The 72089-nt window shown below is 47.1% G+C and overlaps 1 long non-coding RNA gene across 1 annotated transcript; it reads right to left on the bottom strand.

The window, feature by feature from the left end:
* Positions 1-16901: 16901 nt before the first annotated feature.
* On the bottom strand, positions 16902-50576 carry LOC139048386 (uncharacterized). The gene is made up of 2 exons (XR_011507655.1): positions 50336-50576; positions 16902-17097 (listed from the first exon to the last, which is right to left on the bottom strand). It is a non-coding gene; the product is annotated as an uncharacterized lncRNA (long non-coding RNA).
* Between the last annotated feature and the right edge of the window lie 21513 nt (positions 50577-72089).

Here is a 72089-nt window from a genome sequence, read left to right as displayed (position 1 = left end):
CTTTAATCTGCGGCCAGGGTGGCCGCTTCCATGACGGGGGGAAGTTAGTGTAAGCACTATTAACGTACTTCGTCGCTTTCATTTGTACATAGCCATCATCATCTTCCCTCTTCTTCGACTTCGCGTGTGAGCTGCGGGCGTTGCCTTTTTTGGAATAAACAGCGCTGGACAACTTGATTGGTCTCGGTAGTATAGTATATATATATATATATATATATATATATATATATATATATATATATATATATATATATATATATATATATATATATATATTGCAACGGGGGTGTTCACCGAGCAGAAGGGTCACTAGTTATAGATTGTAGCGCTAGGCTTAAAACAGGTCGGCGCTGTATCGTAACACGGAAGCAAGCACTTCTCGTCGTCTTCTTCTTTTTCACCTGCACACCAGCACCATGCCCACTGCCCAGTGCCTTCAGTACAATCACTCCCCACCGAAAGAGTAGCCATCCTGGCGACCTAAGGACAGGGGAACACAGGGGGGTCATGGCACTGCTTGAGCCGGGAGACGTGGACAATTTCCTGGCCCCGACGACGCTGGTCGGAAGGCGCTTCCGTTGGCTCGATGAGGTAGTTGACCGCGGATGTTTGTTTCAGTACCCGATAAGGACCGTGGTACTTGGAGAGCAGCTTGGAGGAAAGGCCTGGAGGAGTAGAGGGCACCCACAACCAGACCAGCGAGCCAGGCGCAAAGCACGTAGCCGTAGTGGATGAATCGTGGCGAAGCTTTTGGCGCCACTGGTCCTGGGATGTGAACGAACGAGCGAGCTGGCGACATTCTTCGGCGTAAGCAGCCGCTCTGGAAACAGTCGTCCACTCCGAAGCATCTGGCCGGTAAGGTAGAATCGTGTCCATAGTGCATGAAGGTTCGTGTCCGTAAAGGAGAAAGAAAGGGGAGAACCCAGTGGTGCTTTGCGTGGCGGTATTGTAAGCGTAGGTGACGAAAGGTAGAATGCGATCCCAATTCGAGTGGTCAGATGAAGCATACATGGCCATCATGTCACCAAGGGTGCGGTTGAAACGTTCTGTCATCCCGTTAGTTTGTGGATGATATGCTGTGGTAGTGCGGTGAATGATGCGACACTCCTTTAGCAATGCTGCAATGACGTCTGAGAGGAAAACGCGACCGCGGTCGCTCAGTAATTCGCGAGGTGCTCCATGGCGTAAAATCAGGTTTTGAAGGATAAAACTGGCGACGTCTTTTGCTGTGGCAGATGCTAGGGCTGAAGTTTCAGCGTACCGCGTGAGGTGGTCGATAGCAACAATAACCCAGCGGTTGCCGCTTGGAGTGTTGGGAAGCGGACCGTATAAGTCAATGCCGACGCGGTCGAACGCGCGCGCGGGGCATGGTAAAGGTTGCAAGGGGCCGGTGGCATGTTGAGGTGGCGTCTTGCGTCGTTGGCATATGTGGCATGACCGGACATACTGGCGAACGAAACGGTACATACCGCGCCAGTAGTACCGAAGCTGGAGGCGAGAGTATGTCTTTAATACACCAGCGTGGCCGCATTGTGGGTCGTCGTGGAACGTGGCGCAGATGTCGGAGCGGAGGTGTCGGGGTATAACAAGCAACCACTTACGACCGCTGGAATTGTAGTTGCGGCGGTACAGCAGGTTATCTCGAATGATGAAGTGCGTGGCTTGGCGACGAAGCGTCGGAGAGGTCGGTGCTGGCGAGTGGCTGGACAGGAAGTCGATAAGCGAAGAGATCCATGGGTCTTTGCGCTGCTCTGATGGCATGTCGGAAATGTTGAGGGCGAAGGCACCGCAGGTATAAATAGGCGAGCGGACAGGACCAGAGGGCAGGGGTGACCGGGATAGAGCGTCTGCGTCTGAATGCTTTCGGCCTGAGCGATAAACAACGCGGATGTCGTATTCTTGTAGGCGCAATGCCCAACGGGCAAGCCGACCAGTTGGATCTTTTAGAGAAGATAACCAGCATAGGGCATGATGGTCGGTCACGATGTCAAATGGACGCCCGTACACATAAGGACGGAATTTGCCGATAGCCCAAATGATGGCCAGACATTCTTTTTCAGTAACCGAGTAGTTCGCCTCGGCTTTGGTAAGGGTGCGGCTGGCATACGCGACGACGTACTCTTCGAAGCCATCCTTGCGTTGTGCAAGAACAGCGCCGAGCCCGACACCACTAGCGTCCGTATGGATCTCAGTTGGAGCAGAGGGATCAAAGTGTCGCAGTACTGGAGGCGAGGTGAGAACGCGTCGCAGTTCTTGGAATGCGTCGTCGCATGCCGAGGACCAGGCTGATAGGTCAGAACTGCCGGTAAGAAGCTGCGTCAAGGGGGCAATGATAGAGGCGAAGTTACGGATGAAGCGTCGGAAATATGAGCACAGGCCAATGAAGCTGCGAAGCTCTTTCATGGTGGTTGGTTGAGGGAACTCGGATACGGCGCTAAGTTTTGTGGGGTCCGGAAGGATACCGTCTTTTGACACTACATGGCCGAGAATAGTAAGCGTACGAGCGCCGAAGTGGCATTTCTTCAAATTTAGTTGCAGTCCTGCAGTGGAGAGGCACGCAAGTACTTGCTCGAGGCGGTTGAGGTGCGACGCAAAGTCGGTGGAAAAAACCACAATGTCATCCAAGTAGCAGAGGCACGTTTTCCACTTCAGCCCTCGAAGAATGGTGTCCATCATTCGCTCGAAAGTGGCAGGCGCGTTGCAGAGACCGAACGGCATGACAGTAAATTCATATAGCCCATCAGGCGTTACGAAGGCCGTCTTTTGACGATCGGCCTCTGCCATTGGCACTTGCCAATACCCGGAGCGCAAATCTAGCGAGGAAAAGAATTCCGCGCCCTGCAGACAGTCCAAGGCATCGTCGATGCGCGGCAGAGGATAGACATCTTTGCGCGTTATTCAGTTAAGGCGGCGATAGTCGACGCAGAACCGAATGGAGCCATCTTTTTTTTTAACGAGGACAACCGGAGATGCCCAGGGACTGTTAGAGGGCTGGATGATGCCACGCTCCAGCATGTCTTCAACGTGTTGGTCGATGATACGGCGTTCAGCAGCCGACACACGATACGGACGCTGGTGCAATGGTGTTTGTGGACCGGTGTCGATACGGTGAACGACTGCGGACGCTCGGCCCAAGGATGGTTGGTCAATGTCGAATGAGGAACGAAAGCGTTGGAGGAGCTTGATAATTTCTGTGTGCTGCGCAGGTGTGAGTTCCGCGTCGACGGCACGAGCGAAGACATCTACAGGGGCATCAGTCGCGGCCGGAGGAGTGACGGAACAAATCGGAAGTGATGCCGAATCACCAAACGTGGTGGCCGGGAGAACGCTGTCGAAAGCTTCAGCGGTACCCAGGCACTCGCCGCGGAGTAGGGATGATGGGCAGGCGGACGGATTGCACACGTAAAGGGCAGCTGAACCGTCGCAAAAAGTGACCACAGCAAACGGAAGCAGAAAGTTCCGGCGGCGCGCACAAGTGGCCGACGGTGTAAACAGAACAGATGAGTTTGCAGCAGAGTTACATGACACAGGAACCAGAGCGGCGGAGAAAGGTGCGATATCGATGTCGGAGGCGGCAACAACTTTAGGAGAAGAATGGTCGTCAGGGTCAAAGCACGGCACTGATAATGTAAGTTCGGCACGAGCGCAGTCGATAAGTGCTTGATTAACAGATAGGAAGTTCCATCCAAGAATAACGTCATGTGACGAACGAGATAGGATGACAAATTCTATAACATACATAACGTTTCGAATGACAACCCGTGCTGTGCACGACGCCGAAGGCTGAATGCGATGCGAGGTTGCCGTACGCAGAGAAAGAGAGGTAAGGGGAATGGTCACTTTGTTCAAATTGCGGCAAAGCTTCTCACTAATAATAGAAACGGCGGCTCCGGTGTCGATAAGCGCGTGTACGGTGACGCCGTCTACGGACAGTTCAATTTCGTTCGCCGGGTTAGAATGAGGCCTTGAAATGTTCGACGTAAACGCAGTTCTTGCCTCTGGAACTGCGACTGTTAGTTTTCCTCTCGGGCTGGGCTGGGTCGGCGAACCATCGGGGAAATGGATCGGCGACGTGGGGAAGGTGACCGACGGGCATCGAAAGGGAGGCGACTGTAAGATGAGTCCGGAGGAAGGCTAGATGGGTCCTGACGCGGAAGTCGAGCAGGCCTGTAGCTTGAGGCGCCGCCACTGTCAGGTAAACGGGGGCTGCGACGGCGGCAAAATCGTGCTACGTGGCCCGGAAAATGGCAGAAATAGCATATTGGCCGGTTGTCGGTTGCACGCCACGTGTTGACGACAGGGGCTCCAGCGGCCGAGTAAGGGACGACCATCGGGCGTGAAGGTGGCGGCGGCGGCACATGGAAGGTGCCAGTGGCCCGGTAGGCATCAGAAGCCGGAGGAGCGTAAGGCCGGGCGACGACGTCAGCGTACGTTAGCGGCCCAGCTGCAGGCTGCGGAGGAGGGGCAGATGGCAGCGCCGCGGCAACTTGGGTCTGGATGACGTGGCGAAGTGAAGGAGCCAAGGTTGTCGACGGCTCGGGTGTGCTGTTCGCCAGAGAGAGTTGGCGGGCAACTTCCTGACGGATAAACTGCTTTATCTCCGGCAATAAAGCAGAGATGTCGGCAGCGTCGTGGCCGAAATCCAACGGAGATAGATCCGTGGTGTCCTGCTGAGCAGTGCGTGTTGATGCACGCTGCTTGCGCAGCTCATCGTACTGCTGACATAGCTGTATGACTTCGGCAATCGTTCGCGGACTCTTCGCGACGAGCATCTGGAAGGCATGGTCGTCGATACCTTTCATGACGTGCTTAATCTTGTCAGCTTCGTCCATAGATGAGTTCACGCGCTTGCATAGCGAGAGGACGTCTTCAATATAACTGGTGAAGGTCTCGTCCTGGCGTTGAGCTCGACCACGCAAGCGCTGCTCAGCGCGAAGCCGCCGAACGGCGGGACGGCCGAAGACCTCTGCCAAAGTCGCCGTGAAAGCCGACCAGGTGGTAAAATCGGCTTCATGGTTGCGGAACCATAGGTTGGCCACGTCAGTCAAGTAAAAGATGACATTCGTGAGCTTGGCGCGGTCGTCCCACCTATTATACGCGCTTACACGGTCATATTCGGCGAGCCAGTCTTCCACGTCGTGGTCGTCTGTGCCGCTAAATATAGCCGGATCGCGCTGCCGGATCACGCCAGAACAGACGATGGTGGGGGGCACGGGAGCAGCAGCCTGGGACGGTCCTGGTTCATCCATTGCAACAGCTGGTGGTAGCGTTCGGCTGCGGAGTTCCAGGATGTAGAAGAGAAACCCAGCAGCTCCACCAAATGCAACGGGGGTGTTCACCGAGCAGAAGGGTCACTAGTTATAGATTGTAGCGCTAGGCTTAAAACAGGTCGGCGCTGTATCGTAACACGGAAGCAAGCACTTCTCGTCGTCTTCTTCTTTTTCACCTGCACACCAGCACCATGCCCACTGCCCAGTGCCTTCAGTACAATATATATATATATATATATATATATATTGTTACGCAAACGAAGGAATAAGAACTGGAGACTATTTACAAAGTGTAGCTGCAAAGTGTATTTACAAATTGGAGGACGCTTAAGCTTCGCCTTCAAGAGTGGAACGGGACAGCATTCCCGTCGACCCGCCAAGGGATGTAAGACAATGGGCTACAGGGCAGCCATCACTTACGAGGCGCCCCGCATCGGACGCGGTAAGCGTCGAGCCATATGGTCGAGCAACGCGGCGTTCGGCGCAGCAACGAAACGTGCGCCTGAGCAAGCGGAACGAACCAAAGAACTCGGTATCTTGGAGGGGGAAATGATGCACGCCAGCCAAACGTCGTGATCGGCACGGGCAGAGAGATAGACAGATAGTGATCTAAAGAAAGGAAGGACGCTTGATTCTGCAGAGGGAGCAAGGCAAAGCGTTGTCAGGGGAGAGAGAGTCCGGGCCGCGACCCGCCTCGCACAGCTCCAATGCGCGCGTGGCGCGCCATCTGTCGGGGCAGCGCCGTACATGGAGAGGAGGGGGTCTTCTGTGTTTGCCGCAAGATGGCTCTGCGTGTGCGGAAACCGCAGAAGAAATGCAGCGGAAAGGCACTTCACTACTCGTGTAATTGCGACTTCTGTAAGTTACATGTTCATAATTACCGATATACACCGCAGTATAACTTTCCACGGCTCGTTTCGAAGGCAACACCGCCTTCACTAGAGGCGCGTTTGTACCGCTTGGAAGCATCGAACTCGTGGCTGAGTGGTAGCGTCTCCGTCTCACACTCCGGAGACCCTGGTTCGATTCCCACCCAGCCCATCTTGGAAGTTGCTTTTTATTTTTGAAGGGCCTGCCGTGATAAGATATAAACAAAGCATCAACAATCCTGGAAATTTATTAGCTTCCCTTGCAGACCTGACAATTCGAACGCCGATACATGACACTCGTAGCACGGAACCCTGGCAAATACCATTTTCGAGAACATCCTATAGGGAGCAAATGCTTCGCTGTTCTCTTCCTATGCTAATAAATTATCTACACAAACAGACATTAACGATAAAAAATAGTAATAGAACAAGGCTCCGCAACTTTTTATGCGAAGCATATTACGAGAGCTCAACCCAGCTCCTCAGGCGCGGCGGTGTCGCCTTGAATGACCTTTGACCCCATGCCATACCACGTGACACCGGACGTCACGACAGAGGAGAAACGGGGCTCCAACTCGCGCCGTCGCTCGCGGCGTCGCGGCGGTATATAAGCAGCTGCGCTTGTTTCTAGGTGGCTTTGGCTCAACTCTTGCAAGATTGGCTGGGTGGGAATCGAACCAGGGTCTCCGGAGTGTGAGACGGAGACGCTATCACTGAGCCACGAGTACGATGCTTCAAAGTAGTACAAAAGCGCCTCCAGTGAATGAGGTGTTGCCTTAGAAACGAGCTGTTTCTAAGGCTCAGGCGTGCGTCGCTTGCTCAGGCGCACATTTCGTTGCCGCGCCGAACGCTGCGTTGCTCGACGCTCACCGCGTCCAATGCGGGGCGCGTAGTCGCTGCGCCGTAGCCCATTGTCTTACACCCCTTGGCGAGTCGACGGGAACGCTGTCGCGTTCCACTCTTGAAGGCGAAGCAGAGTAACGCATGAGTTGTTTCTCCGTCTAGCCGAACCAAATATAGCCAAGCAACAGCAGTTCACCGGGCTAAACAGTGGTTCAACAACTAAAATAAAGGCTAGTATGCTTCGCATCCTGGGCTTAACCTTAGCTAAGCCACAGCCATTTTTTGTACATGTCGAATAACAACTTTATAACAAAATGTAAAATTCACTTATATGTTGATAAGATTGTTTTCTTCTTATTTGCACGCCTGTGCTATTGTAAACTAGTTATCCTGTTATGTATAATTGATTCTATTGTTTATCAGTCCACTTGTCACCTTCGCTGTGCCTTGTAAAAGGGGGCCCGAACCCCCGTCAAGTGGACTAGCTTCCACTTTTTGTTCGGGCCTCCTTCCAAAGTTCTTTGGAAAAAAATAAACATGATTTGATTCGGATTGCTACTTGTGCTACTTCTACTCTTGATTTGTTACACCGCTTATAGAAACCACTCCAACTCGCTCACAAAAGCCTTGCCACACCTACACTTGAGTGTGCATGTTTTTTGTACAGCCTATACCAAACAAATTTATTCAACATGGTAGGGTCTATACAAAACAGACTGGCTAAGTGCACCAGTTTTTACTATTCTTTCATCACTAGCATGCTCCCACAAAAATCCTGGCTGGTCCATTGCACTTCACCTCCTTAGCTGAATTCGCCAACCTTTGTCTTTTGCACAGGTTTCACCATTCCCTGCCGCCAAATAGCACGCTAATCTGGCCGGCCCACGGCACCACCAGGACCCGCCAGGACCCGCCATGTGAATTCAGTCTGCCCATCACGTGCTCACATAGTTACGTTTAAGCATAGTTACATAGTCCATATAGCATGTGAATGAAATCGCTTTTTACCGCTTACTTGTTGTCAACTATATAATATATTCCAACAATATTTATATGCCCGCCCCTAATGTAATGAACACATTTTGTACCTTTGAGGTATAATAATGAAAGTTCCATTTAAAACTTTTTAGTGCACTACTACAGCACTAACACTAGAATCACCCTTCCTTATTGCACTGCTGATTAGTTCTACTGACGCCCTATAGTCAGCGAGAGGTAAAAAATGCAGTGGCAAATGACTTTCAGGAGAACTTGTTATTATGCGCTTGTGAATCCCTTTATGTGGCGCTGAATTCACAAAGCTCTCTGTTCATAAGTGCTGCTCGGGAGCATGTTGTTTGACGAGTTCAGGTGCTGCTGAGGTAGTGTTTTTGAAGGGAGAGGAAGTCGTCTTTGCAGATCATGTGCTAACTGGGATAATAACTCGCGACCAGGTTGCGAGCCCTTGAGGCAATGAATTTGTGCCGCAGGCTGCACCTCTACTCTGTCTAGGGGCTTGTTCGTTTGCTCTTTGTTGTAGAAGTCTTCAAGCATGGTAAAGTTTGAAAGACCTCTCAGTACTCTTACGCCTGTGTTTAATGAGTCCCCTTTTTTGTACGCTGCTGGTAAATGACACCTTGCTATACCTTGCACAGAAGTCAAGCATATATGATATTCCATAGTAACCGCCGCTCATCGACCCCCCAAAATATTTAGATTATTATTTTCATCAAGTGTCGAATTTGTGCCCACACGTGCCATAATTGTTTCGCCCACGTGCTGGATGTGCCGTCTTGGTGTTATACTAGCTGAAGATTCGGAGATGTTGACTTGCAGGTATATTTGTCCGGCTACGTAAAGCACAACATGGAACCTGAGACAGTTCTTGGTTCCAGCCTTATTTGAACTCAACATAAGCTGACTTAGAAAGTGAAACGCCAGATTGTCTGAGAAAAACTTCAATGTTGTCGAGAGCTTGCTGCATCGTTCTTGATTTCTGCATGAGATAGCTTCCAATAAACTGTAGTACTTCTTGTAGTATGCCTCCTGTATTGTTGGTATGAGTTTGCCAAATGGTACCTGATAGAGTACTTACCCTACCAGATCATGCTTATATGTGAATTGCTGTTGAAGATATTGAAGATGTTACACACTCGAAGTATTGGAAACGTGCTTTTTTACAATTGTGTCCTGTTCTGTCGTTTGGTCTCAGTATTGCTTCTTGGATTTGAATATCTATGCCCCCTTATGTAATAGCCTCTGGAAGTTTAAGGGTCAAATAAATAATGATAAACTACATCTAAATTCAAAAGCTCTTTTAACCTTTGACAACCATCCACATTTCACTGCCACGGCTCGCAATTCAACCCCTAACCTTATGTTAACAGCAGAATATCATAGCCACAGGGGCCGGTGAATAAATTGAAGAACAATTTTGCTGTCGGCTCATTTGCTTTTTCTTGCCTTTGTGCACGTAAAAGCTGCAATAAATGTGTGCGTCACTGCAAAGAGCTGCTTAGGGGCGAGCATTTAATAAATACATATTTGGTATACTTCAAAGCCGAAGTTTCTTATAAAATTCCTGGATGAATTGATGGTACTTCGTTACTTTTACCGGTAGTAGTGAACGATCGTATCTTTGTTGCAGCTGTGTTTATCGGAGACAAGTAACACACGTTTTGAGAGGTTGAGAACGGAGAGTCCGCTGGCTTTGTTCAGAAGTACAATCAGGTTTGCCGAGTGGCTGCGGTGGCGCCTTCGTCGTGTGAGCAGGGGGCAACGACCCCAACATAGAGGCATGAAAAACAAGGCAAAGAGGTATACCGCGGAGCGTGGACAACGAGTAGAAGACGGTTGCTACAAGGACCTCCACCACTTGAATGAAGGACCTCACCATGTGACTGGCGGAAGGAATGAAGAGCTAATGTTGAAGATACAGGCTTCTTTCACGTGGTCGCGCGACATTGTCTCTGTCTGGCCACGGCGTCCATCTGGAAGGTTTTCTCTGAACACGAAACCACACGAAAGGGGCCTTCATAGGAAGAAGTCAATGGTAGCTTAGTAGAGTCATGGCGCAGAAAGACGTGCGTGGTTGTGCCCGTTGTCGGAAAACTAAAGAAAAGCTACCCGCCCGCTTGGGATACGTGGGGGTGTAGAATGATGGTGGTCGAGCCAGGAATGTAGCCTCTCTAAGTGCTGCGCGGCCACTGGCGGAGTGTCTTGCTGGGTGCCAAAAAACTGGCCTAGAACGTTGATTGCTCAGCTGTAGAGCATCTCGGCTGCGCCGACTTCAAAGTCATCATTGATGTTGTTCACAGCCCCAGTAGTACTAGGGCTAGCCTTTCCACTCAGCTGTTTGTCGAACGTGGCGGTCAATGACGCTTTGAATTGTGTCGGTGGAGATGCTCGACAATGCCGTTGTTGTGCTGGTGGTAAGCTATGATATTAGGCAGGTGCGTTTCGAGTGGTCTCGTCCAGGCACAAAAATGAGGGCGTAGGAATCGTCGGCTTTGATCATTAGTTTATCGCAAAGGCCAACCGTACCATGACACCCACATGGCTTCCGCCACTGTTTCCGCCACCCAATGCTTCCGCCAGTGTTTCGGCCAAGATGTCGTGTGGAAGCGTCGCCTCAGGATACCTTATGTACCGGTCGACACATGTGAGGAGGTGCGTGAAACATAGCAGGTCGAAGGAGGCACCACCAAGCCTAAATTCACGTGATCGAAATGGCTCTCAGGTGGTCGAAACGGCTGCACCGCTAAACGCGTGTGCCGGGTCACTTTCATGACTTGACCCGCCTGCGCCTGCGAAAGTTTATGAGCCCCAGAAACCAGCGGAAATATCAGGGAGAGGTCGAAGAGGGGAATTCCTCGATTGCCCGCGCCCTTAATTCCAGTGGCTTAATGCCATAGGGTGAAATGCGATGGCCGAGAAAATCAAGATCTTCAACTCAGAAAATGAATTTCTGGTAGTATAGGACCCGGCTGTGTTCATCCACTTAATCAAATTGAAGGCGAAGGTGCTCTTTGTACTTTTCTTATATGCGACTAGCAGCACGAATGTCGTAAAGGTAGAAATAAATGAACGACAGTCCGTGTGTAACCTCATTCATGAACCTTTGAAATGTATGCGCCACATTCTTCAATCAATGAGGCATACGGACAAACTCAAAAAGGGCACATGGACTAGAGATTGCTATCTTCGGGATGTCGCTGGTTTTGAGAGGAATTTGCTATAATGCGCTCGTCAAATCGAACTTCCTGTATAATTGCGTTCCTGCGAGACGAGCGCCGAATCACGAATGTGGGGAAGGGGATATTGACCCGGAGTGGTGGCAGCATTCAAACATGGGTAAGCCCCTCAAGGTCGTGCTTTGGAACCAGGTGGAGAGGTGAAGACTAAGTGCTGCAAGAAGTACGAATACCGCTGAGCTGAAGCAAGTGTTCGAACTCATGGGAGGCGACTTCCATCTTCCGTCCAACGAGCCTCGGTGGCGGCGCGGCGACAGGTGGGCTGGAGGCGGTGACATAATGCGTCGGCTTGTGTTTCACGGGCAGCGCATCATTTCGGAGCTTTGTGATTTGCGGCTACTCAGAAAGTATCTTGTCGTACGTTCAGAGCGGCTGAAATCTATGGATGCCAGATGAGGTGAGGTTGGTCTGCAGGCTAAGCACATCGAGGGTTGTGACGTTATCCTTCAGTTGCGTTTGCGAACATCGACTTCTAGGTCTAAATCGCTGAGGAACTCCATTCCCGGTATGGCAAAGATGACGACGGCGATCACAAACACCTATCTGTGCAAGGCCCGGCGTCCGATGTCTAGCGTTACTGACTGGAGCCGGTATGACGCGATAGCACTGTTGTTCAGTGCGTTCAGTGCGTCTGGTGCGTGGCGCGAACGATAGACAGCTCGGCTCCGGTGTCGCGGAGGAGGCCGGTGCCGGTGGTGCGATCGACTACGAAGAATAGGCGGCTCGCATGAGGGCCAATGTCGCATGCCGCCGTTAGGAACTTTCCTGTCGGCAATGCTATCATGCTGATAACGCGCGTGCCGTTTGTTACTGGAAAGTACCGGGCTCGCAGCGTTAAAGAAAGGGACCACATCAAGGCAGATGACGATTATTGTTGTGTGGCAGAAGGGGCACTCCAAAGGGTGTAAACTGTTCTTAGAGTGTAGTGAAGCTTTTCGCTTCAAAAGACCACTGCCGCGTTCCGAACAGGAGATAGGAATGCCTTTTCTTTCTCTCTCCAGCGTCGCTTCCCCTCTTGTATTCCCCGCCAACGGTCGCTTACGATGCGAGTGCGTGCGATGAATGCACGTGCCATTATGTCTTCATTCTTGGTGCCAATACGCCGTTGTCCTCTTGGAGGGCGCACGAACCTGGCGCGTTGTTTAAAGATGGTTTCTGGCTTGTATCAATATTAATGATGCAGTCATTCAGTGGAACGGATGCAACTAGCCTACTTTACACCAATGTATTGATTTGTTTCTCTTAACGTGTCGTCGTCTACAATTTAATCTATATAAGAACAGGCAATGTGCCACCTTTTCGCATTGTTGCGCGAGTTTCACATGATGGTGCGGGATGGTTCATTGTCACTACGACACTATAGCATGCGAATGAAGTTATGTACCTGTATAGTTAATTCCATTCAAAGCGAGGGTTAATAGAGGTGCAGTAAGGATAAGAAGTCCGCAACGTGTTGAAGTACTATTAGTTTCTGTGCAGAAAAAAAAATTCTCTAGCAGAGAAGAGATACAATATACATGAAATATTCGAAAGCAGATTGACGACACTGTTTATTCCAGCCACGAAATTTGATATGATATCGCATACAAATCTTTATAATAGCCTACACGTTGGGCATGTCCACTTCATTAAGGAAGTGTGGTAAGATAACGTTTAAAGATGCATTTCGAAACTTACGCCTCAAAAATGAGAGGAAAAGAATGAAACTAAACAGTGGCGCGTTAAGCGGAACGTAGAAAATTCGGGTACTCTGCCTTCTTGTCGTTCGCCCTTGCCGAGGTTGCGATTATTTAAATTGCACCCCACGCACATTTTCTCTATGCTAATGCACAATTCAGAAAATTCTGACAGCCCCCAAAGACAATTTTGTCTCGTGGGAATCGGAGATTTGAACTCATCGTAGTATTTGCCATTCCAAAAGGTGTCTTTATGGCATGCGAAGCAAACGGGAAAATTCCCTTCAGTTACTATATAGCGCGTCAATGGACGCACAGAAATGGTAGAATAGTATTTGCGCTAGAACTTCTTTATTCCGGCTTCGCATACGTACCAGATGCGGCAGTCCACGTCTCCGTGTATTCCACTTGTTAAACGAGACGCAACTTCCATCGTGAGGCTTATAGCACGTTAAAAAGACAAGGACGAAAGTGAGACGTGACACATTCGTGTCACGTCTCAATTTCGTCCTTGTCTTTTTAACGCGCTATAAGCCTCACAATGTCTTACCAACAAGCCCAAATCACTGCTTTACGCAACTTCCAAAATGTAACGGCGACATCATCATCATCGGCCTGGTTACGCGCACTGCAGGGCAATGGCGTCTCCCATACTTCTCCAACAACCCCGGTCATGTACTAATTGTGGCCATGTGATGTCCCTGCAAACTTCTTAATCTCATCCGGCCACCTAACTTTCTGCCGCCCCCTGCTACGCTTCCCTTCCCTTGGAATCCACTCCGTAACCCTTAATGACCATCGGTTATCTTCCCCCTTCATTACTTGTCCTGCATATGTACATTTCTTTTTCTTGATTTGAACTAAGATGTCATTAACTCGCGCCTGTTCCCTCAACCAATCTTCTCTTTTCTTATCCCTTAACGTTACACCCATCATTCTTCTTTCTATAGCTCGTTGCGTCGTCCTCAATTTGAGTAGAACCCTTTTCGTAAGCCTCCAGGTTTCTGCCCCGTAGGTGAGTACTGGTAAGACACAGCTATTATACACTTTTCTCTTGAGGGATAATGGCAACCTGCTGTTCATAATCTGAGAATGCCTGCCAAACGCACCCCAGCCCATTCTTGTTCTTCTGATTATTTCCGTCTCATGATCCGGATCCGCCGTCACTACCTGCCCTAAGTAGATGTATTCCCTTACCACTTCCAGTGCCTCGCTAACTATTGTAAACTGCTGTCCACTTCCGAGACTGGCAAACATTAGTTTTCTGCAGAATAATTTTGAGACCCATCCTTCTGCTTTGCCTCTCCAGGTCAGTGAGCATGCATTGCAGTTGCACCCCTGAGTCACTAAGCAAGCTAATATCATCAGCGAATCGCAAGTCACCAAGGTATTCTCCATTAACTCTTATCCCCAATTGTTCCCAATCCAGGTCTCTGAATACCTCCTGTAAACACGCTTTGAATAGCATTGGAGAGATCGTATCTTCCTGCCTGACGCCTTTCTTTACTGGGATTTTGTTGCTTTCTTTATGGAAGACTACGGCGGCTGTGGCGCCGCTATATATATCTTTCAGTATTTTTACATACGGCTCCTCTACACCCTGATTCCACAATGCATCCATGACTGCTGAGGTTTCCACAGAATCAAACGCTTTCTCGTAATCAATGAAAGCAATATATATGGGTTGGTTATTTTTCGCACATTTCTCTATCACCTGATTGATAGTGTGAATATGGTCTATTGTTGAGTAGCCTTTACCGAATCCTACCTGGTCCTTTGCTTGACAGAAATCTAAGGTGTTCCTGATTCTATTTGCGGTTATTTTAGTAAATAGTTTGTAGGCAACTGACAGTAAGCTGATCGGTCTATAATTTTTCAAGTCTTTGGCGTCCCCTTTCTTATGGATTAGGATTATGTTAGCGTTCTTCCAATATTCCGGTACGCTCGAGGTCATGAGGCATTGTGTATAAAGGGTGGCCAGTTTCTCTAGAACAATCTGCCCACAATCCTTTAAAAATCTGCTGTTACCTCATCCTCCCCAGCTGCCTTCCCCCTTTGCATAGCTCCCAATTCTTTCTTTACTTCTTCCGGCGTTACCTGTGGGATTTCGAATTCGTCTGGACCATTCTCTCTTCCAATATCGTCGTGGGTGCCACTGGTACTGTATAAATCTCTATAGAACTCAGCCACTTGAACTATCTCATCCATATTAGTAATGATATTGCCGGCTTTGTCTCTTAACGCGTACATCTGATTCTTGCCAATTCCTAGTTTCTTCTTCACTGCTTTTAGGCTTCCTCCGTTCCTGAGAGTATGTTCAATTCTATTTATGCTATAATTCCTTATGTCAGCTGTCTTACGTTTGTTGATTACCTTGTAAAGTTCTGCCAGTCCTATTCTAGCTGTAGGGTTAGAGGATTTCATACATTGGCGTTCCTTGATCAGCTATTTCATCCCCTGGGATAGCTTGCTGGCATCCTGTCTGACGGAGCTACCACCGACGGTGAAATAGCTCTCGAAAAATCGCTGCGTTCGGCACGACGTTGGTAGCACTCGAGGATTGGGGGGAGGGGGTCGGCACTGCTGCTGTGATTTTTGTTGCATGCGACAGAAATCGAGCATCCGGCATGACGAAAGTAGCACCATGTGGAATAGGTTTAAAGCGCTACCATCACGCTGTCGACGCCTTGGCAGTGAGAATTCACAAGCGCTCGCCTCGCATGCCCAATTTTCGGCCTTACACAGTGAAGTTGCGCTATTTCAAAATATTTTGCACTGTACAAACCAAGGCTTTATAGGCACAATAAATCTCAAGGTCACAGTCGTGTCTGACGGTTGAAGTTGGGAATGTTAACCGAAGTGAATTGCTGACTGAGGCTTAGAACTTCGCAGTAAGCGCAGACATAACAAATGACACCGTATACAAAGAGCACACTAAAACTCTGGTCCAAAGAAATGCGACTGACAGCGTGTGTGAAAAAACGACAAAAAACATAACGGCTGAATAGACGTGCTCTACTGAGAGGCAGCCACGTTTCGCAGGGCGGACGTTGCGTGACGGGTTTTATGCGAAAGGCGAAGTACATCATCCTCTTTATTGCGACCGTCTTGGCCGTGATTTGTACTAGAGTGGTGGTTAAGAACAAGTGGCTAAACATTTGGCATCTCACTTTTTAGAAACCGGTGTCCAGCCTCAAAAATTTGTTCCGCCCTTAAATATACGCTTAGCCACTCAACGAGTTTATCCTTAGGCAGAGCCCATTGCTTCTGGCGGCACTCACGCTACAATGCGTTCTAATCTCTATCGTCGCTGCAAAAGCGTCTCGAACCCTCTCCACAGCTTAGCCTTATTAAGAAAACAAATGTCTGCAACTGCAATTCGAGGCGCTAGTTATTTTCGGATTCAAGTTGTAGGTGAACTCATATACGAATACTTCCTGCTGCACTACTGCAATACCCTTGAATGCGAGAACAAAATGACCATGCGAATCTTCACAATGAATGTGGCTTTTCCTTAAACACCGGTCAACAAAACCGGGAGTACTCAATTTCAACCACGCTTTGTAATAATACTGGCATTGAAGGGCTTGTGAAAGAACCCAAAGTGACCACTGAGTCCTGTAAGCTAAACAGCGCACGTAAAAAAAAAATTCACTGGCCGCACACATGTACTATAAACGTATTAGTGATTTTCAAAGCTAGGCATATAGAGGTAAGTTTTAAAAAACTTAAATATAGGGTTTTACGTGCCAAAACTACTTTTTAATTAAGAGGCATGCCATAGTGGAGGACTCCGGAAACTTTTTATAATTTTTATAACATATGCCTGCACATCAGTTCCTATTGCTAGAAATAATCAACTGATTCACATTTTTCGCAGCGCCACTTGATTAATGTGCATGTTTCTTTATTAATGTAATTGTAAGCAATTCTTCACGTTATTTTTATTCATGCGCACACTTCAGAGACCCCCCGGAATATGTGCACAATTTCAAAGATCAAACACCGCCGTCTGCAATCATCATTTATTGGTAGCTATTCAATATGGGAAAGCACTCTCGAAGGGTCAGGAAGCGGCCATCGACGCCTTCTCGGTAGCAGCCCCTGAAGCAGTAGCAGTTGGTCTCGTCATTCCATTCACAGTACCTCTCCTCAGAGTACTTGCAGGCGCAAGGCACGCAAGGGTCTGGATTTTTGTTCAACCAAGCTGAAAGTACAAACCAGGAGCTAAAGAAAATATCATGTCCTATTTACCAGTTTATGTTAGCGAATTGAAACATCGTTCTCTTTGCTGCGCTATGCTGTTAAAGAAAGGGCATAGAGAAACTGACTCATATTTGCCAGCGTTGCGGTTTCATTTTTGTTCTTTGTGTAATTGCATATCTCAGCCAACAGAACAATCTCATACCAACTAACCACGGTCGAAGCCTTATTGGATTGAAGTAACATTTTGGTTGCAGCCCAGACATTGATAGACAGACAGACAGACAAGAAATTTTAATTGGTCCTAAGGGACTACGTTGTCGTAGTCGCGAGCCGCACCTGCGCCGGGGTCGGAAGACCGTGATCTTCAGCCCTGGCGCAGGCCCTTTGGACAGCCCGAACCTAGAAAAAAAAAAGAATGTAGTCGCAGCAATGTTAAATGAGAGCGAATCGTAGAAAATATACATGCGCCAGATGTATTGCAAGTACACGTTTTGAGCACCTTAGAACGCTCACTCTACAGATGCAAAAATAATACCATTATCAGCCAAATTGTTCTCCAGCGCAGTGCAGGAAAATAGGTAAGACGAAATTATCAATGTGACCCTATTTTTCAAGTTTCTATCAAGTGCACTATAATAAAACACATAATTAATGAACTTATTATTAGTTTTCTCGTTGAGTATAATGTGTAGACAGAAGACAGCTCGGATTAAGAGCCGCCTTTACAACGACTACTTGAAGCAATACGCCATTTCCTTGATACATTCAATATAACAACGCATAGATGGTTACATAGATAAGTTTATTTTGCACCATGAGGCTCAAAGCAGCACACAACGATTGGGCAAATGGTCTGTGTCATCGTCCGTTACCTTGCTATAGCCGAAACTGTTCGAAATATTACGTCATATTTACTGGCCACCGGCCTAGGAACACCTTCGGCTATGACATATATAGTAAATGTAGTTTTCAAAGTAGTGTCCTTTCACAGTTATGCACGTGCGTGACGAAAGACCGCTATTTATAGTTATTGCGCTGTAATACATGCGAGATTCATCCGTTCTACGTATCGTCTACCATGTTGTAGTTCCGCCTTTCTCACATAGCCGCAAAGTATACTAGCAGATATACAACTTCAAAGAGGCTACCCACGTAATAAAAAGACCGCGCACAACTCGTCGCACTTACTTGCATTCAGGAGTTTTGCGTACATCAAGGACATCATTAACGTTGGCAGTTAAGAGGAAGGTGGCAGCCGGCACGTGAGACAATTTGTTCGCATCCTCATTGCGCGCGAATCGGTATTAGCCGTCGAAGAATGATGCCGTAGGGTGCACTGTATTTAATGTGATGGAGTCCGTGCCCCGAAATTTCAGGCCTGGCTCACCCTGTAACGACTGAGGGCCAGGCATCTGCTTAATGTGCAGTCGCCTCACTGTTACCAGGCGCTGGCGTCAGCCAGAGGACCTACTTTAATTATCTTCAGCACTTGTGGACATTCTCGCTCTATTTCGCACCATTGGGTTTCAGCTGAACTCCTTCAACAGTCAATTTGTTAGTCCCAAAAGTTAGCCATCATGTCAACGTTATGGCTTTTATTGCAGGGTTATTGCTGAAATTTGCAGGGCTTTCACCTTTCCCAAGATACCTAGGTGTTTGTGGGCCTCTGTACATATCTTGGGGGATTTTCGATAGACGTTGAACCTATAGCACGGCTTCCTGACCATGTTGTTTAGAAAGTCATTTTATTTTCGTGAGCCCTTCTGCTAGCTTGTGCCTTCTTGCCGTTCATAAACTCCTGATTTCACTATCAATTCTTGTCAATTTCGAGGAGTGTAATCCCACGGAACTTGGTAGTGATGTAACGGCCATAGGATTAAAACCATCAAAATTAATTTTAGCTTGAACCTGACAGCCACATTTGCCCACTTCGAATTAAGGTATTCCAATAATAAGTGCCATTCCTAAGCATATTGTCACGTGGTAGTGACCGTGAAGAACACAGTAGGAAAACTGTGAATAGTGAAACTGACTTTTATTGGGCAAACATGTGCCCACAAAGCAAGTTACACTCAAATCACAACCATAGCGGCTAACACAGTCGGCCATCGTCGAAATGTCGTCTGCGGGGCAAGTGCGTCAGCTTTTATACATCAGTCATCGAAGGTTTCCGAGTAACTACTGCTGCACGCGTATCGTCCAGAGAGTTCTGCACAATTCGCGTCACGCATGCATGGAGTCAGTTTACACATTAATCAGTGACAACGGACAGCGCATACAGCCATTGATAACTTTCGCGAAACTTCCGATACATGCACGGGCTACCTGCGCTGAGCGATAACATTTGTTAAACGCTGAAGCACGATCCCCCGATAGAGCGGAACAAGAACAAGTGTGAATATAAGTTCCGAGTGTAAAAAATTATGCGAATCCCCCGCATTGTGGTAATCGATGTAAGCAAAGCTTTCTGCAATGTTTGCTTTGGTTGACAATACTTTGTGGTGATGCTGACAGCGAATGATCAATATCTTCAGCGTTCAGTGCAATTAGAGAGTAGTGAATTCATGGCAATTGTTACTTTGCCTGCACCACTGCTGTCTCTCTGCATAGTACACAGAACGTACGGCGAGACATCTTTGCTTGAGGCGTTGCTGTGCACCATCGTTTAGAACCGATGAGCGGGCTGAGCATTGTCACTGCTTCACATGGCGCATCGCAGAGCGGCAGAAGTGTTGGCCGCATAATGCGTCTGTGCGTGCCAAACCACAATCGGATTATGAAGTACGCCATAGTGATGGATCTTGGTTTAATTTTGATGCCCTGGTCCGCATTAACTTGCGCCTAAATTTAAGTGCACGGCCGCTTTTGCATTTCGCTCCCATGGAAATCTGGCTGCCGCGGTGGGGATTGAACTCGCCACGACGAGCAATGCTATAGCCTCATATCCACGGCGCTGGGCACAGAAGTGTCGATTTTGACGTGTGCTCGCTTCCATATCCCACTTAGACCCTGCGCTGATATATTACGGCTTTGCATCTGCATGCCCTTTGTCAGTTGTCTGCTTGACGAATTTGAATGGTGTTTATTTTTCAGAAATCACAGAAGCGACAGTAGCGTACCTTCCATTTTCCCTCAACGGTTCTCTTGTCTATAGTAGCAGCCTTTCCTTATCTTCGTTTCCCTTACGTCCCCCTTTCCCTCTCCCGACTTTCCCCACTGTATGGGAACTAAGAGCGAGGAGTGGCGAGTCTGTTATTCACCCGTGTCGCGGCTGCGCCTGTTCTACCCATCGTCTTCCTGATCTGCCTGCCCCCTGTCTACCATTCTATCCACGTCTCCTCAGGACTTGCACATTAATAAAAGGACGAACACTGCAGTTTGTGTAGGTTATTTGCGGGGTCACGGATAATTACAGCTGTCGAGCGGCTAATCTGACGACACCTAGGGAGCTCGAGAGGGCATTGTGCACATTCGATATTATGGCAAGGTCCAAACTAGTTTCTCGTGTCACCTTTGCTCTCTGCCATGCTCCTTTAATGTAAGGCAAGAGTAGCAGCAGAAAACAAGGAGTCAAAGTTTAGTTTCAGAAAATTGTCTTTACTTCTTGGCGTTCAGTCGCATATCGTTATCGCAGACGCCCGTGTTGTCTTTATGTGTCTTCCTTTTGTGTGTGTTCAATTGCGGCAAAAAACATGCCTTTTAGCAAGCACCAACTAGGCCGACAAGCAGTTTTGTCGTTATGGTGTCATCGCGTCCTTTGCGGGATTTCATCACTGCCGGAGCCAACTGGCCGACTTGTTTACTGCACTTTCTGTCTTCAGGAGTAAACTTATCCACAGACTTACAAGAATGTCTTTTTTTTCAGCCGGTTCATTTTTTGCGTCCACTACAGTTATACTGTGGAGGCCGAAGTTTCTCTTCTTACTACACTGTACCAATAAGTGAACTTGTTTTCAAATTATATTGTCTAATAATGTTGTATTCGTGATATCATTGTCATACCTAATCTACGCATAGTGCCTCGACACCCTCAAATGAAACACGTTCTATTTTTGCCTGAGAAGCCTCTCCAATGTGATGCAAATAAACATAACTTGAACTCATTTTCTCAGAAATCAGCGCTAAATAAAGCGCTGATGTCATCCTGAAGAAAATCAACCAGCGCCGTAGTACTCATCTTCCCATACCCCTGTTCGCAATCTTATTCCTTTTTTTTTCAGGACGTGAACTTGTTCTGTTGAAACGCCCATCGGACGTCTCTGATGCATACCGAGGAATTCTGGACATACTTTCAGGTTTCTTTTTTCGCCACCGCGTGGCGTATCGACCCTGAAAAATTGAAATCCGCTCCACGACGTATGCCACGGCGCACAACTAAATGAAGCACAATAAAAAGAAGCACACCGTGAGCCCGCTTATGTATCAGCCTTATCCCGAAGACAACCAGCTACTTGCTCGACGGGCAACGAATCGAGAATTTTGCTACACACCTGGCCAAACCACTCGTCGGCGTTCCGGATGAGATGTTTAGCCGAGGTAACCTCGCCCACGAAGCTTCCCTTGATTTGTCTTACTGGATTGTTTTTCTTATTCTTTGCCCATCACTGCGGCCGCGGGCTTGCGCATAGAGAGCGTTGTGTTTCCTGTGCTTCCTAGAACCAGTGTGAGTCATTAAGAGAAAGCTTTAGGTAGGGCCTATCTAGGATGACGGATGCTCAAATATATGTAAAAATGCATAAGTAATCTTATGAGAAATTCTCTCAATTCATCTGAATTACAATTGATGAATTAACGAGATAACGTTCAATCGTAGTGATTACTGCAAGATAATTTTGGTTGAGGCCATGTTATTTTTTACGCGAATTGTCGGAAATCGGTAAATCTGAACAAAGAATACAAGCGCGAAGTTCACAAATGTGTTACTTAGCATCAAAAACTAATATCGCATCTCTATACAGTGCATCCCTAGGAACATCTCAATCGGACGCCTTTCATGTATCGATTTACGACTTATATGAATTTATTGTAATGTTTGCAAAAGTTTGGCGAATGCCATATTCAAAAGCTAATGCTGTGTTTTAGGGTGTCATATCATTTTTTCCATTTAAGTGCAAGTTACAGATTTGCGATATCGTTTTCAGTTGCTGAGGTATACAGTCGTATACTTGAAGTATTGTTTTTTGAAATTATGAAATTTTTCTGAATTTATGTAAGAAGGTGCTAGCTAAATAAAAAATTCGTTTTCTAATGTTTGTTTAGAGTTCCACGTGAAAATTAAATTACAAATGGACTTTTATGTGCCAAAACAACGATCTGATTATGAGGCACTGTGTAGAAGGGTACCCCACAATAATGTCGACCACCTGAGCTGCTTTAACGTGCGCGTAAATCTAAGTACACTGGTGTTTTCGCATTCCATCTCTATCGAAATGCGGCCGCCGTGGATGGGATCTGACCCTGCGGCCTCGCACTTGGCAGCCTAACATCATACCTACTATCAGCCACGGGGCGGATATAGAGTTTATTGGAACTCATACTTATATCCACAGAGACACGAACGAATGGCACAGCCTTTATAGCATTATAGGTATTTTAAAGCGAAACCGACCTAAAAAAAGAACAAAAAATGTAGGAGTCATCCCACTCTGGGAAGGTGCATGACCAGCTAAGCTGTAGCACATCACACACTATTTGACACGAGGACATGTACTTTTATTGATCATTTGGTAATGGTTGTGACAATACCTTTGTGAGTACAGTGATATATAGAATTGTTACGGTTACAACATTAGACAGAATCTTGGCCAAAGTTAAATCTATACACGACCGTTGTTGCTTGTATGAGTGACTTGGATTGGTTCACACTTCAAATCAAATTCTTGTTGCACAAAGTCAACGAACCATTTCTTCTATGGTTTTGAAATACCCACATCGATGTCTCCGACGCTGATCACTGGGGTAATGTCATCGTGTCTAATCCATGCAAAGTGCATAGTCACGAACTTCTACGTATCACACTTGGGTGCACCTGATAAGCAGCCAACAAACACGGACACGAAGGACAACGTGGGGGAAATTACTTCTGCGTAATAAGTGAAATAAATAAACGATAAATTAATGAAAAGGAAAGTGAGTGAAAAAGCACCTTGCCGCAGGTGGGGAACGATCCCACAACCTTCGCATTACGCGTGCGATGCTCCACCAATTGAGCTCCGGCGGCACCGTTTCCCCATCCACTTTCTTGGGTATTTATGTGTACTAGTAGAACCCTGCCAGTGTTAACCAGCGCCACCACTCACAAACTGGCGGCGGATGAGGAACATCCTTTCTGCCGCAGGCGTCACGAGAACGTGATCTTTTTGGGTGAAGGCAAGAGACCAATACACCCACACATGCTACCCGAAGGCATGAATGTTGCCGCATTCGAAAGCCTCTTTATGTCATAAACGAGAAGAAAGGGGGTTAACCGAGGGGCCCGATTTTTATTAGTCATATCATAAGAAGCCAGCAAACACTACACGAAGGACAACATAGGGGAAGTTACTAGTGCATAATAAATGAAATAAGGAAACAATAAATTATTGGAATTTAAATTGCATGAAAAAACAATTTGCCGCAGGTGGGGAGCGATCCCACAACCATCGCATTACGCGCGTGATGCTCTACCAATTGAGCTACCACGGTGCCATTTCCCCATCCACTTTTCCATTTTCTTACGGTAATGAATGAGTTAGACCAGCATTTCATGTGTTAATGTAGCCTTGTAGTCCAGGGGCCACTTCCATTCTGCCACTGTGTCGGAAGTCATATATCACGTGACCGTACGTGTGTCAGCATCAATTGCAGCAATATAGCGGAATTTCCTTCTTTAGGTCTTAATAGTACACAACCAAAACACATGCCAATCCCCCCCCCCCCCCCCCGAAACCACTTATCCTAAAATTTCAGTACATATTGTTCAAGCGCATACATCCGCGCTGCATCGTCTGTTACAAAGTACTCAAATATTTATCCAATGCTTTGTGCCAGGCAGCTGTTTTCATTCTTAATGACGTCAGAAAACGCAGCCTGATGCCGCCCACGCTAAACAAATCTAATCGGGATCACACACCTTGTTCTTGCAGACCTTGCGCAATGTACCGTGGCGCTGGCGTGATTCTTGTACGATGTAGCAAAATCCATTGTAAAAGCCGAAATGCATAATTGAGCACATCTTTAAGCGACGGCACTTGATTTGTGCCAGAAGAACTTGTCCAGGCTTTCACATTTGTTTTATGAGGAGCACCATCAGTAAGCCAGATGGATTTAGTGCACCGAACAAAAAATATAACATCAATATAAATCTTGGTGGCATCATTTTATTATACGAGTGTCCACATTGGTACCTAGTAAATTGAGCAGCAGTGCGGGTTTATTAGCGAAGCAATGTTAATAACAATTGCAAAGTTAATATTAGGCGCGGAAAGCAAGTGAGTATATAGTTTGGAGCCCGTCCTCGATATTAACTAGCCAGGCGGTGAAATTTTTAATAAACATGCTTCTGTATAAGGTATGTGAACAAATATTTTCCCATGAAACGTTTTCCTAAAGCGTAACTGACGGAGAAAGAAAAACGTCTGGTCTGGACACGCCTAGCCATTTATGATATTGTGCTCAATGGTGACGCTCCCCGAGCATGTTCCTTGAGGCCAGTCCACTCGCCATTTTGTTCGCGTTTTTTTTTGTTCGTTCAAAAGCAAGCAGTTTTTGAAAGCTTACTTGGCCGCAGAAACGATACAGGATGCAATGATGGTGCAGATTTAAATCGTCACCGCCCTTAAGATATCCCGCTTCCCCTGAGGCAAGGAAGATAAAGAAGGTGAACAGCTAGGTGAGCGGTGCCAACGGTGATGGTGTCATCATGACAAAATCTGTGGCGGCGATCTTGATGTCTCAGGTGCTTTTTTTGCGTCAGTTTCGCCATCAGAGAAAAATAATGGTACGAATTCAGTGACATCTGCTCTTCTCTTGCGAATTTTATTATGGGTTTAAAAGCTGCATCCAATTTGTCTCCTAGATTAGGTGCAAGCGAGGAAATGCCTGCTCGCTCACGCACACATATACAAACACACTCTCTCACACACACGCACACAGGCGCACAAATAACACGCATGTTCGTTCCATACACATTTACACGCCCATGCAGGCACACACGCACCAAAAACTACGCGCGCACAGGGAAATGCACGCACACACAATACGCAAGCGCACGCATAGAAGTACTCCTGCGCACGCAGCTTCAAATACGGAGACACAAACGCGCGCGCACACGCAAATGGAAGTACACACGCACTCACGCTCAAGACGTACACGCACATTTACACTCCCTCTCCTGCCTCCTTCCTTTCAAAAAGCTATGCGTGCAAACAATCAAAATGATGTTCGCTCTGCCAGTATACCGCTCCAATGCCAGCTGTAATAAACGCTTTGCGGTTCAAATTTGGCGCTTCTTGGTAACGACGAGGATGACGATGATGGTAATGATAACGACTTATTGGAGTTTTCTTTGAAACGGGGTGGTGACAAGCAGTCGAATAGCCTGCTTGATTTAAACATGTTTGCTATACGTGTTTTTCATTTCAACTTTTTCTATGCATCTGCTTAATGTTTTTCCCCGACACCTTCTCTATCTTGTAACGCTACCTAGCCTAGCCCTGCAGCGGATCTGGTCGTATCAACCTCTTCTGTGCTTTTTTGTTAGCCATACTCAAACGTCTCTTGCATATCTCGACCGCTAACCGGGTGATGCTCCCGTCCACTTTAAATCTAAGTTCTTCTGGAAGGTGTACGATACCTATGGTTCTCACTGGGTGAATCCCTTCGTATTCCATGAGGATGTGCTGAGTGATCTCGAGCTTTTGGCTGTGGCGTACACACACCCCATCTTGCTGCGAATATTAGCTCCGGTATGGTTTCGTCCTTAGGCAACGGGGCTTAGCCTCACATAGCAAGGCACTGCGCCTTCTTGCACGGCGACCTGGCTGCTCTCTTTTTTTCCCTCCTTTTTCTGCTCGTGGCGGTGACGCCAGTCTGAGGTTCGCCTGGGGGCCTACTCCATTACTATTTACCCTAGCCTCCTGAGTGCTCGTGTCCCCCTCCCAAATAAAAAAAAAAAACGCGTGAGCACCAAGTCGTCAGTCCACTTCTCGACCAAACCTTTGATTGAACTAGAATCCATCTCGTTGAAAGCCGCCATACCTTCTCACTTCCCTGTTTACTTCCTCAGCCTCGAAACCTTTCTCTCAGCTAACATTCCATATAGCCTAGTTAGCGGCCGAAACCGCTCTTCGTGGATTAGTGCCACGTAAAGGTACTTCCGGCAATGTGCAGAACACAATCTGCTCCCAAGAGGACATCTCGCGTAAATACCTACACCATTCGCGAAACGCTTGCCTAATCCTGCCTATTTTTTTGCTTAGCACGTCACGTAGGCCATCCACTTCTAATATGCGGTCATATGGCCATCCCTGTGCATTCGCCGTGAAATTTTCTCTAGATCGGTCTTTGTCAGAGTCCTATGACTGCCCTGTGAATGTCCTTACAGCTACTCCTTTGTTGCCTTTCACCATCTCCACAGTCACCTCTCAGCACCCAGTCATATTTGAGTGGATCACCGGCAATTTTCACGCTGTCTTTCACTCGCTTACTCTCGTTTTACATGTTATTGCCTCCATTTGTCATCATTTTCTTCTTTGTCATCTTACCATTTTTCCCTCTCCTACTCTCTTTTTGCATCTTACTGTCTCCTTTGGCCATCATTTGACATGGGGCATTGACCTCTTCGCTCCTGCTTACCCTTCTTGATAACTCCAAAGTAGATTAACCTTTTTCTAGCAGCCCAAAGCACACGTTCAAAGCGTTCCACTCATTCTATCTGCTTTGCCGCCATTTCCGGTCCTGCCACGCCGGGAGTAGCATTCCATCAAGACTACCATTTTGTTCGTGATAGCGGCAATATTGAGTTTTTCCTCGGCTGCTCGAAGTCTTTCTTTTACCGCTTTCATGCATCACGCTCCATATTGAGGTTATTTTTGAGCTTTTCAACCACTTTCACAAGCTCATCCTATGCATCCTTCATTTTCTTTAGTAAAGGATCGACGTCACAGTGCCTGCCGATCAACTCAGTGTCCTCCCATACTCATCCTTTCCTTCGTCTGCCCTTAGGGACCCCCCTCATGCTGCACGCTTTACCGCCTGGACATATCTCGCACTTAGCTTTCTCTACAAACGCACACCTACAAGCCAAGGCCGATTTGCACACAACCTAAATGCCACAAATTAGATATCTGGAATGTTTTCAAAAGCATTAAATCTCGAACAGACATCAGGCGTCACACACGGTGGCACGTTTTAAAACACGTGACCACGCTCTGACTTCCCTTAAAAAAGCAGTATTCCTGATTCAAATGCATACACTAAAAGCACTTATAGCTAATAGCATTGCCGCTCCCAGTCTACTATTTTCAAAGACTCAAAAGACTTAACGTCCCATACGGTCGTGCGTGTTGAAACAGGTGGCACGAAAGGACGCTCTGACTGGCCTACTAAACAAACTATACCCGATATACGCACGCACACACGAAAAAAATGTCTAATATTTGATAGCTTTTCCGGGTCCGGAATAAAAAATCCTGGGAGTCTAAAAACAGCAAAGAAACATTTTTTGTCAGGCTCCTCTTGGCAAACGGACACGAGCGCCATCCAGGGGTCTATCATTATCAATGGTTAGTTGAACTTCTTTTCAATTAACATTCCGAAATTTGCGTGGGTAGCCACCAACAATGATGGCAGGGCTATTTTCTAGATCGTCCGCTTTGCAGTAGAACAAGCGATTCTGTATTCAGCAACCGCATCATCATAAGCTGCCTATCTTCCAGGGTTATCGAGCACTCTAGCCTTTAGATATGTGCATTTATTTTTATTCACACATCGTTTTAATGTCCGAGTGAAGCAATCCAATCCGGTTGCTTGTTGTACTTTTACGTAATGATATGCATTATTTGTTATTTCCGTGACTTTCGGGTTAAACAAGCGCCAGTTACCCTGCACTAACCCTTCCGTGAAGTTGATAAGGAAAACACGCAAGACTACTTTCAGATCAGAGTTCATAGCCTCGCAATCTGTTCGCTTATAGCTTCTAAACCATCTCATGTTTTTGTTTTTGCAAGGTATCATTTGCGATGATGAAATTAACAACCAAATGCTCGCTGAGTGAGTTTGTCTTGTGAGTTTAAGTTGTTAGTCTATTTTCTTTGTGATGCGCCCAACAACATTTCTTTTTGCTATAGAAGTACGCTTTCACAAATTGGAAATCAGGAATTAGATTGAATTAAGACGGCGAGTTGGGCGAGTTGGTGGTTGAACATATTCCTGTGGGTGGGCAGCGCAACCCGGACAAGGACGAAAGGAAGAACACAACACGAGCGCAGACTAACAACTGGTTTATTATTTCAAGCAGCGGACTATATTATACAGAAAACGTAAACACGTGTAAAATGACGTTTGCAAGGGTGTTATCCTATCTTGCCATTCAAAAACTCAGCTTCTTTATCCTGTAGAGTGATAGAAGGCTGGCTGACGCATGCGCCTGAGTTCACATGCAGGCGCATGCGTGCATGCGTGCATGGCATCTTCGCCATGGTACGTGTCCAGAAGAAGTTATGGCTCTATGCGGAATCTTCCGCCCCTCGGTTGGCCACACCAGAAGGATTTGCAAAATATTGCGGTCCGAATGGATGAGCCAGGCCAGGTTGCTGAGAGACTGCCTCAAGTCCGTGTGTGGTTTTGTGAAAGGAAGACAACGAGAGTGCCGTCGATACTACGAGTGGTCCAGGTCAAGTCAATCTTCGCTGGAATTCCTCTGGAACAACGTCCGGCGCAACCTACCCCCCAGGGAGAAGAAACCCAAGCCCACGACCAAAGTGCTGAACCTAACCGATATCGGCGTTCCAGATAAGCACATGAACATTCTTGAATTAGGCCCAAAGTTCTGCCTAGAGCCGTGCCTAGACTCTGTGAATAAGATAGCCACCGTTAGATCAGTGTCTAAACATGTAGCAGAAGATGAGAAATTCAGGTGCATTTCTGAGTGCGTTGACGTCTTAGTTAGACATCAAGGAAACCAGAATGGCAGAGCGCGGAAAATTCAACCCCTTGTGCAATTTCTAAGGGAAAACGAAGTGAAAGTACTGACCGCTGATAAAGAAGGGTACTTCGTCCTCCTAACGGAGGGGCACTTTTCCGAGAAAGCCTCAGCCGCTTTAACAAAGAACTTCAAGAAGGTGCACATTCAACCTAAGAAAGTCAAAGATCAAGCAAAGAAATTGTTGCTAGAATTGAACCTCGAGCGTCTTTCTGGTGCAGTGAACAAAAGTCAGGGGTTGAACCTTGAGGTGTTCTTTACGATAAAAACGCATAAACCCGACCAACCTTTACGAACAATTGTGTCCGAAAGAAACACATGGCAACACGTAGTTTCTGGTTATCTTCAGAAGAACTTAACAGGGCTCCAGGTAGAAGACCCATTCAAAGTAAAAAACTCGGAAGATGTCATTAGGTTTTTACGAGAAGAGGTGCACCCAGCATGCACAGCGTTCAGCATCGACGTCACCGATTTATACTATTCCCTTCCTAGAAATCAGCTGATCAAGACAATCAAAGATTGCATTATGGAAAGCGACGAGTTAAAGTTTAGAAATGATAGTGGCGTCACGGTCGAGTCGTTTCTCGAACTCTTGGTTTTCTATTTAAATTCCACGTTCGTTATCTGGGATGATCAAATAATGATTCAGAAGCAGGGGGTCTGCATCGGCTCTCAGGTCGCACCCATTCTTAGCGAGATCTTTCTCGGCACAGTTGACCGGGCACTCGAGAGCGCCTTGGCAGGAACTTTGATCAAGTGCTTCAGGTTCGTTGACGACTACCTGGTAGTTATCCCCTCCCAAAACAGTCCCAAAATTATTGGAGATATTCTCGCCGCTTTTGATAAAGAAGGAATGGGTCTCAGATTTACTCATGAACTACCCAGTAATAACGAAATTCAATTTTTGGATTTGCAGTTAAGACTAACAGCGCAACACATTTGTTGGCATTATAACCCCAGGACTAGCAAACCAATTCTAAACTATGCCTCGGCACACTCAAAACTTGTGAAAAGAGGAATTGCTATGACGTGTTTGGGTTCCGCACTTAGAAAGTCGTGCCACCACCTCGCCAATCTGAGCTTTTCGCAACAACTCAATCGTCTAGAGAAGGCCGGTTATCCAAAATGCATTATTCTATCTATATGTGAAGGGCTAGTGAAGAAAATAAAGAAAGGGGACGCACCCCAAAGACAGATCGAAAAAGTTAAAAAGTACGCTGTCATCCCTTATGTACATCAGATGGGGCATGGGTTAAAAAAGACAGCCATGAAATATGGCGTTCAAGTAATCTTTTCAGCAAAGAACTCCTTAAAAAAGATTTGCAATCTTGTCAATAGGCCTAAACAGCCGTCCGAAGCTACATGCAGCGTCAAACACTCGGGGCAGCTTGTGGCATGCTCGGTGGGAGTCGTCTACGTCATCCCTCTTTCGTGCGGCAAAATGTACTTTGGGCAGACGGGACGCTGCCTTAACATCCGCCTTAGGGAGCACCAAGGTGCGATCAGGAATCAAACAGGTTCGAATCTCGCCGCGCATTGTAGAGTTTGCTCATGCAAACCCATGTTTGAACAAACAGAAATACTTTATAAAAATATGCATCAAATTAACCGCGAGATTGTAGAGGCCTACTTCATGCATGTGAACTCAGGCGCATGCGTCAGCCAGCCTTCTATCACTCTACAGGATAAAGAAGCTGAGTTTTTGAATGGCAAGATAGGATAACACCCTTGCAAACGTCATTTTACACGTGTTTACGTTTTCTGTATAATATAGTCCGCTGCTTGAAATAATAAACCAGTTGTTAGTCTGCGCTCGTGTTGTGTTCTTCCTTTCGTCCTTGTCCGGGTTGCGCTGCCCACCCACAGGAATATGAACAGGAATTAGAAATTTATAGTTTCATGGAAAATTTCTGCTCGCAGTATTTCTACGAGAAGCTTAGGCTAACGTTCTCTTTTTTTTTATTCAGGGTGGTGAGACATTGCTTATGATCATTATAATGAATTTGCAGAAGTTGTGTAAAGCGGGCGTTGATTTTGCTTCCAAATTCAGATGCGAGTCTCCAAGAGAACTTTCTGCACAAGCCGTGGGCCAATTGTTATTGCCTTTGATTAACACGTTTCCTTACTCCATTTTGACATTTAGTCTCTACGTAATTTGATGATGATATGTGGTTTTTAATGGCGCAAGGGCCAGTTGTGGCCAAAGAGTGCCATGACAAATGGTTATTTAAAGGATTTATTCCGAATGGCGTGGACAGTGAACTTATTATGGTAGGTGTGACATGGCTGTATAATGGCCTAAAAACTTTCGCTGTAGATGACGAAAATATATAGCTATTAAAATAATGACACTGATTAGTTATGGACGTGGATAATGGCAGTTGTGTTTTGATAAAAAAACATACGAAAATGAAACAACAGTTACACTAGAGCATCAAGACGGCCCTCGAATACAAGGGCTGGTAATCACGTGTTAAAATTTCCTGGCCAAATTATTTTCAGAATGACGATTTCGGCTAAGAAATCCAAGACTATTTGCAGTGTAAAAAGCGGTTCATCACTAAGAAAAAATGCAGGGTGAAGTGGTATATTTTCCCGATATGCAGAAGGGAAATACTGTTTCCTCTCTGCTTCTATTGCAGGGCACTGGATAAGAACATGGAGCACTGTCAAGCTATCGCCGCACCTCCTACAAGTAGGAGAATCCCCGCCAGTCAACAGGTAGAAGTGAGTACTGTAAGTGTATCCTATTCGTAATCGGCAAAGAACTACTTCTTTGTACCGTGCTGTTTTCTCACTTATCCAATTCCGCAGTTTTGGTTTTATGTGTAACTTATTCAATGCTTCTGTGTCCCACTCTGCTTGCCAATTATTCCTCAATTTACGGCGCAGAAAGGGCTTTCGGTCTGTGGCAGGAATGGGGATATTTCCATCTGTGTCGCTAAAACTCACTGACGTAGCGTTTTCGTCAGCAGCTACGTTGCCTTTTATACCTTTATGGCCAGGTACCCAGCATAGGATAATCGCTTGGTTGCACATATATGCGGAGCACAACAAGCTATACAGCTCATTAAAAACGGCATTCTTATGCTTTCGTAAGCTAATCAGGGCTCTCACGACACTTAATGAGTCTGTAAAGACAACAGCCTTAGCGACACCTCTGCGCCTTAGGTGTTTAATAGCCGAAAGTATACCGTATGCTTCTGCCATAAAGATACTGGTGTGTGGGTTTAGTGCCCCAGATGTTGAAAATGAGGGTCCGAGGGCTGCGTAAGCAACACCAGCAGGAGACTTCGAAGCATCTGTGTAATATTCGTCAGAGGAATAATTCTCTTTAAGTCCAATAAAATGTTATTGTATGTGAGCCTCAGGTGCTTGTTTCGATAATTCTAAGAAAGACATGTCACATTAGATAGTTTGCGACTTCCAAGGTGGTGGAAGCCGAGAGGGGGGCCATTAAGACATTCTCTAAAAGAGAGACCCCTGTTTTTTCTCAGAGTGCTTCCAACCGGAGGGACAGAGTAGGCCGGACACCTGGGCGGTTACAGAACAGCCTGGCCGTGGAGGAGTCGTGAATAATTGAATGACATGGATGATCGACAGCTGATTTTACCTTCAAGACATACGGAAGGCTTAAATATGTCCTTTGGTAGTATAGGGACCATTCATTCGATTCGACGTAAAGGCTTTGCACAGGACTAGTTCTAAAGGCACCTGTTGCAAGGCGGATGCCTAAGTGGTGGACAGGATCTAGCATTTTGAAGTACTAGGTCCACCAGAATTATAGACTATGGCCCCATAGTGAAGGCGTGCTAATATTAGACTTTTGTACAACTTTATTAGGCATCTCCTGTCGCTTCCGCAACCTGTGCGTCACAACAGCTTCAGCAGATTCATAGTCTTGAGGCACTTTGCCTTAAGATATTTCAGGTGTGGCACAAAAGTTAGCTTACTGTCTAGAAGGATCCCCAAGAATTTGTGTTCATGGCTCACAGATAACCGTTCTCCATTGAGCTTGATTACGGAGTCCGCCAGTATACCTCTCTTGTTAGAGAACAGGACGCACGTACTTTTTTCCGGATTTAGCTTAAAACCATTTTCGTCCTCCCACTTAGACAATTTATTAACGCAAAGCTGTACATGTCGCTCACAGATACTTATATTACACAATTTCAAACCTATCTGGATGTCATCTACATATACAGAATAAAACATACTACGTGGTATGGCAGGCTGGATCGAGTTCATTTTGACAATAAAAAGAGTGCAGCTCAGCACACCTCCTTGTGGAACACCAGCCTCTTGCGTAAATGGACGAGACAGAACGTTACCAACTCTAACACGGAACGTGCGATTGGAGAGGTAACTCTGAATCATGTATAGCCAGTTGCCTCGAACTCCCATTTCAGACAGATCATGGAGGATTCCAAAGCGCCAGGTTGTGCCGTATGCCTTCTCCATATCTAAAAATACGGACACTAAAACTGTTTGTGGACAAAGGCATCACGGATATTTGTCTCGATGCGGACAAGGTGATCTGTTGTGGATCTACCCTCTCTAAAACCGCACTCTAAGGGATCGAGTATCTTGTTGCTTTCAAGAAAATGGATGAGGCGACGGTTATTTTCTCAAATAATTTGCATATACAACTTGTCAGAGCTATAGGCCTATAACTGTTGGGTGAGGAAGGGTCCTTGCCCTCTTTGAGAATAGAGATTACGATTGCTTCTTTCCAAACAGAAGCAATGTAGCCAGCAGAGAACTTGGAATTCAAGAGTGACAGTAGTGTTTTTTGGGTTTCGGGGCGTAAGTGTCTGATCATCTCATACATTATTCTGCCACTTCCTGGAGCGGACTTGTTGGAACAGTTCAGTGGGGCCTGGAACTCAGCCATTCCAAATGGACGAATGTATACTTCGTTGGATGTCCTTTATCCGACCCAAATTCATCTGTTCTGCTAGTCGCTGGTATTTTAGGAATGTATCTGTGTAATGAGATGTACTGGAAATGTGCTCGAAATGTGCTCGAAATGTGCACCTAGACAATCTGCCTGACCCTCAAGGGTGTCTTCTTGTGTATTTAATAAAGGTAAGGGATGAGTTTCGCGGTCTTTTATTTTGTTAGCCATGTTCCAGGCTTTTCGTTCGTCTGTATATGAATTGATGCTGCTTATGTAGTTTTTCCAACTTTCCCGTTAAGCGCGGCGGCGCGTTCTTCTACCTTTGGACTTGATCGTCTTGCAATTAATTAGATTCTCTTTGGTTGGTGAGCTACGCAGGAGATTCCAAGCCTTGTTTTGCTTTTTCCTGGCTTCCCTACATTCCTCATTACACCATGGAGTACGTCGTTTCGAGGGCGACCCTTTTGTTTGGGGGATACATACTGATGCAGCATCAATAATGAACGCTGTTGTGTATGCTACTGCGTCGTCTAGGCTAAGTACATAGATGTCATTCCAGGGCAGCTGCGTTAGTTCGCGAAACTTCGTCCAGTCAGCTGAACCAACTTTCCATCGAGTAACATGTGCAGGACACTGGCATGGGGAAGTGATCACTGCCATAAGGGTTATTAATGACATCCCATTGGAGATATGGCACAATTTTACTAGACGCTATGCTTAGGTCAATCGAAGAAAATGCTTTATGTGTAGAGCTGTAAAATGTTGACTTTTTCTTGTTAAGCAAGCAGGAACTTGATGTGAATAGGACGTTTTCTATAAGCCGTCCTGTCGCATCACAGCGTGAGTCGCCCCACAGTGTGCTATGCGCGTTTAGATCACCGACGACTATGTAAGGGTGACGTAAGGTGACTTACGGTGACTATGGTGACTATGTAAGGCTTTGAAATGTTGTGCTAGAGAGTTGATAACTAGGGGGATGTATACAGACGTGATGGTAACTAGTTTATTGAATAGAACTGCTTCGATAGCAACTGCCTCAAGAGGAGTTTGGAGTTACAGTTACCGACAAGCAACGCCTCTGTCGACTATTATTGCTAGCCCGCCGGACGATGCAACAGCATCATCTCGGTCTTTCCGGAAAATAGCGTGTTGTCTAAGAAAGTTTGTTTGCGTAGATTTAAGATCTGCCTCCTGAACACACAGCACCTTTGTATTGTATTTGTGTAAGAGTTCTTTGATATCATCGAGGTTGTGGATCATACCTCTCATGTTCCAGTGTAATATCTGTGTATCCATATTGTTTCCATATGTGCTGTGCGTCAAGAGGAGCCAACCGGCTTATGGAGCCTCTCCAGGCCCCGTGATCCGGGTTTTGTCTTTCTTGGAGCGGTCACCAGATGTGCGCCATTCCCGAGGCGCTGTATGCGCCGCCTGGTTTGTGGTTGTGTCCATCGACTACTGGGAGCCGCTGGACTTCCGCTCACTAGACCGGGGTGTTTTTAGGGTAGTCCTTGCCTCGAAAAGCAGAGCCTTGGAGGCCACCAACCCAGAGGTCGATAGGCCCTCCTTTAGAGACGGCGCATCAGCGCTGACTACTGTCACCTGGCGGGCCGAGGACACTGCCATGGCCACACTCTTTGAGGGCCGGGCTGATGCCCCAGTCTGCTGCGGTGCTGCCCCTCTACGCGCCGCACCAGCATACCCTGTGGTATGGAGAAAAGAAATACGCTTTCGCACCTCTTGAAAAGAAATGTTCTCCTTGATCTTTAATGTGATGATTTCCTTTTCCTTCTTCCAAGAAGGACATGACCGAGAATATGCAGGGTGGTCACCCTCACAGTTTGCGCAGTGGTGTGCCTTGGTACAATTATCGGCAGGGTGTTCGTTTGAAGCGCACTTTGCACATGTGGTACGGCCCCGGCAGCTCTGAGAGCCGTGACCAAATCGCTGGCACTTAAATCAGCGGCGCGGGTTCGGAATGTGGGGTCTTAGTTTGATTTCCATATAGCTTGTTTCAATATACTCTGGTAAAGTGCTTGTGCAGAATGTCAAAATTAGGTGTGCAGTGGGGATCTCTTTGTCATCCCGCCTGATCTTTATTCTTTGGACATTTGTCACGTGCTGTTCCTTCCAGCCTTCAAGCAGCTCGGTTTCACTCAAATCAAGGAGATCTTGTTCAGATACGACTCCGCGTGTGCTGTTCAAATAACAATGCGGATTTATCGAGATGGGGGTGCTATTAATTTCAACAAGTCCAGATAGATTCTCGTACTGTTTCTTGACACTAACTTGGAGCAACAGATCACCGCTGGCCATTTTCGTGACCTTGTAGCCGGGACCTAGTTTCTCAGTAAGAGACTTTGAGACAACAAATGGTGATAGGGTTCTTGCTGTTTTATCAGGGTTTCCACAACTTAAGACATGATACTTTGGGTAAATTTCCTCGGTCTGGCCAAAAAGTGTCAGGGAGTCATCGGTGCGCCCTCTCTTGGAACGAGGACGATCAGGGAGTCGGGGAAATGATGAAAAAGCTATCAAAATAAATATCACTTCGGTAGCTATGCCAGCCGCCCACCACCGAGCCCAACAAGGGGACGCTAAGAAGCCCAAAAGCTACGAAGACGCCAGCTGTACATAGTCACTATAACCTAATATACGATACCCAAGGTTGGATAACTACACCAGGTTAACCCTCGCCACCTGGAAGTCTGGAACTAAGAAGAAGTGAAGACAGGAAAGATTGAAAGTGAGAGAGAAAGACGAAGATTGAAGAGAAGGACAGGAAAAGGTGACTGCCGATTTCTTCTAGGTGGGTCAGCCTGGAGGTGCCGTCTATGTGAAGCCGAGGCCGAAGAGGTGTGTTGCCTCCGCCGGGGGCCTTAAAGCTCCAAACACCCAGCATCGGCTCAACCACCAGGATCCCCTTTTCCCCAGGCACGGCTAAGCCGCGCACGGCTACACACGGGAGGGTCCAACCTTCGTGTGCTCGGGTACGTGGTGTCGCAACACACCAAACGCCTGCTGACGCAGACGCCCCTGCGGGGAGTCTCTACGTATTTTAATGTATAAGCCATCGATGATGATGCATTTGCTTTGTTTATAGATTCTTAGAGTTCAGGCTACATCAATTGTTCTGAAGGTCATGGAATGCAATTATTCAAGTCTAAACCAAGGCTTTCTTCTACAGCATATTTTGCGTTCAAAATTACAGAGTGCCGCTTATGGAACTTCAACCAAATCTGCATTTTCCTGTGTTCTTGCAGCGCTGTTATATCGCGCACTCTGCAGTTGCACATCAAATGGACTAATATGTAAAAACCTATAAGGTGTTATAATTGCGGTGCCGTATTGCCTTACACACCGTCAACGTGTTCGACGTTGTACATCAGCCACCTGATTTTAAAGCGATAGCTTTAGTAACCATGTCGAGCCGAATTTCACCGTCGCCAGCAATTTGACCTTCATTTGACCGCAGCTGCACCGTTGCCTTGGCGACGCATCACGTGACAGCCTTGGCGCGTGCGCCCTCCCCAGCTGGGTAGCCGCCTGACCCCGTGACTCGTCGCGCCCCTGGCTGAGAGAAGCGCCGCGCTCGCATAAGGCCAAGATATAGTCCGGCGTTCTCGGCGCGCCAGGCCGCGGCAGGCGAAGTCGGATACGCTGCGCTAGCGACGCCAGGGGTGCAAGAAATTTGCTTCCTCTAGAGTTCGGCGTGCGCGCGCAGCTAACGCGCAGCTCGAGGCTGGCGCCATCTGTGCGTCCGGGAGCGCAACTTCGCTGCGGCGAACAGCTGTTTACATGGCGCATGCGCGTCGTTCGGGTAGCGCGCGCGCTTCTCATTCCGCGCGCTGTTTGTGCGCTAAAATGAAAACTTTTGCGGGATGGCGTTAACTTGTCCTGACAGCCAGAAAAAAAAAAACATAAGGCTTTACGTGCGAAAACCACTTTCATTCTGACCTGGGCTTCTTTAACGTGTACCTAAATCTAAGCACACGGGTGTTTTTCGCATTTCGCCCCCATCGAAATGCGGCCGCCGTGCCTGACAGCCAGAACATCGCACTCATATTGCTAGTACTTCGGCTACGTCAAAAACGGAAGCCGACCATGTATGTACATGCGAAAGCTATTCGACAAGCGCCCTCAACTCGGCGACTACCACCAGCTAGTACAGAGCTGCGAAATGCAACTTACCTGTGGCGAGACCACACTGCTTTCGTATATCTTCCCACGCGTTGTTCTTGCGCTCTGTGTCGCGGTGGTCCATGCGTTTCACATCGTATACACATGGAAGGTTGCAAATCGCTTCAAGCAGGCGTCCTCACTCGCGCTGTCATCCCACACGGATGTTCAAAAAACCACAGCCGCACTGTCAGTACGCGCACCGCAGGCCGCCATTCTGCCTTCTGCTCGCTGCCGCTGCAGCGCGCAGTACATTCTGGTCTAGCGGCAGCCGCGTGAAATAGAACACGCTCTATGTCCGCGCCGGGGGTGTTGTGCTCGCCAAGCGCGCCTAAGCACGCCGGCTACGCCGGGACGCCGGACTGTAGAGTGCGCGCTTTTCACCGACGTCGCTTAACCGCGCCGCGCGTGGCCGCGCGCGCGCGTTACGCCGGACTATATCTTGCCCTATAGTCAGTGCGAGCTTCGCCATGGACGAGAACGAGGCCGGCGCGTCTTCTTCGAGCGTTGCGCGGGATCGCGAGGCTTTCAGCCATCGACGTCAAGCGTCGTCTTACCACCCCGCGGATATCGCATGGCGAGAGCTTCACTGGAGAGGGTCCGGAATGCAACTGGCGTCACACCGTCGAGATCAATGTAGTGACCGCGTTCATGCCCTGTCCGTTTGCGCTTTGACGCTATGCGTGGTCGCGGCGTCTCTTTGCATGTCTGTCGCTTGCGCTTTCCCCGTGGCACAACGGGTGTCGCACCGCCGAACGATGCGTGTCTACCCAAGCCTAATCACAGTCATGTCTGTCGTCATATGCGTCATGTCTAGCCACCGACCTAGGCACAGCTGTCATAACTGGCTTAACGATGATTATATACCGAAGTATAAAAAGTACAGCCAAATTAAAGGTTTCTCAGTGAGGCCAAGGTTTAACCAGGCTAAACCAAGGTTTCGCTTTGTATATCCAGGGTTAGCTTAGCTAAGCCGCGGGTGATTTCTGAATGCATTTAATTGCGTGGCTATGTATCATTTGGGATACTGTTCATCATCGTTGTCATCTGGGTCTCTTTTTTCAGTCAACACTGTTTCCGCAACCCTGAGGAAGAAGATTTGCCGAGCCGCATACCGCCATCTCACCGTTAAATTATATGCAGTGACAAAATGCCAACCACGACTGCAGCAGTATTGATATTTCTTTGTAGAAACTACAAAACGTCGTTGTTATGTTTTGTTTATGGGATTTTATTGTTTGGGAAGTAGCTGCTTATTTGACCGACACGATGTGACACGCTACGCGACAACGTCTAACTTGCGAGGGAAAGCTGTTCATGAGCCTAGCCTCGTCGACAAATTCGATGCCGGTTTTGAGTGACCTGCTTCGGTACGTTCTTTTTTGTTTGTTGGTATGGTTGTAGAATTCGATTTTAGACTATTTAGTATAATGTACTGTTTTGTGCCTGCAAATGAGTTTTTCTGTTAAAGGTCCTTGGTCGAATCGCGCTATCGCGATTTCGAGCGATCGTCTCTGTAAATTTCAGCGTTGAAGAGTTTTCTCGCTACCACAGTCATCACACGAAACGTCGTCGGCCGAAAAGACAGACCGTTGCAGCGGAGGGCGACGAAGGCACTGTCGCACTCTTTAGGGGAACAGAATTGGACTAGCGGCTGTAGCCTGAACAGATGTTTATAATGCTGCAAGTACTACTTTGCTACGTAGTGACGGTATACGGTGACAGTATTTGACTGTGATTGTATGCCTATGCTCCTTTTTTTTCTTTATCTCTACTTTGAAATCAGCTTACCTCTCCCTCCCCTCTCGCCCCAGCGTAGGGTAGCAAACCGGATCTACCCATCTTGTTAGCATCCCAGCCTTTCCCCTTTATTTTGTCTATCTCTTTTCTTTCTTTTTTTGTGCCTGCATGTGTGCACGTCTCGTTCAGGTGGTATTTGCCCTACTTTTTTGGCAACACTTTCACGGGATAAAGCAACACATCTTTTCGTGAGATCGCCGTGGTTAGCGCAAGCGTCTACCAAATGCGCAATGCCCCTAATGCATGGGTTGTAATTACGGTGCTCGCAGTTTTTTTTCCCGCAAAGGTAACGTTGAGGACGACGAGGTGCGCCGGCGGGCGGTGAGAGGACACCTCTGTGATAACAACGGTCATCTTGAGGCTAACGAAATTGATGCACTGACAAAGCAAGCTTGGTTTTAACCACCTAACTCCTTTCACACTTATAACAACGAAACCGGAAGAGCAGATGCAAATCTTAAGACCGCTATATGGCGGTGAGCTCATCGGAGATGAAAAGATTGAACACTTCAGCAGATGCCAAGGCTGGAGCGAAAAGTGAGGAGAGGTCAGTGCTCTCAAGAAGAGCTAAAACATTCGGGACTTAGTAGTGTCTGTACAGAGCCAAGTTTTTCTCCGCATAGTTCCCTCCTAGTTGAAATAAACTTAGGTAGCCATTCAGCTGAAGCTGGCAGAAACTTCAAGCGTTGAAATGCGAGAATATAGCTTTGCCCGCGAATACCGCACCCTAATAAAGTCCCGTAAACTATAACCAGTGCCAAGCGTACCAACTTACCAGTGCCAAACCAGCCGTGCGCAGTCAGAACAGAAAAGACACTAATAAAGATCCTGATGAACAAGTTCAGGCAAGAGATCTATACTTCTCGTTTTAGATGTCAAAAACGAACTTGTTAAAACACATGATATCATGCGCAGTTTAGTTCAGCCGGTTGGATAATTCCATGATACTAGGCAAGCTGTTACAGTTCGTGCAGTGGCTTCACTTCAGCAAAATAAAATGCAATGTGCAATATTCATTTATGGATTAATAAAAATTGGGAACCTTACCACACATACATACACACACACATAGCTATAAAAAGAAGTAGGGTTGCTGCAGTTGTGCTGTTGCTTTCCTTTTTTGTGTGTCGTTGTATCGGTGCCACTAGTGATAAAAAAACCTAATACAGCGCTATGAGTAAAATCTCATACGTATAGACGTATAGATCTCTCGCCTCAGCTTGTTCGTCAGCATCTTTATTAGTGTCTTTTCTGTTCTGACTGTGAACGTCTTCTTGCGGTAAAGTGTTGAATATGCGCAGATGCTTGAAGCATCCGTACGAAAAAATTATTTGCCAACAAAATAGCTTTCATTGTTGGAAAAGGCAAGTGGGTCTGTGTAAATAGTATTCGAACACCTAAAAGCAATTTAAAGCTCCATAGAGTAAGCAAGAAGTAAGAGAAAGCGGTAAAGTCTCCGGCTGTTAAACTTTTGCTAATAAAAAGGTTTTGCGGCTGCGAATGAAAATGTGCCTATGGTAGTAATATTTGCCAACACACCAGTTTCTACAATACGGGGAAATGCTATTACCACGCAATGACAATTGACCTGGCCCATTCAATACCAAGGTTTTACTTTCCAAAGGGACACTGGCTGTTATGCGAATTCCCATACCAGGGGCTTCTGAATATTTTCACTACTCGCTTACATTTTAAATATGGACATAACGACCAAGATAATATTTTAAGCGTTAACTTGCCGCCCCCCCCCCTTTAAAAAAAGATATACGATCTACGGGAGTCACCTCTGTCCCTCACAAAGAAATCAGGAAATAAGTGATTGTGAGAAAGAACGTTGGTGTATTTCTGTAGAGAATGTCGTGTATTTGTAGTTTGTACTCTTTCTCCCACTCTGTCGCCCGATTTCGCATAACGTGGCAATCGAAGAAAAACCACACGTTAACTCCGGCATATGTGATGCTTGCAACATAAACAACCTCCATGTTTCTTCGTTCCTGAGGTTGTCGCTCAAATCACAGATAGCTGCCTAAAGGAAATCGATTTTGTGGTATGTATGTCAATGCGAGTGCAGTTCGCTGCGCGTGTGCACGAAGCAAATAGTAATTCTTTGTGTTTGCTATAACGCTGAACTGATGTGACTATAAAATGCATCACCCGCCGTGGTTGCTCAGTGGCTATGGTGTTGGGCTGCTGAGCACGAGGCCGCGGGATCGAATCCCGGCCACGGCGGCCGCATTTCGATGGGGGCGAAATGCGAAAACACCCGTGTGCTTAGATTTAGGTGCACGTTAAAGAACCCCAGGTGGTCAAAATTTCCGGAGTCCCCCACTACGGCGTGCCTCATAATCAGAACGTGGTTTTGGCTCGTAAAACCCCAAACATTATTATAAAATGCATCTGTGTATTGGTTCATGGTATAAGTTTTTATGCGAAGCATATTACGAGAGCTCAACCCAGCTCCTCAGGCGCGGCGGTGTCGCCTTCAATGACCTTTGACCCCATGCCATACCACGTGACACCGTGACGTCACGACAGAGGAGAAACGGGGCTCCAACTCGCGCCGTCGCTCGCGGCGTCGCGGCGGTATATAAGCAGCTGCGCTTGTTTCTAGGTGGTTTTGGCTCAACTCTTGCAAGATGGGCTGGGTGGGAATCGAACCAGGGTCTCCGGAGTGTGAGACGGAGACGCTACCACTGAGCCACGAGTACGATGCTTCAAAGCGGTACAAAAGCGCCTCTAGTGAATGCGGTGTTGCCTTAGAAACAAGCTGTTTCTAAGGCTTAGGCGTGCGTCGCTTGCTCAGGCGCACACTTCGTTGCCGCGCCGAACGCTGCGTTGCTCGACGCTCACCGCGTCCAATGCGGGGCGCGTAGTCGCTGCGCCGTAGCCCATTGTCTTACACCCCTTGGCGGGTCGACGGGAACGCTGTCGCGTTCCACTCTTGAAGGCGAAGCAGAGTAACGCATGAGTTGTTTCTTCGTCTAGCCGAACCATATATAGCCAAGCAACAGCAGTTCACCAGGCCAAACAGTGGTTCAACAACTAAAATAAAGGCTAGTATGCTTCGCATCCTGGGCTTAACCTTAGCTAAGCCACAGCCATTTTTAACTACCACTGGCTACTGCACTACTTTCTGGCTGAAGCTGCTGATACTTGTATGTCGATTATATATGTTATAAATACTTGCCTCAAAATATCGATATATTGTGTTTTTGTAACGTTCTTTCACTTCCTTTACACTTAAACTCACGTTGATGACCATTAGATACTTGAATATTTGTGTATTTAGATACATGGTGTCCTAGCTGACGTTATCCAAGCTCTTAAACCTTAAATATAGTATGTATGAGGACGGGACCAATGGTATTTTGACAGTAGTGACGTACCACACCAGCAGCAAAAGTAAACGGTTTTTTTTTTCGAAGCAGTATCCTGGGGCAAGCCCCTGCTCTATTCTGGGTGACAGGTCTTCTCATTCCAGGAACCTTCTGGCCTTCACTGCCTGCTAGGCCCTAGCAACGAGGCGTCATTGTTGTCCCAGATCCTCAGAGGCGAGCGTGACCTGCCACGTTTTGATGGGGTCTTCACTTTCTTGTCTGGCGTTACAGCCTTGCGGTGAGAGCGATGTCCCAGTTTCTAGATGCCATGGGGACTCGATGATCTGGTGCGTCAAGTTGTCCGGTACGCCGCACATTGGGCAGAGGTATGCTTGTAGCTTTGGCTAGAGCCCATGTCAGAGTACTCTGCGGGTGACCGCGATCTCGGGCTGCGGTGTGTGCCGCAGAAACCACGTCACGAAGCCCATGTCACGCAGGTGTACGGGATCAGATTGCTTCGGCGCTTCAATATCTTTAGTGCTTCTGTCGACATGCGATGCTTCGGGCAGTTTCTGACAGCTGCTTGGGAATCGGAAAATACGACAGCTACGCCCATGCATGTGACCTTTGCTAGGGCAGTCTCAAAGATTTGTTCTCGGACTGTGCAGACGCTAGCTCTCTGCCCTGGGAATCTACGACACTCAGAGCACAAGCGTTTCTTTGAGGCTATTTGACTGCATCTGTGTATCTGGCTCCCGGGTATTGCCTGTGTGTTTGCCTTAGGGTATCCACTCAGGCTTGTCTTCTTTCCTTGTAGTAGAGGGTAGTATGTTGCATGTGATTGGTGCTATGCACAGGAATATTTGTATGTTGCGGCGAATTCTTCAATGCCTGTCGGTAGCGTCTATAAAGGTTTCGCCGTAGCTCCGTCCTTGGAGCACTGATCTTCGGTGGGCTTGAGCTTCAGCTGTTCTAGTTGACTGGATTTGTGAGCTTAATCTAGTTCTTGCCAGCTGTTGTGTACGTCCATGTTGAGAAGCGTCGTATTCGAAGCCGTGGATGGGAGCCCCTGGTCGATTTTGATGGCTTTACATATTGGAATGTGCAGTTTTTCTACCTCTGCATTCGTCTGCGCGAGGTTGGGCGCGCCGTATGTTATTCGACTGTAGAGGAGTGCTTAGATCACGCGTAGCGTGTCTTGCTCTTTAATGCCGCTTCTATGGCCTGCGACCTTCCTGACAAGATGCGTGAGATGTTATAGCGTTCGCTGCAGTCGCCCAAGGTGCCGGCCCCAGACCCGGGTTTTTTTCGGTTGTGCAGCCCTAGACATCGTACAGTTTCACTGTTGGGATGGGCATTGCATTGAATGTGGCGCTGGGATCGGGTTCATCGTATTCGGGTGGTCTGCCTCTGGTTCTTGACTTGAGGACGAGGTGTTCCGACTTCTCCGGAGTATAGCGGAGGCCGTATTTTTGCATCTAGACCTCGATGGTATCTGCTGCTTTCTTTAGGCTTGCTTTTAGTTTCGGTGTTTGAGGCCCTTGTTCATAACCTTACATCTGCATAAAAAGCCTGTCGTAGGTCTGGTATGGTGCGGAAGAGGCTAGGTAGCTTGGTCATGGTGAACACGAAGAGCAGCGGCGATATGACAGAACCCTGCGGGGTGTCTGCTCCGTATTCGGAAGATGTCGTTGCGGAGATTGCATATTCCCACTGTGGATGTGCGGTCCGTGATAAAATTCCTGAAATACTCGTTTGTCTGCGACCCACCGCCTAGTTCTTCGAGGGTGCAGAGGATAGCTTTATGACTCAATTTGTCAAAAGCTCCCTTTACATCGAAAGCTAGGATTTAGGTTTTACTTCTGGGGCTCAGGTGGCCAAAGATGGCTTCCTTGTTTAAAAGGAAGACGTGATTCGATGACAGGTTCTACCTGAATGCGACCATAGTGTTTCAAAAATATCTATTGTTTTCGAGGTATAGGGTTAGCTGAATGTGTATGATGTGCTAAAAAGTTCCCTATGCAAGAGGAATTAGCCGGATCTTTTTTATGCTTAAGTGTTTGTTACGTGCGTAGATTATGGAGATGTCCAAGTGCTTCAGGCAGCCTGTAGCTCACCATACTCGGGCCCGCATTTAAGTACTGGAGTAGGGCTGCGGTGACCTGCTGCGGATGGTTCCATAGGTGCTTCTTGATTATCCAATCTTTGCCTGAAATCATCGAAGCACAGACCAAGGCACAGGTCGTGCGGCTGTCGACCACCAGGGCCGGCAGACGCATCCTAGAAGAAGCAGGGATAAATGCCGAGGCAGAGTGCACCGCACGCAGCGTCGCGCTCAGCGCGGCAGTCAGGGGCACTTTCAAGGTAGAACCGCTTCCGAGAAACGTCCACCCGCAATTCAACGAGGGGCGCCGAAAGGCGAGGGCCCGAGCACTACTGAAATCAACCGCCAGCTGTCCGGGACTGGCGGCATTTGTAGACGCGGCCCAGTACGGGCGCAGCGACCGGTACGCGGCCGTCTCGATACGCTGGGATGGCACAAGCATCAACGCAGCATCGGTCAAGGGGGTAACGTCCGAGGTGGCCGAGCAGGTGGCAATAGCCATGGCAATGAGGGACCCCGAACGTCCTTACGTATACACAGATTCGCGATCGGCGGCCAGAGCATTCGCCTCGGGCTCGATATCGCGGAAAGCGGCGGCCGTCCTCGGCAGTGAGGGAGCCGCGGGTCATCACATCCTCAAATGGTTCCCAGCCCACATGGGGGCCGACGTGCACCCCGACTTTCCCAACGCCAACGAGCTGGCACATGGACGCGCGCGAGGACTCATGCACCGCGGCGATCGTGGCGAGCGAAGTGGCGGGGAGGGAGGGGAGCACCGAGACCCGCTGCTCACCTTCAACGTAATAACAACGCATTATCAGCTGTCGAGGAGCACCTTCCCGCTCCCCCACGCTAAACTTACTAGACCACAGTCATCTATATTCAGAATGTTGCAAACAAGGTCGTTCCCCTCGAGAGGCAGAATGAGCCTTTATTCGCCGGACGTAGAGCCGCAATGTCCGGATTGCGGCGAATCGTACTGCTCGCTATCGCACATGCTTTGGCAATGCTCCGCGTTAAGCGGCGCCGTGTTCAGCAAAGAAGAAGACTGGATGGACGCCCTGCGAAGCGACGACCACCAGACCCAGCTCCGGGCCGTCCAGGGGGCTCACGAAAGGGCGGAGGCTCATGGGCTTCCCGTCCCAACGTGGGTGCGGCCCGCGACCCCTGCCGACCACTAAACCAAGAGTGGGTCGGAAGGGGTTTGGTGCCCTGAGGACCCTATAAAGTTCTTTCCTCCTTGCCTGGGTTGATGCCTCTGGTGAGCTTCGATAGTGCTGCAGAGAGTTCAGTCTGCATAAAGGGATGTGAATTAAAGTGCAAGGTTTGGTTCCCCGGCGCAGAGATTGCCGTGTCCCGTTGTATTTACGCGTGGGTCGCCGAACAGCTCCTTCCGAATTTTTCGAAGGAAGGTCTCTTCCGAACCGGCGTGTTTGTGCACGAGCCTACACAGGTGCTATCGCTGCAGCGTCTTTGTGGGCCCGCTGTCGAGAAGGGCGCACAGGAGGTGCCACGTCGTCTTTGTGTTCAGGGTGCCCTGCAGTGTGCTGCAGAACACGTGCCATTTCTCTCTTCCTAACTTCGGGTGTGATTCTGCTTGCTTGGTGAGGAGGCGATTCATTTCGTTTATTTCTTGTTCAGCTTCTGTCTCTTCCATCACTTGAAGAGAGCTCTTCTGGCTTCCCAGAGGTGGACGAGGTGCGTGTTGACGGCTGGCGTTAGTACATTCAGCTGTATTCGCTTGGTGTGGCCTTTCGCCGTGTCGAGGACTTTCTTCAGCCAGTGAGGTATGTTGTCGATGGTGATCTCGACATTTAGCAGGTCTCTGAATGGCTTCCGCTCCGTCACCCTGGACGTTCCAAACCTGGAGGGTTTGCGAGTGTGAGCCACGGTTAGTTGGAAGATGTGGTGTAAGCACCCAAGGTTTTTCGGTGTTGGCTCCATTCTGCCGAGGGCATGTTTAGCGTGAAGCTGATATTTGGGTTTGTGTCTCTGAAGTCACTGTTCTATGGTTTGGCGCGAGTCGTTCCACATGGTGAGTCTTTGTTGTTGTGCAGTGTTGTGAACTAAGTCTCATTTCTTCTTGGTGGTCTGGTGTCCCATGTCGTGTGTGAGGCGTTGAAGTCTCCCACTATAACGGCATGATGACCATCGATGCGTTTCTAAATTGGTCGGACAAGGTGGTCGAAGTGTCAAAGGTCGTCTCCGGGAGGACTGTACACACTCGGTTCGAAGAGGCACTTGTGCAATATTCTCTCCGGCATGACTTCTATTAAGTTGTGTTTGGTCCTTGGGCTGACCGGTTACAATTCCAGTACGGTGAGATTGTTGTTAGTGAGGATTGCTGTGTGTTTTGTTTGCACCTGGGCGTTGTGCCCTCGTAGCCGGACGTATCGTGTATTTGTTTCTTGCAATACAATGAGGTCGGGTGGGTCTTTGTTCGACAAATTCTTGTAAGGTAGCATGCCGTGGTCCGCAGGACCGAAAGTTCCACTGCCATATGCAGAGAGTCGAGAGCGCGTTTTTCGTCGTGTGATTAGAAACGCCATTTACGGTTTATTCTGTTCCCTACCGACATTCGCGGGTACGTGAATATGAACTAAATGTACTTCGACCATTTACTGGGGCCCATTTCTGTCGGGTTGTATGTTATTTAGTGAGGTGTTGAGGTGCGCTTTGGTTACATAGCTTTTGTTCACGTGGGCTACGAAGTTGTTTTCGTGCGCTACAAGTTCCTCGGCCGCAGCGTCTAGCGTGAAAATCTTGATTGCCATATTTCCGGCAGAATTTGCGATTGCTGCCTGGGCAACTGATAGCAATTAATGCTCGGGCAATCATCGGCGGCCGTCATCTTTTTCCATGGACCAAACGTTCCTTATTACGTCCGGTTTCAGTCTCGCTCTTCGATGCCGACCCTACCGCAAGTCGGTGCAATACTGCAGGACGTGCAGCGGCAGAGTATATCGCCGAGATGTATACCCAAGGCTACTTCCAGCTTCATGCTTGAAATGTGGCAAAACCGATCAACTATTGGACCGTGATTGCAAGCCCGTCTATAAGTCTTGCGGAGAAGGGCACGAAACCACAACGAAACTTTGCAAGAAAACTCAAATACACCACCGCCGTGCTTCAACATACTACATCAAGGTATAGACAGGCTCAAAGCGAGAGACAGTCGCTGGAGCTAAGACGGCGAAGAATTCCAGAAATTGGGAAGCCCAGCCAGCAGCTTGATTAACAGTGCTGGAATGAAATATAATTTGGGATTATTCCCCAAATGAAGTAAAACTAGGTCTATACTGTAATCGTCCTCCCAATCCCACTCACACTTGCCCAAACACGTGAGCTGCTCGGACATGGCAAAGGGATCAAGTGGATCGAAAACACACACGCAGCTCCAAATGTTCGTTGGCCGAAACTGGACTTTCCAGCCTTTTTAAACTAGGGCGCGAATTGAACAAAACAGGTTGCATAATCAAAACAGACACCTACAAAGCCAACAGGCCCTCATTGACAAGCTGATCCAAAGCAAACAGAAACAACAAGACAACATAAACAGGCTTTTACAAACGTGCAAGGAGCAAAGGGCTGCATAGACAAGCTACAACAGAGAAGTACGAAAGTCCAATAAAAATTGGACAGCTGCGACCCTCCCTTCTTAACGTAGATGTGGAAATGTACTTGACAAACGATTTAGAATCGTCCAAGAAACTCTCATAAAATGTACCTACCCCTGAAGGAGGATCTTTTCATACATTTACTACCAACATTTAGACGAGAATATTTAACGAACTTCATCATTACGGGATTGAGGGCGAAAATGTTGGTAGAAAAGTAGTGACTGTGTTTTAAAACACCAGGTTTAATTGTGTTTAGTATGCTATGTCTCGCGTAATTATTTGTCCGCCTTACAACGGGAACGCTCGACAACGGTAAATAGCCGCCTGATTAGGCATCCGCGCGCCGCATCACAGGCGATCCCAGGCGTTCCTAGGAAGAATGAACTCTCCTCAATGCCTGGCTGGCGCACACTCTGAAAGGGTGAGGCATCGGCCCTGGCTTCGGTCACCGCGAACTGCGAGCTGCCTTTTCCCCGTAAAGCGCGAAGCCAGTGCAGCGCAGCAGCATAGAAGAGGAGCAGAAAGGTACTGAACAGAGTTGTTTCTTCCGGGTAATGCCTGGGGCCGCTGATTTCGAGTTGCGCGGACACATAATCATGTCGCTATTTTCATATTTTGTGCGTTATTATTATAACGAGAAAAAATAATGAGGCAAGATGTAAAAAAACTTTAAAAAACTAAAAAGGCTGTTTTAAAGCGCAATTATTGCTTTTCTATAATAATTCGCGCCGTCATTTCAGTAGTAAAAGAGTTCGGTAAAAAATGTCACCTAATTACTATTGCAAGCTAGATTGTGCAACACAACCCTCCTGGCGCAGTATGTCACTCCCGAAAAAATACCATTGGTTGCGTCCTCTTGTATTCTACATCTAATTAATAAGAGTTTGGCTATCATTTGCTGGCACTCCCTGTATATGCCATAAATAGCGTTACCTGCGCGTGTTTAAAGATAATGCATCTGCAAGTTTTGCTACTGACATCATCATAGTGACAGGCTCATACATGTATGAGGAGAGTTCTTTTTGAAGAATTAGTAAGGTCTACAGAACAATTACATTTTTGTCCAAATATTCAGAAGATTCAGAAGATCTGAAGCCGTCATACACTATATATAACAACTTTAGTGAAAACAACTTACATGCCAGTGGAATACGCGATCCACTCACTATTCCAAGCAAAATGATTGTCCAAGCGGCGAGAGAGGCCATGACGGGACGCTTGCAATGTTCACTGCATGATTGCTGCTAATATCTAAAAACCATTTCCAAACCAGCGCATACGAGAATTATTTTCTCTGAATAACGTATTCCCCAGAAATCTTGCCATAACTTTATTTCGAGAAATGCTGAGCGTACGTCTGTGTCTTAAAACGTTTTTTAAAACGGATTTGATCTATGGAAAGGCTATGCCTCGCATAAAACAAAAGTCCTTTTCAGCGCTCAAATGCCGCTTTCCTAAGCAATAAATGAAAGGAGACTCAGCTCATATCTTTTTCAGTTACAGGCGCAAAGAAGCGTTGTATAAATATATTTTCTTGATGTCGCTCTCTAACACAATTCAGATTAAGCCATATGAACAGACGAGAACTTGCTTTCACCACAATTAGTATGCCAGGGTCTTATATCGAGGTACTCGTTCTTTGTGGACGTTCTTTACAATAAAGGAGCCAAATAGTAAAAAAAAATTAGGCTCTCTCGATGCAACCATGTAGTGCCCATTTGATCGGAATAAGTAGCTTTTATATAGAGCAGAGTGTTGTTTTCCCAGTGTATCCGACACATATACGAGCGCACGTTTGGCTGTCATATTACTATCGTGTCTGCCAAGCGGACAAAACAATGCGCAATCCAAGATTTGGGTGCATGTTATACTACCACAAAACGGATCGAAAATAATCTGGAGAGTCGCATTACAGGCTTCTCCGTAGGAGTTGCGCTGCACAGCACCGAAACTTCTTTGATTCATCTACATTTAAAGGCAGTATTTTTTGGCGATTTAGCACCACTTTTCCGTATCGGGTATGTAAAGGTCTGTTCTGAAAGTAGTAGGACTGGCTTTTTTCCTGTGCGAACGGGCGGACGAGAGGTGATCAACCTGAACAGGATCGGTGCAGGGGGATATTGGGAACGCTGGGGAAAATCGGCAGTCGGCTTTCGGCCAATGGAGAGAGCAGGTTGCTTGTACTGTGAACCCCTGTCGAAACGCCTCATCACGGAGAAGGATGGAGCGTTTACAGGATCAGTGATACGCGATCAAATTTTGTGTAAAGCTTGGCAAAACGGGCAAAGAGACTCACAAAATGATTAAAGAGGATTACTGTGACGTTGCCACAGGTCGATTAGGTGTTTTCTTTAGTGGCACAAGCTGTTCCGAGAAGGTAGGGAAACAGATGACGATGACGACCGCTCCGGACGCCCTTCGACCAGCAAGACCAACGAAATTGTGTCGCGAGTGAAACATTTAGTGAACAATGATCGCAGTATGAGTACCAGAATGATTGCTGATGATTTGAACATTCCTCAAATCCAAGTTTTTGAGATCATGACAGAAAACTTAGCCATGATGAAAGTTTGAGCGAAGTTCGTGCCGCGAGTTGTTGTCAGAGGAGCAAAAGGCCAAGCAAAAAGCGATCTGCCAGGATCTTCTTTATTATGTGAATCAGGACCCCCACTTTTTGGACAATGTAGTGACCGGTGACGAAACATGGGTGTTTGATTACGACCCGGAGAGCAAGTAGCAGAGCTCAGAATGGCACACCCCTTCTTCCCCACGCCCCAGGAAAGCACGAATGAGCAAATCCAAGCAAACGTAAATGCTCATTTGCTTTTTTGATCGACATGGAGTCACCCACGAATAGTTCGTACCACCCATAAAAACAGGTAAGGCTGTTTTTATGTGGAAGTCCTCAAAATACTGCGAAAACGCAGTGTTCGTGTCCCCCCAGCCATCGCCAGCAATTGGCGGCTGCACCATGACAACGCACCGAGCCACACAGTGTTCCGCGTAGTGGAGTATATTGCCCTGCACAAGGTGGCCATGCTGTCTCAGCCCCCCTACACTCTCGACTTGGCCCCGCCAGACTTTTTCCTATTCCCAAGAAAAACATTTACGCTCAGGGGGAAGCATCACACAGTGGTAGAGGTGGTTCAACAGGCCGTGACGAGGGAGACGAACAGCATTCCGGTCCAGGCGTTCCTGGAGGCGTACGAAAACTGTAAAACTCGTTGGCAGCACTGTGTAGATGCGGAAGGGTGGCACTTTGCAAAATTGTAATCATTTGTACAATTCTCATGAATATTTTTCAATGAGACCTACTGCTTTCAGAACAGACCCTGTATACCCAGTTATCGTGGCCAGATCTACGAAGCAGTGCAGCCTGAAGCTGTGGGCCGTTATGTGTTGCTGGGTTCGCGTATCTGGATTTGGATGCACTAGTCGCCGTGATCTTCCCCCAACATATATATATATATATATATATATATATATATATATATATATATATATATATATATATATATATATATATATATATATATATATATATATAATATGGATCGTGCACCACTGATGCCTTCAGTTAGCACGCGTGGGTTTATTGACCTGTTTATTTACCCAAAAAGATCGCGTACTCTTGACACCTGTGGTGGAAACGATGTTCCACATCCGCCACCAAGGTTTGTGAGTGGTGGCGCTGGCTAACACTCCCAGGCTTAGTTCTAGTAGTACCATATAAACACCTAAGAAATTGGGGGGGAAGACGGTACCGGAAGTCACTCAATTGCTAGAGCATCGCACGCGTAATGCGAAAGAAATCGGAGCGTTGCCTGTCAGCGGCAAGTTGTTTTTTCATCCACTTTCAATTCCAAAAAGTTACAATTTCTCTATTTCAATTACTAAGTACAAGCAATTTTCCCCGTGTGGCCCTTGGTGTCTTGTTTGTTGGATCCTTATGATATAATATACAAATACAACATAAGATACAACTTGTACTTGCTAATTGAATTAAAGAGAGAACAAAACCTTTATTTGAATCAATGACTTGTCAGTCGAGTGGGAGGGTCTCTTATTCCAGGAGCCTTCTGGCTTGGATGGCCCTCCGGGCCCGGGCGACGACTTCGCGCTGGTCGACCAGGTCAAGCTTTGAGATCGCAGCCTCCCACGTTTCAGCGAGAAGCTTTGGGTCTGCGTCTGCTGGGGCTACTAGGTGTGCCGCTGTGATGGTTTCTCGGGTTTTCTTGCATTGCAGTAGGAGGTGCGCCAGGCTGTCTGGCACGTTGCAGTGTGGACAGGTGTAGCTGTATTGCGTCGGGTGGAAATGATGCAGTAAGCTTCCATGGGTAAAGGTATTGCTCTGGAGTCGCCTGTAGTCAGTTCCTTCGTTTCTCGTTAGTTTTGGATGTGGTGGAGGGTATACCCTGCGTCCAAGGCGATAGTGCTGCAGTAGTGCTTGATAACTTAGCGGTATTGTTTCCGTTTCCTCCACTGATTTGGGTGGGTGGGACAAGCCTAGAATCTCGTGCGGGGAGGCCCGGTGGACGCTTGCGCGGGCCACGGTGTGTGCCGCTTCATTCCCCTCGAGTCCCTCGTGTCCCGGAACCCATCTGATGCAGGTGTAGGGAGGAGGAGTGTCGCCACGTTTCAGTATCTTGATCCCTTTTGTAGAGATGCTGCCCTTCATGTAGTTACGTGCCGCTGTTTGAGAGTCGGTGAAGACCACTATGGCATGCTCGCTTGTATGGGTGGCGAGTGCTATAGCGGCCTCCTCAGCTGTGTCGGCCCGTTTGGCGAGAATTGTCGCCAACGCCAGTGTCGTCCCCCTGTAGTCTGTGACGCTGATGGCGAAGGCGTTTCGGTCCGGATACTTGGCTGCGTCCACGTAGCGCGCCTGCGGGTCGTTATGGTGCTTGCGTCTGATGGCGTTTACCCTGGTGAGCCGTCTGCCTCGATGGTGTTCTGGATGCATGTTTCGAGGTATCTGAAGAACTTGCACACATTCTCGGATCTTCGGCGTGACCTTTTCCTTACATTCGCCATCGTGTTCTGGGTTGGCTACGTATCCTGTGCGTCGGAGGGCTGCTCGGCCTGTGGTTGTTAGCTTGAGTCTCTCGATCTGGTTGATGAGGTGCGCTTCCGCGAGTTCTTCCCAGGAGTTGTGAACTCCCATGCGAAGCAATGGGTCAGTGGAGGCGGTTGTCGGCAGTCCTGGGGCGAGCTTCGTGGCCTTTCGTATTAGGAGGTTTAGCTTTTGTTCCTCGGCTGTCTTCAGGTTGAGGTAAGGAGTTCTGTATGTAATGCGGCTGTAAAGGAGGGCTTGTACCATTTGCAAGGTGTCGTGCTCTTTGAGGCCATTGCGGCGATTGGCCACCCGTCGTATCAGGTGAGTAAGCTGTGCCACGGTGTTGTGTAGCCTAGGGAGTGTGGCGGAGCCGGACCCGTCCTTGTGTATATGGACCCCAAGGACTCGAAGTGAGTCGACCTTTGGTATCGGCACTTCCTGAAGAAGGACTTGTGGGTCCGGTGCGTCGTGGCTTAATTGGGGGCCAGCCCCGGGTGCGTGCCCCGAGTACTAACAGCTCGGATTTATCTGGAGCACAGTGGAGGCCGCAAGTGTTGTGTACCGTTCGATGATGTTGACCGCCTCCTGAAGACGGGCCTCCTGTTCACCCGTGCTCGCGCCTCTCGTCCACAGTGAGACATCACTTGCATATAGAGCATGGAATATCCCTGGGACGGTGTCTAGGAGGCGGGGAAGTTTGAGGAGGGCCACGTTGAAGAGGAGTGGCGAGACTACTGAACCTTGTGGCGTACCCCTGTTAGGTAGGTGAAATGTCTTGCTCCGGAGGTTGGCAATCCCCACCGTGGCCGTACGGTTGGTGAGGAAAGCGCGCATGTAGGCGTATGTTTCGGCACCGCAGCCGATATCTTCTAGGTTACGGAGAATGGCTTCATGGCTCACGTTATCGAAGGCGCCCTTTACGTCTAGCGCTAGAATGGAAGACTTGCTGTGTTTGCTCAAATGGTCCAGAATATCTTCCTTTAGCTGGAAGAGGACGTCCTGCGTGGAGAGCATCTGGCGGAAGCCGAACATGGTGTGCGGATAGCGATCGTTTTCCGCGAGATGTGTGGTGAGCCGCTCATTGACCATGTGTTCAAATAGTTTCCCGGCGCAGGACGTAAGGGAGATGGGGCGGAGATTTGCGATTGAGATGGGTTTGCTTGGCTTGGGTACCATGGTTACCTGCGAGTGTTTCCAGGCTGTTGGTAGCTCGCCCTTTATCCAGCAGTCCTTATAGCACCGAAGGAGAGCCGTCAGCGCCCGAGGGGGTAGCTGTCGAAGGTGCTTGTTGGTGACTATGTCTTTGCCCGGGCTCGTATTGCGTGTAGGGCCGCCTTTAACTCTGCCTGTGTGAAAGGCCGGTCTAGCTCTTCGTTCGGCGCTCCTTGGTACTCCCTGGTGGTGGAAAGGTTGGTGGCAGTGGTTTGTGGGTTAGCTGAGCCGTCTAGCTTCGTCTGAAGTTCTTGGAGTAGCTGATCCTCTGTGCCGCCATAGTTGTGGATTAGTCGGTGAGTTGTATGCCTTTGCTGGGTTTTGGTGTGGGTGTCGTCGACCAGGGCTCGAAGTATATGCCCAGTCTTCTTTGTGCTGAGGGTCCCTTGAAGTTGATCCCAGAAGGATCGCCAGTTATGACTCGCTAGCTGTTCAGCGTACTCCTGTGCCAGCATGCTTAATAGGGCAATTCGGTGCTGCAGCTGGCGGTTGAGCTTTCGGCGTCGCCATCGTTTGAGGAGCGATCGCCGAGCCTCCCATAAGTGCAGTAAGTGATTATCGACCGCCGGATTGTCCTGGTGTTGCCGTCAGCCGCCCCTACGATACCGTTCAGCCATGCTTCAATGCCTTTGATATCCGAATCGTCGTCAAGCTCATTACTATACGCGTTCCAGTCATTGAGTCGTGCCTTTCCTGTCTTGGGCGCGCGGTGGGATTGTTCAACCTCGATTTGAATTATGTGGTGATCGCTCCCTAGCGTGTCCGGGAGTCGGGTCCACGTGGCCTTTCGCACGTCTCGAGTGTATGTGAGATCAGGATTGGTGTCCCTCGACACGCTCTTGCCCACTCGGGTGGGGAAGAGCAGGTCATTCCATAACGTAAGACCGTGCTGCTGTGCGGCGTCGTGAACTCGTGCCCCTTTCTTGGTGGTATTGGGGTAGCCCCAGGCCGCGTGCGGGGCGTTAAAGTCCCCTACCACAACAAGCCGGTTGCCGTTAACGTTCTTGCGAAGGTCCCGGACGAAGTGGTCGCAGTGGAGTAGCTGCTCCCGCGGCGGGCTGTAAAGATTGACTAGTTATAGGCTCTGTTGATTCTTGCGAGTCGGCAACACCTCTACTATGGTGTGTTCGATTTCATTCTCTTCAATTTCGCGAGGCTGTGCGGTTAGTGTCTTCTTGACAAGAATTGCGGTGCGGGCAGTGTGTGTCATAGTGTTGTAGCCGGGGAGCTTTATTTTCTTGGTGTTGGTTTTCTGTAACGCGATTAGGTCCGGATTGTTTGCTTTGAGATATTCTTGGAGGTTGGCCGAGCGGGGTCTATAGGATCTGCAATTCCAGTGCAAAATGCGGAGGGTGGGAAGCTGCTCGGTATGTCTACGTTTGGGAACCGCCATGTTGGTGGTGGTCCTCCATCTGGAGTAGGTGGTTTGGTGTTGTCGAGCTAGAATCCTCCGCGGATTGCACTCATGCTGTCTTTCGTCCTTTGCGTTTGGTTCCTAACTGCCCACCAGATGTTCATGAGTCACGAAATTCTTGTAAGCATATGTCATGAAGTTGTGTTGTTGTGCCATGAAGCCATCCAGTTTGGCATCGAGTGTGGTGACCGTATGGGTTAGCGGCTCTGCCTTTTCCATGATTTTAGTTACCACTGTCTGTATGGTTCTCTCTGCTGATGCGAGAGGTTTTGTAGTGAGGGTTTCCTCGAAGACTTGAAGGCGTTGTTCAACAAGGTCAAGAATCTTCGCTTCACGTGCTTACAGCCGTTCGTCCACCCGCTTCATTATTCTAGCTTCTACCTGTTTTAGTACGCTTTCATCTACTCTCTTCGCTACTTCTTCCTCGAGTTCTGGCGTGTTGCACTCGGCTACCGGTTGTTGTCGTATCGTCCTCTGTAGATCCTGTAATTTATGTTGGAGAGTCCGTATCGTCACTGTCTCGCCCGAACTGCTCGGGTTGCGTGAGGAATTCGAGGCGCTGCTTCCATTCGCCGCGGCGACGTAAGTGATTCGCCTAACGGAGCGAGACCGTGACCGAGAGCGGGATGTGGAGCCCGATCTTAGGATAGAGCGAGAGCGGCTCCGGCCAGGTCTTTGTCGAGGCGAGGGCCCCTGTGAGATGTCCGAGGTGGTAACCAGCGTGGGGACGTCTTCGGTGCTCAAGCTCCAGTGATTCTCTCGGGCGCGAGCATTGTCAAGCTGCTGTGTTTTTACTTGGTAGGGAGGCGGGTTGTTACGGAGCTTCTTCTTACATTCCTTGCCTGCCGTTTCGTGGTCTCCGCCACAAATCTTGCACTTCGGGTGACAATCGTGTTTTTCCGTGACTCTATCGCGCACACATGTGTAGCAGAAGTTGGCTCTCGGCTGAGGACAGATATCCTGTCGGTGTCCGATGGCGCCGCAGGTTCTGCAGTATTGGACGGATTTTCGGTAGGGCTTGCATCTGTAGTCACCGCTCTGGTACGTAACGTAATAAGGGACGTGCTGTCCGTCCAAGGTGATAACCGCGGCTGTTGAAGATCCTAGCATTCGCGCGCCGAGAACCGTGTATCTTGAGTCCACTCGAAGGCCGGCAGCTATCTCCGCGGGACTTGTACCCGGTTCGAGGCCGTATATCACTCCACGGCACACATCGTCTGGGTGTCGAATGTGGGGATTTACTTGATAGACGGCTCCACCGAGTTGTATGGTGTTGATGTGCTGCAATTTGGAAGCTCGTTCCGTACTTGCCGTGCTCGCGATGATCACATTCTCTAGTTTCTGCACTTGTACACGGACGTTATCGTGAAAGTCTTGCTGGACCAAACCGCTGGATCTTCCGATGGCATGTGTCACTGCGATGAGTGTGTGCTTCGAGAGGTCAAGTCCTGCTTGAGGGCAGAAGACGATTTTGAAGTCATCAGTAGGGAAGGGTGGCATCCTCAGAATGCATTGATGCTGCGGCAGAGCTTGTGCTTGAGGTGCGGCGTCTGGTTTCAGGGCTTCTATGTCTCTTTCCTCGGCAGATTTATTGTCTTCTTTTGCTGATCTGCCTTTAAGAGAAACTTGTAGCCACTCGATGTGGGCTTTACCCGTCGTTTTGCCGCTATTCGCGTCGTATGTCCAGTGTGGTATGGTGTCGGAGTTAGCCACGGTCACCTCCATTTGCGCCGTTGTGGGCTCTTGTAAAGTGTTCGCCATCTGTTTCCAGAAAAGCGGGCGCGCTTCGCCTCAAATGCTGGTTCTGCGTGATTCACTCCTACTGCGAGAGCGTCGTGCTCGTGCACCGCGGGCCTGCAGGCGCGAGCTGCTGGTCTCCCGCTCGTGACACGGGTGCCCCGGCATTAGGGTTATCTTGGAGCGCACGGTCACAGAATGTTTAGGGTTCGATTATTCGAGTAAAGGTCTATTCACTGCGTCGTGGCTGGTGTCATACGATGCCTTGCAACTTCTGGAATCCGAGGTTACCAAATTCGCTGTGTTTCCAAGCAATGTTCCACGCAAAATAGCGAGAAAAAGCAGGAGCCCACGTGAGGTACGACTGTGCTCCTAGGCCCCCTGGCGGTCTCTCCGATTAATTTATGATTTTTTTTAATTAAAGAAATCATAAATTAATCGAAATGAAAGTGGATGAAGAAAACAACTTGTCACAGGTGGGAAACGATCCCATGTCTTCGCATTACACGTGCAATGCTCCACCAGTTGAGATAACGCGGTAACTTTTCCCGTCTATTTTCTTGGGTATTTATTTTTTATTACTAGAAGTAGCCCTTCTAGTCTTAGCCAACGCCACCACTCACATTTCTTGGCGGTGGATGTGGAACGTCCTTTCTAGCACAGGCGTCACGAGAACATAATTTTAATGGGTGAATGCAACTGATCAATAAAGCCACGCGTGCTAACTGAAGGAATCAATATTGCCCGATTCGAGACCCTCGTTATGTAATGAACGAGTGGAATGAGGGTTAACCCTGGGGCCCAAATTTTATTAATCATATCAGAAGAAGTCAACAAACGATGACACCAAGGAGAACATAGGGACCTTCTGCTTCTTAATTCAATTCAAGAAATAATCAAATAATGGAAATGAAAGCGGATGAGAAAAGAAAAATTAGGTCAAAATACGAATAAATATGTCTGTGCTACCTTTGAATATGAAGTTAAGAATACCGTCATACTCGGACGAAAACTACGCCTTCAGCTTTCTTATGCTATGGGAAACCTCGAGTTCAGTGACGAAAAGAAGATAGCATGTCGGAACTATCTGCCAACGTGATGTCATGTGTCTAGGCTAATACCGACAAAACAGGAGCAAAAGTGCTCGGCAAGCCAGTTGCGGGTTTCTTCTGCCTGAAAGGAGATTGTACGCTGGATGGTCTTACCAAGGCTATAGATGACTCGATGTTTTACAACAGGGCCAAATTCTCCCGGCTATCTCGAATAAAAAAATACTACAGTCCAATACCCTGGAGAGCCATCACATGTAGTGGCTCGTCAACTCGAAATCTCCATTAGGAGGAGGGGAAAAAGGCGGGTAGCATAACGGATTTGCCCTTCAAATGGCACCCACTTGCTCTATGACAGCAGTTATATTTAGTACTAAAGCATATTTTTAAATCGCCAGCTGATAAGCAGCGTTTTTTTTTTCTATCGCACCATACATGCCTTCCAGGGAGAACATATACACGTTCACGCAATATGTTACGGCAATTGATAGGTGAACAAACCTGAAGGAAAAGTTAATAATTTGGCCACAGAATCATGAAGTATTACAATATTCCGGTGTGCTTGCTACCTTCCAGGACAGATGTCATCGTAAAGGCAAATGGTTACACATTAAACAATCATGAGAAGTACAGTGAGCTCTAGTGCTTATAGTGATTCGTGAATATAGTGTTTCCTACAATTTCGCGAAAAGGCCTGTTATCGTTGTGGATAACGACGCTTCTGCGAAGGCTGACCCATTCCGGAGAATTGCAAGAAACAAGTACTCAAACAAAGGTGTTGTACGGCAAAAATGACTCTTAACTCCTAATATGGCCATCGACAAGATTTGAAATGTACTGTGGTAGCAGAATTTGGTAGTCGTCAAGTGTGATCTTTGAGAAATTTTGCAAAACATTGAGATAGACGGCGTCTTTGCGACTTGTAGCTATGCATGCATGTGTTGGTTTGGTTTTCACTGAAGTTATATTATGGTGTTAACACTGTTTGATTGAAAAGGAACTGCATTCTCTAAATCCAAGGAAGAAGGTGATTGTGTATTGAAATCCTCCATTGCAATTCCGGTGGACCGACACAGCATTACTGTCCTAAAGGCAAAAATACGAAACAATATTTATTTATTTATTTATTTATTTATTTATCTGTTTATTTAAAATACCTTACAGGCCCTATGGGGCATTGTGTAAGGGGGGTTACAAAATGAAGGGGAAAAAAGAATAAACAGCCTTCTAAAGTGTAATACAAAAGATACTCCTCAATGCAGGGCTCATCAACATTACTACCAAAAACATGAAAAAGGAACAATTGAAGTAATGAAAGGTCATAAAGGTACACTTAAGGAAATAACACGAGTAAAACTTAACGTACGGTACTAATACTAGAAAGTAAAATACTCGAAAAATGCACATATCAGGGAGTACGATTCTTGAAGGGATATTTAGGGAAAAAGACGCAAAAGATCAATAATATATACAGGGCATACGAGTGAACATGTGACGCAGCATAAAATAGCAATTCATAGGAGCGGGATAGCAATGCGTCAATATCACAAGAAGTTCGAAGCACATTGCCAAGTGTAAGAAACAAGATGAAGTGATTTGTAAGTGCTATTATGAATAATGCTAGTGTAGGAGATGACGAAATTTTTCCTGATCTGACTCGGAAGCAATGTGATCAAGCAGATTTTTCCACAAGCGAATGGCCGTAGTGAGTGCGGAAAAGTTAAGCATGTGTCGTACCGTACATGCGCGCAAAACTTAAGTGCTTAATTAATCGGCGAGACGTGTTCGAGGCGATCTGGATATGCAGTGTTGATTGTGTGGCATTATAAACGTATTTGTGAAACAAGGACCACCGAGCGATATTACGGCGAAGAACTAATGGCTGTATGGAATGATCGAGTTTCATTTGCGTTACGCTGGAGTGATGGCTACAATTAGATGAAATGAAACGGGCAGCTCGGTTTTGGACTGATTCAAGCATGTCGATTAAGTATGTAGAATGTGGGGACCAAATGGATGATGCATACTCGAGCTGTGGACGAACAAATGTCTGATGGGCCAATTTGCGGATGTTGGAAGGTGAATTACCCAGATTACGACGTAGGTAACCTAATGTCCTTGAAGCTTTTGCGCAAACGGCTGCAATGTGGTCTGTTCAGGAGAGGTTTTTGGTTAGGTAAACACCCAAATACTTATACGATACTGTATGTAACAATTCTTTATTATTGACGTTGTATAAAAAATTCGAGTTGCCACGCTTACGACTAAAAGAAATTACCTGACATTTTGATACATTTAAAGCCATTAACCAGGTGTTATACCAATTATGAATTAGGCTGAGGTCATTTTGAAGGGTGAGATTGTCGTCAGTACTGTTAATTGATTTGTAAATAATGCAGTCGTCAGCGAAAATACGTAAGCGAGAAGAAACATTAAGTGGCAAATCATTTATGTAAATTAGGAAGAGTAAAGAGCCCAAAACGCTGCCCTGAGGCACACCAGAAGTAGCGTAAGTAGGAGACGAAGCGATATTATTAACTACTGTAAACTGTTGACGATTCAAAAGAGAATTACAAAGCCAAGTTAGAGTGAAGGAGTCAATTCGAAGTGCAGGTAATTTTGCAATAAGGCGACAATGAGCTACACGATCTAATGCTTTGGAAAAGTAAAGGAAAATGCAATCGGTCTGCTGGTTATTGTTCATGTTAAGGTGCAGGTCAGTCGTGAATTCGAGTAACTGTGTCTCACATGATAATCCTTTTCTGAAACCATGTTGATGGCGAAAAAAGAAATTATTCGACTCTGGATGATTTTAAATATTCGAAGCAATTATATATTCGAGCATCTTGCAGCAAATGCAGGTCAATGAAATTGGTCGGTAATTTTCCGGGGAGTTTTTATTCCCAGCTTTAAATATGGGTGTGATTTTGCCCATTTTTCAGTCATTGGGCAGCTGTCCCGATGACAAAGACTGCTTGAATATATGGTACAGAATGCTACTGGATATAGAAATGGTATTTTTTAATATCTTGTAAATAATACTATCTATACCAGATGAACTAGATAACTTCAATTTATTAATAAGACATGCAATTCCCTCCTCCAAGATTTCAACACTTTCCATGAATTGCCAGTCATAATCAGCAACATCAGGTACATTGGTATGATCCTCGCGGCTGAAAATCGACAAAAAAAGAGCGTATTAAACGCAGAGGGGCATTCATTGTCAGAGAGAGGAGTATTTGTATCGCTTTGTAAGGCTATGCGGTTTGAGTCAGGGTAAGGTGATACAACTCGCCAATACTTTTTCGGATTCGAATGTAAGAGAGAAGGTAAATCTTTGGAGAAATATTTATTTTTAGCTGCAGCTAAGACAGAGCAGTACGTTTTTAAGCAAAGCCTGTACCTTTCCCACGGAGGAGCAATATTGACGCGTTTAGCGGTATTGTACAGACGTTTCTTTTTATTTCTGAGCTTACGTAGGGCATTATTAAACCAAGGATTTGTTTTGTCATTTGTTATCGAGATCAACGGGATATATTTGTTAATTAAAGCAGGAATTTTATTCTTGAAACATACCCAGTTATCTTCCACCGAGCGATTATAAAAAGAAGGAAGTAGCGTGCGGTTGAAAAATACTTCAAGTTCATCGTTTATTTTAGAGTAGTTTGCTTTGTTATAATCACGTATTATTTTCTTAGAGATCCATGAAAAGGGTAGTGCAACACTGGTTGTTACCTGTAGTAGATCGTGATCGCTAAAGCCATTTAGATGAATTACGGATTCAATCGTTTCGGGAGTGTTGGGGAGTATCAGGTCAGAATGTTAGTAACACGGGTAGGTTTGTTAACGACCTGGCATAGGTTAAGATCTAAAGTTGAAAAAATCCACTGATGTTCGACAAGACGATGATAGATTACGCCAATTAATGAGCGGAAAGATAAAATCACCGAATAAGTAAACAGAATGCGCTGGACAGAACTGGAGGGCCGTGGATATGCTATTGCGTAGTTCTGTAACGAAAGAAGTGTTGCAGTCAGGTGGACGGTAACAGGCACCTACTAGTAGTTTGGTCGTATTTATTATTACTTCAACCCACACAATTTCAAGGGATGAGTTCGAGTCGATAATAAGTAAAGATAATGATTTTTTAGCAGCGAGAAGAACGCCACCGCCTCTCTTGCTAGTTCGATCTTTGCGGTAAATATTGTAAGAATGGTTATCAGGAAGAATTTCGTCCTCTGTAATGTCAGGATTTAGCGAAGTTTTGGTAAGAACAAGAATATTAGATAATAGGGAGAGATTCTAAGCGTGTAATTTCGCTTGAGCTCACCCTACACGCCTATTTACAATAATTAAGGGATAATGAGACGTCCACCCAATCGTAGCAATTGCTACAAACAAAACCCATACGGGTTCCTCGATAGAAAAGCCTCGCAATTGAATAGAAGTACGTCCCGGCCCGCTACTCGAACTCGGGACTACCGCCTTTCCGGGGCAGCCGCTCTACCAACCAGGCGGCTAGCAGATGCCTGGGCAAAGTCTAATTTGCCAACTTTAAGCAAAGGCGAAAGTTTCACGTAATAGTTCTGCGGAAATCCGCAAGGTGGAGAGAAGTAATTAATTAAGGAAATTCTTCACCTTGCGGGTTTTCGCAGAAGTACTACGTCAAACTCTTGCATTTTCGTCGAATTGATGACAAATTCGATTTCGCCTTGCCATCTGCTAGGCGCCTGGCTAACTCAGATAGTAGAGCGGCTGTCTCACAAAGGCGCTCGTCCTCCTGGACCAGGACCAGGACGTATGGGTTTCATTTGTCGCAAACGCCATGATTTGGTGGATGCCTCATTTTCCCTTAGTAAATTACTTATGTCCACCTTGCGGGTTTCCGGAGAACTACTACGTTAAACGCCTATTTACACTAGGCAATACGTTCGCCTAGAGTTACGTTTTTCCACTAGTCCAGAAGGCTCATAAGTCTCTGAATATCAGTTACAATAAAAATAAGGTCAGAGAGTAGGCATGGGTTTAGTTTTCTCTAGTGACTTTTTCGTGATATAAATCTAAGCACCGCGATAGTTAAGTCACATAGAAAGAAGCAAAAAGAAGTTAAGGTGGGTGGTTGATCAAGTGATCTATACAAGTATACCCCTTTTCAGTTGGGTTTAGTGGCGCAAGCCGATCAAAGTAGGAGGGCCATGGCAAAAATTTTTCATTTGGATATGAAAAGAAAGGCTGCTAATGATATGATAACCCTAGAAATAATATAAAGTCGACAAATTCTTAACATCTGTCTGAGTATTCATTTACCTGATTTAGATACCGAGACGGCGTTGTTCCTAAAATTGGACGATATTTCCGCTTATGTAGTCTATCTACATAAAAGTTTGCTTATACATATCTCGCAAACATGTTTGGGGAATTTAATGGTGAATAGATGTTAGCACCCTGCACTTTTATTTACTTATTTATTGTAAAATACCTTACAAGGCCACTACATGGGGTATTGAGCAAGAGTGGTATAGAATCAAGTAAGCACATACAATCTCGTAACAATATGAAGGTAGAGAAAAAGAATGCATGAGGCAAGTGGACAGCCTAAAAATGACAAACGTATTAACACAAACAGCTGTCTATGAGTACAATAAAAAGGAGCTCGATAAGTTTATAACAGTGCAATAAGATAATAAAGTTACAAGATTTTATGCGCAGCAACTTGCGAAGCGCGCTGCCGAAGCGTGTTTGCTTAGGCGATGCAAAATTTTCGCGCAAAAAAGGAGAGAAAAGTGGTGAGAAGGCTCTACAATATTCACGCAAAGAATAAGGAAAAATAACGTAACGACAATGGCTGTAAAGTTCACTTACATATTTTCATCACGTCAAAACGATCGTATTTTGTGTTCATTTCTTTCTTCTATAACTGCACTTATATTCGTTTTCACGTGTTTCCGTGTTTCTTCCCGTGGGTCACGAGCGTGTATTCGCAACTTCTGTATTTCGAATGCGGCAGTAACAGGGCTGTCAATTGCTCACCCACGCATAGTCTATAAATCATGCATGACTGACTGCAGACGCGTTTGCTGCAGCCTAAAGGAGGTATCGTGTAAGCGCTGTAAAAAAAAAACGCTTTTAAGGTCGTCTGCTTTACGCGCCACTCAGAGCCACAATGTTCTGGCGGCCCGTCTCAAGCATCTTAGGATTTGCCCGCCACACCTGACAGCTCGACCTTCGGCGGCGAACTAGAATTGCAGTAGCATTTACAGCTCGCTGACGTCTGGTTTTTGGAAAAGACCTGTCCGATGCCAGAGGCCGGCAGATGCGACAGTAAGGTGACGTGTGTATCTCCATGCGTAAGCCACTCCCGGTTTCGCGGTAAGCGACGGAACCTATTTTTACACATGTTTTCAGGGCTATTCATATTCGGCAAAAATATCTCGTGCACCTAGCCGTGTTATTGGCCGCATTCGTGCGTGAGATTCTGGAACCGCAATGTTAGAAACATTGAGAAATGCTATATATAAATGCTGTATATAAATCAAGAGAAATCTTAGGCTTGTAGGATCGCCTGTGCTAGATTTCTCCGCGATAAGGTGGCCTCACCGCCTACAGGATCATCTGGCTGAGCTATCTCGGATGCTCGGTTGTCAAAGTCAATAGTTTGAATCCTCTATTTTTTTTTTCTCATCTGATGGTGTTAAGCTCGAATTCAACTCCTCCAGTGCACCACATCTCCAGGCTAGGAGTAGCGCCTAACACCGCCAACAGATGGCGTGAGCCAGTGGGGCTAAGCTAATCCAGGTACAACCACATTAGGAAAACTCACTAAGCTTCAACAAAACTCACTCCCTCAACAGAAAAATAATTGGCCTCCCTGGTGCAATATTCGACCACTCCCTACCAAATAACTCATTCGATAAACAAATAGGCCTCAGGGCACAGTAGCTGCGGAGGGCCTGACCAAGGTGGCGGTCAGAGCTGTACCGCATCGGAGAGTGCTAAGAGTCCCTGGGCCTGGACAAGCCGCCAGTGGAAACTGATCCTCGCAACGCATAACACTCGAACTCTCTTGAGTGAGGCTAGCTTAGCAGCACTCTCTGAGGAACTATCAGGTGTGGTTTGGGGTATCATTGACCTTAGGTTAGAAAAACTGGTGAGACTTGTACAGTGCTCAATAAAGGCCACGTCCTCTGCTATAGAGGGCTCCCACAAAAGAAGCAATATAGGGTAGGATTCCTAATGCATAGGACATAGCAGACATCATTGATGAGTTCTACATCGTTAATGAGAGGGTAAGAGTAGTCGTAACAATACCAAATAAGAGGTACGAAAATAAAGGTAGCACAAGCCTGCGCTCCAACCTCTAGTCATGATGATGAAGATGTATAAAGCTGAGTATACGTTAGACATTGGCCACATCAATGAAAGACTGGGGGTAAAGCAGGCTGGTGAACAAGCAATTGGCAACTACGGCATCAATTCTAGGAATATTGGAGAAGAAATGCTAGTACAGTTTGCGGAAAGGAATGAGCTGCGAATAATAAACACCTTCTTCAAGAAGGATACCAACAGAAAAGGGACCGGAAAAAGCTGTAATGGCGAAACAAGAAATGAAATTGGTTTCATACTTTCTGTCGATATCAACATAGTACCGGATGTAAAAGTGTTAGGTAAGGTAAAGTGCAGTGATCATAGGTTATTCAGCTCTAGGATTCACCTAAATTTGAAGAGAGAATAAGTAAAATTGGTTAAGAAGAAACAGGCCAACATAGACGCTGTAAGTATAAAAGCAGAACAATTCAAGCTGGTACTTGCCAAAAATATGCAGCTTTAAAACAGGAAGATGAAAATGACGTGGAAGTAATGAATGAAACCGTAACTAGGCTAGCCACAGAAGCACCAATTGAAGTGGGAGGTAAGACGTCAAGGCACACAGTAGGTAAGCGCTCCCAAGTAGCAAAGTACCTAATAAAGAAACGACAAAGACTGAACGGGTCCAACTAAAGAGATCAAATATAACTCACGGAACTGTGAAAACAGTTCAATAAGGTGAAAATAACGGATATTCTAAGTTGTGACGTCAGAAATACTGAGGAAGCAGGCAGAAAAATAGACACAGCATGAAATCAGTGAGGAGGAAACTTGGCATAAGATAAACCAAGATGTATGCAGTGAATGTAGGGGAACATCCTGAGCAATGTGGAACATATATGGTAAAATCAGCAGAATAATGCTAAAGAGGTCATTACTTTTTCCAGAGCAGTCACTTTACCTCCATTCGCAGCAGTAATGAACACGTCACAGAGGTCTATAACTAGCGATGAAATTAGAAGCAGCTTGCAGGACATGAAACTGGGAAAAGTAGCAGAAGATGGAATAACAGTCGATTTAATCAAAGACAGAAGAGGCATGCTGCTTGAAAAACTGGCAGCCGTTTATACCAACTGCCTGACAAGTTCAAGGGACCCAGATAACGTGAAGAATGCCACCACAATACTAATCTGTAAAAATAAGACGACGAAGGATTCAAAAATTATAGGCCCATTAGCTTACTTCCTGTATTATATTGCTACGGAAGGATGAAAACATATATATATATATATATATATATATATATATATATATATATATATATACAGTGAAGTAGACGCGCGTATGAAGTGGTTTATTCACGTTTCGGCCGGGGTCCGGCCTGCGCAGGCCGGACCCCGGCCGAAACGTGCATAAACCACTTCATACGCGCGTCTACTTCACTGTGAATATTTACCCGGACCCAGAACTGCTGTTTTTCTGGTATATATATATATATATATATATATATATATATATATATATATATATATATATATATATATATATATATATATATATATATATATATATATATATATATATATATATATAAAAAGTGAAGTAGACGCGCGTATGAAGTGGTTTATTTACGTTTCGGCCGGGGTCCGGCCTGCATCATCTGATGAAGGCCGGACCCCGGCCGCAACGTCAATAAACCGCCTCATACACGCGTCTACTTCACTGTGAATATTTACCAGGACCCAGAACTGCTGTTTTTCTGGTATATATATATATATATATATATATATATATATATATATATATATATATATATATATATATATATATATATATATATATATATATATATGTCATAAGAAGCCAACAAACACTGACACCAAGGCCAACATAAGGGAAATTACTTGTGCTTAATAAATGAAATAATGAAACGACAAATTACTAGAAATTAAAGTGGATGAAAAAACAACTTCTTGTGATATGACTAATAAAAATCGGGCCCCTCGGTTAACCCCCTTTCTTCTCGTTGATTACATGACGAGGGTCTCAAATCCGGCAACATTGATGCCTTTAGGTAGCATATGTGGGTTTATTCACCAGTTGCATTCACCCCAAAAGATCACGTTCTCGTGACGCCTGCGGCAAGAAGGACGTTCCACGTTCGCCGTCAAGGTCTGTGAGTGGCGGCGCTGGCTAACACTCCCAGGGTTCTACTAGGACACATAAATACCCAAAAAAGTGAATGGGAAAACAGCGCCGCGGTAGCTCAATTGGTAGAGCATCGCACGCGAAATGCGAAGGTTGTGGGTTCGGTTCAACCTGCAGCAAGTTGTTTTTTCATCCCCTTTAATTTCTAGTAATTTGTCGTTTCATTATTTCATTTATTAAAGGGACACTAACGGTTACCAGAAATTCAAGTTAATTGGTAGAGCAATGTTCTAGAACGTCTAAGGCGTCAATATAATCGCGAACAGAGCTTTCGTAACCGAGAAATTGAGGTAAATACATGACACGATTTGAGACCCCCCAGCGACATTCCGGTACTAGCCCGATGACGAAAGCACTCCGCATACTTTGTGTTACTTATACTCAACTACTCGTATTAAAAATATCATTTCATTCGATTATAAGACGAAAAAAAATGCTACTTGTCTACGTCTATTCGTTTCTAAGAAAAAATAACATCTTGACGTTACCCTTCAGTAATATGGGTGTTCGAAAGGTTTCGTTTTCGCTCGACTCTGCGCGCTTGACTCTGCGCCGCGCACGCTTTGGAGTTTCAGTACTTTCGTTATCGCGTCGCGATGTGAGGGTTCTGCTGGCTCGCGAAACTTTCATTTGGAACAAGCAGCGAGAATGCCACGTCCATGTGATGTCGTGGGAAGCCCTCGTTGCTTTCCCGCTCCGGAGAGCTGGTGTCGAGGCCGCCGTCGTAGTACGCAACGACGCCGGCAGGGCGAGCCCTCAGCAGCAGGTCGCGCTCGTCGGTGCTCAAATCGCTGAAGTTGAGCCCACCATCGCGAGCCAATCTGTCAGGGTCAGGGCCCATGGCGACGAGCGTCGAAGTTTGACTCATAGAATGAAGTACCAGCTTATGGGTGTCTTGCGCTGGAGTTTGAGGTATAGTAGCGGCGCCTGGTGGCGGTGCGGGAAACGACATCTGGGTCGTGCCAGCTTGGGTCGTATTGAGCCCTGGCTGTGGCGAAGCACGTTTCTAGGCCAAGTCTTGCGTCGATTCGCACTTTTTTATGCCCTGTTGCGAGTGCGAAAACGCTCGTCACTTTTCACAGACCACGCCGACCACGCTGCGAGCTCGCCGCCGCCTATAGTTTAACGAAAACGGACTCTCCGTGTGCCGTGGGACGTAATGCTGGGAGCAGAAGGAATCGGTGATGCCGATCCGGAGAGACCTAGCCCAGCCTCGAAAAGGCGTCACAGTCATTACTTCTGCGTCGTGGGCTGCCATGAACAAGAAGGCCTGAATCCCAACATCAGATTCTACCGTTTTCCTTCAAGGCGTCATGAAGTGGAGCGTCGGGCGCGCTGCATAGGATGTCCAGCTACGGTTAACGATCTGGGCAGCGGAAGTCGCCGCCAGGCATGATCTGGTGGCCACGACCGGCAGCCTGAAGGCCACCCACGGAACGGCGGCATCTTAATGTTCTTTTCTTTTTAGAAAAGAAGGTTACCTGCATAGCTGCATTACCTGCATTACCACCACCTGCATAGCTGCAGTTCGTCGCGCTAAGTAAGCGAAACTTCGTGCCATGCTGACTGCTTCGCCCGTCTTGAAGCTTGCTTGATTATCTGTGTTCGAAATTTTGGTCTTTTGCACCTACAGTACCGACAGCAGACCGACATAGCAGCAGGCATGGCGGGTAATTCACGATTCGAGACCCGGCCACAGCGACAATTAACAATTCGACCGATGCGAAGTGGTGAAGTGTGTGCAAATGAGTACAAATTGTCGGGCTCATTCGATGACAATTCACTACTACTCTACGAGCAGCACAGGTTAAGAGAGTTAAATGCGCTCATCCTTGATCTCAAGCCAGCACGTTGAGGCAGCGCAGCAAGGCAGTATTAATTGCAGCACATCGATGTTCGAGCGCTGTCATTAAAAGCTCCATCAAGCGAGCAGCGCACGAGCTCGCGCTGCAGCGCGATTCGGACGTACGTGGGAGCTCACGTGCATTGCATCAGTTTAGCGGCATGCAGTCAACAAAGATTGCAAGAGGCCCGCCGTTTGGCGGCATGTCGAAAGACCGCTGCCGTCGCGGCGCGTACGATCGTGCGCTCGAGCAGTTCGTACATCGCGGCGCGTACCGTCGGGTGCTCGAGCAGTTCCGTACACATGATGTCTGCTTATCGCTGCTGTGGATTCATTTATAGCACGCATTTCCTCGAGTTTGCGCGCCTGAATCTAGCAGCTAGCGTGCAAACCTTATACCTGTAGTTCCACTTCGTACGCGGCTCGCTTCACTTGCGATTGACACCGTGCTAAAACTTCGCCGCCTAATTCTTGAACGGCGTGCACGTATTCGGCACTGCATAATTTCTTACCTTTACGCAGCGTGCCACCCCTGAAAAAATCTTCGGCGCCCGAGATACGCAGCAGGCCGTGCTACAACACAAACGAAAGTGGCGGGTCCATATTGTAAACTTGCTTTCCGAAGCAAGCGACCGAGGTTGGTACGACCCATTTTAGGACAGAGGGCGCTTTTCAGCACCTTTCTCGCAGCGCCCCCTGGGCAATGCAAGAGCCGCATAACCACGCGTTTCTCCTTCCGCTAGCCACCATACTGCCGCTTTCGCTCTGCTGTCGGCTCTGTCTTGGCTCTGTTTCTGGCCGCGCGTTTGTGTTTTGCGCAGAAAAGCCCTAGCGCCGTCTGCGGACGCCGTTCTACTCACCCATGGTGCAACGTAACTATGAGACCATGATGTCAGTACTCCTCGATCGGAGGGCGGACGATTTGAACAGCGCTAGAGGTACGCGGACGCTTCAGAACGCATTTTCTCTTAAAATAAGTCTCTCCTTCGCACGAAACAAGCGTTTCGAGGTTTCTGTGATGGTATTTCAAAAGTCCACGCTGACTTAATAGTAACCTTTAGTGTC

Source organism: Dermacentor albipictus, chromosome 8, assembly GCF_038994185.2.
Source record: "Dermacentor albipictus isolate Rhodes 1998 colony chromosome 8, USDA_Dalb.pri_finalv2, whole genome shotgun sequence".
Classification (NCBI taxonomy): domain Eukaryota; kingdom Metazoa; phylum Arthropoda; class Arachnida; order Ixodida; family Ixodidae; genus Dermacentor; species Dermacentor albipictus.
This window is presented reverse-complemented; position numbering and strand designations above follow the sequence as displayed.